Source organism: Centroberyx affinis, unplaced genomic scaffold (assembly GCF_046629955.1).
Source record: "Centroberyx affinis isolate AG114_WGS23_722 - 3 ecotype Tasmania unplaced genomic scaffold, CSIRO-AGI_Caff_v1 ptg000270l_1, whole genome shotgun sequence".
NCBI classification, from domain to species: domain Eukaryota; kingdom Metazoa; phylum Chordata; class Actinopteri; order Beryciformes; family Berycidae; genus Centroberyx; species Centroberyx affinis.
Window position 1 is genome coordinate 572,525 of NW_027278950.1, and position 70,833 is coordinate 643,357.

At 43.1% G+C, this 70,833-nt stretch overlaps 5 protein-coding genes across 6 annotated transcripts in view; 3 read left to right on the top strand and 2 right to left on the bottom strand.

Annotated features, from left to right (window-relative positions):
• Positions 1-6,213, top strand: part of LOC139668068 (cyclic nucleotide-gated channel beta-3-like) — a 24,476-nt gene extending 18,263 nt beyond the window's left edge. Inside the window, exons 26-40 of the mRNA XM_071547547.1 lie at positions 212-285; positions 331-427; positions 1,252-1,460; positions 2,119-2,169; positions 2,308-2,394; positions 2,983-3,047; positions 3,243-3,365; positions 3,675-3,816; positions 4,376-4,535; positions 4,625-4,722; positions 4,816-4,899; positions 5,012-5,130; positions 5,223-5,369; positions 5,659-5,857; positions 5,986-6,213. Of these exons, the coding sequence (XP_071403648.1) occupies positions 212-285; positions 331-427; positions 1,252-1,460; positions 2,119-2,169; positions 2,308-2,394; positions 2,983-3,047; positions 3,243-3,365; positions 3,675-3,816; positions 4,376-4,535; positions 4,625-4,722; positions 4,816-4,899; positions 5,012-5,130; positions 5,223-5,369; positions 5,659-5,857; positions 5,986-6,213 (1,883 nt within the window). The remainder of the gene's footprint in view (positions 1-211; positions 286-330; positions 428-1,251; positions 1,461-2,118; positions 2,170-2,307; positions 2,395-2,982; positions 3,048-3,242; positions 3,366-3,674; positions 3,817-4,375; positions 4,536-4,624; positions 4,723-4,815; positions 4,900-5,011; positions 5,131-5,222; positions 5,370-5,658; positions 5,858-5,985) is intronic.
• Positions 6,214-8,346: 2,133 nt separating this feature from the next.
• Positions 8,347-16,148, top strand: fbxl9 (F-box and leucine rich repeat protein). The gene is made up of 11 exons (XM_071547356.1): positions 8,347-8,606; positions 9,574-9,675; positions 9,936-10,070; positions 11,076-11,255; positions 11,992-12,297; positions 12,465-12,681; positions 12,844-13,001; positions 13,415-13,633; positions 13,778-13,990; positions 14,246-14,463; positions 14,687-16,148. The coding sequence occupies exons 1-11, from the start codon at positions 8,550-8,552 to the stop codon at positions 14,853-14,855; spliced, it is 1,974 nt and encodes a 657-aa protein (XP_071403457.1). The 5' UTR covers positions 8,347-8,549; the 3' UTR covers positions 14,856-16,148.
• A 103-nt stretch (positions 16,149-16,251) lies between these two features.
• On the bottom strand, positions 16,252-40,227 carry elmo3 (engulfment and cell motility 3). 2 transcript variants are annotated; one of them, XM_071547283.1, is made up of 21 exons: positions 40,052-40,227; positions 35,498-35,598; positions 32,002-32,042; positions 31,736-31,808; positions 30,249-30,299; positions 29,529-29,698; positions 28,546-28,645; positions 28,228-28,379; positions 27,397-27,475; positions 26,653-26,703; positions 26,019-26,141; positions 25,366-25,488; positions 25,114-25,218; positions 24,384-24,492; positions 24,141-24,277; positions 19,745-19,908; positions 18,783-18,895; positions 18,550-18,654; positions 18,373-18,452; positions 18,203-18,283; positions 16,252-18,108 (listed from the first exon to the last, which is right to left on the bottom strand). In XM_071547283.1, exons 2-21 carry the CDS (start codon positions 35,573-35,575, stop codon positions 17,896-17,898), a joined length of 2,148 nt encoding a protein of 715 aa, XP_071403384.1. In that variant the 5' UTR covers positions 35,576-35,598; positions 40,052-40,227; the 3' UTR covers positions 16,252-17,895. The 2 variants fall into 2 exon arrangements, with proteins under 2 accessions (XP_071403384.1, XP_071403385.1); XM_071547284.1 differs by lacking the exons at positions 24,141-24,277; positions 24,384-24,492; positions 25,114-25,218; ... (10 more) ...; positions 35,498-35,598; positions 40,052-40,227 and adding an exon at positions 21,829-21,952.
• Positions 40,228-42,174: 1,947 nt separating this feature from the next.
• On the bottom strand, positions 42,175-52,104 carry e2f4 (E2F transcription factor 4). Its single transcript, XM_071547301.1, has 11 exons — positions 51,732-52,104; positions 49,584-49,693; positions 47,304-47,465; positions 46,762-46,805; positions 46,572-46,636; positions 46,273-46,461; positions 45,574-45,655; positions 45,175-45,330; positions 44,971-45,018; positions 44,797-44,841; positions 42,175-44,610 (listed from the first exon to the last, which is right to left on the bottom strand). Exons 1-11 carry the CDS (start codon positions 51,888-51,890, stop codon positions 44,495-44,497), a joined length of 1,176 nt encoding a protein of 391 aa, XP_071403402.1. The 5' UTR covers positions 51,891-52,104; the 3' UTR covers positions 42,175-44,494.
• Positions 52,105-68,982: 16,878 nt separating this feature from the next.
• ferry3 (FERRY endosomal RAB5 effector complex subunit 3) overlaps positions 68,983-70,833 on the top strand; it is a 17,644-nt gene continuing 15,793 nt past the window's right edge. The window contains exons 1-3 of the mRNA XM_071547498.1: positions 68,983-69,032; positions 69,760-69,948; positions 70,434-70,579. Of these exons, the coding sequence (XP_071403599.1) occupies positions 69,768-69,948; positions 70,434-70,579 (327 nt within the window). The 5' untranslated portion in view covers positions 68,983-69,032; positions 69,760-69,767. The remainder of the gene's footprint in view (positions 69,033-69,759; positions 69,949-70,433; positions 70,580-70,833) is intronic.

Below are 70,833 nucleotides of genomic sequence, written 5' to 3' on the forward strand. Positions count from 1 at the left end.
TGTCAGGTGCAAAGAGGCTTTAATCTTTTTTTGACCAGTGCTATTAGGCAGCTTTCCATTCTTTGTGCATGGTTAGTGAGCGGTATGACATTCAGATTTGGTCATTTTAGAGATCTAGCGTGCAAACCTTTAGTGAATCTGGACCTGTGTGTTTATGATCTCTCTCTCACCTGTTCTGACCTTTAACCCCTGCCCTCTCACCTCTCCCCAGCTCCTCCTCAGGCCTCAGCCCCGCCTCCTGCTCCTGCAACCCCGCAGGCGAAGGAGGGTGAGCGGGAGGAGCAAGCCGGCCCGTCAGGAGGAGCAGCAGGAGGGGAGAGGGAGGCGGAGGAGGAGCAGCCGAGCCGCTGCTGCAAGGTGAAAACCCCTCGGTGGATACGAGCCTGTATGCACTACCGCTTCCCCGCCAGCATCGACCCTTTCACCAGTGAGAACCCAGCCCGCCTACTCCACCTCCACTGCTGCCTGTCATACTGCACAGTAGAACCTTGTTTATCCAAACCGCCCAGAAATGGATGCCATTTCAGAAAGTATAGAGAAAAAAAAAGGAATTTCAGGTAAAGGCCTGTTTGAAATAATATATGGCCTACAGTCTCTTCTGGCAGTTCCCAATTGTTTTTTATAGTTTTCAGCCAGTCCCAACCCAATTTATGAAATAACACAATATTTCCCTAACTATTGTGGTTTGCCTGGGATGGGACTCAATTTTGGGTTGAGAAACTTGAGAAGCTTTTCAATAAGGAAATTAAACACTAAGACCACACACAATCAACTGCATTTATGCCCATTCAATAGATTGATGGATTAGGGATGTGAGGTTTGGATAAAGGAGAACCTACTGCACTATCCTTTTTCTCTGCTTCCCTTACTGTGATATTCATGCTATCCCCATGCTTTCTGCCTTTGCACCCAACCAAATTCCACCTGTTGAGAATTTTGCATCAGCCCAGACTAAACATTGTTAGCCATAGGCTTGAGGACTGGAATAAATTACATCCCCAACTCTGCTGATTTATTTTTTCCCTTCTTCCTGCCACTCTCTATTCAACCTTACATTCGCTTTCCATCTTATTCCTTCTTTCCTCTTTTGATGTCATGTTCACCAGAATGGGTTGAACTCTCTGCAATGTGTGGCTGATTCTGATCCTGAATCCTGCAGTTTTAGTAGTTACCGTCTCTGTCTCTCCTTCCCTCCACACCTCTGGTAACATCTCTCCTTTCCCTTCCATCCATCTCTCCCTCCCTCCCCAGACCTAATGTACGTGCTGTGGATGTTTTTTGTCACTCTGGCGTGGAACTGGAATGTGTGGTTCATCCCGGTGCGCTGGGCCTTCCCCTACCAGACGCCAGACAATATTTACTACTGGCTGCTCACTGACTACCTGTGTGACCTCATCTACATCCTGGACATCACCATCTTCCAGCCGCGCCTGCAGTTCGTTCGCGGCGGGGACATAGTGGTGAGTGGGACGATGGCAGCCGTTAACTGAGCGCCATCGCATGGTGGGAATCATCCCGTTTTCAGGTGCTGGGTCCAAAAAAGTGAACAATGAAGAGAAAATTTGAGGCGAGAAAATGTAGGACAACACTATGCTCCACTGCACCTTTATTCAAAAATATATACAATAGACAAGGTTTCAGCCCAAAGGTGCAGTGGAGCATAGTGTTGTGCATCCTAGGTTTTCTAAAGAGTAAAAGCGGACATGTTTATTCACTACCAATACACTGAAGTCAATTTTATCCCTACACCAATTTTTTTAGTAATTTCTCTTGGGGGTGAAGCAACAGTGCAGAGCATGTAAAAAGTGTTCCTCTATACAGTGGCTACATACTGTATATAGGATAATATAGCATTAGAAAAACAGAGGGGGACTGTGGTCTCATGGATGATCTGGTATCACAGACAATTTTATAACACATTGAAAAGAAGAAATAATCGCTTTATTTATCAATGAATAGTTGTGGTGACATTATACTGTATAAGTATGCTGTATATCAATGTTACAGTAAGATTTATGAACATTTAAAATGAGTTTTCCCTTTCTGAAAATGTAAACTTGATGAGACAAACTACCTGGCTCATTGTTAATGTCTACAGTTCTTTTGTTTTCATTACAGTTTGACAAAAAAGAGATGAGAAAAAATTACATGAAGACCAGACGCTTCAAGGTAAGAGTGTAGTTTTAAAGCTGCAACTAGTGACCAGAAAAATCTATTTTTGAGTGTGTTCTGCTTGTCTGTGTGTCACATATCCATCAATCAATCAATCAAGTAATTGATCAGAGTTTGCACTTTTCTATGTTTCAGTTTGATGTAGCCAGTCTTGTTCCCCTGGAGCTGTTCTACTTTAAAACTGGCATCAACCCTCTCCTCCGCTTCCCCAGACTGCTAAAGGTGAGGCTGCGTATTTGTAAATGATAACTACCCGCCTAATATTTTAAATAGCTGAGATATTGATAGTTTGTATTAAACCATTGTCTAATATTCAACCAGGTTCTTGATTTAGCCAACAGTGCTCTGTAACCACTAAGCAGGTGCATGTACAGTATATTCTGTAAATTAAAATTTTACCTTTATTTATCCAGAATAGGTTAACTGAGCATACTTGCTGTTTTTCAGCAATAATATGGATCAGATTTATTGAGTTGCACACAACCAGATAACATTCACAATATCAAATACCATATCAGTAAGTATGGCACCATAACAAATGAAGCGTTCATTTCCAAAGCTTTATATACCCATCTTGGAAAAAAAATGCTTACCTAAGCTTCATCATTCAATATTTCTAAAGACTAGAGATTCCAGTCTGTATAGTAAGTAAGTCCTGTCTAGGACCTGAGTTAACTGATATCCTTTAAACATTTGTTTTTGTGCTGTCAATCATTTTGTAGTAGGTGTCACTTTTTCAAATGCTGGATAGCTCATTTTGGAACAAACCCTTTTAAATGTTTCTCTGTGTTCCCATCAATGTCTCTCCAGATCAATTCCTTCTTTGAGTTCAACGAGCGTCTAGAAGCCATCCTGACCAAAGCCTACGTCTACAGGTGAGATGGCGCCTGATGGTGTCTCACTGTATGTTGACTACTGTCCCATTCTGTGCTCCCTTTTCATTGCATACAATACAGGGATGAACCTCAAAGACTGAAAATAATTCCATCCTCCTGATCTCTGTCTTTTCCTCTCTCTCTCTCTCTCTCTCTCTCTCTCTCCCTCTCTCTCTCTGTCCCTCTCTCTCTCAGGGTGATCCGCACCACCACCTATCTTCTTTACTGTCTCCACTGTAACGCCTGTCTCTTCTACTGGGGCTCAGCCTACGAAGGACTGGGATCCACCAAGTGGGTCTACGATGGCAAGGGCAACAGGTTGGTAGGACACACACATACACACACACACACATATACACATACACACACACACTTCTTTTCTTCTCTTCCTCTGCTCTTTCAAACCTGATGTTCTCGTCTTCAGTTACAGAGCATTCATGTCACAGATCTGTTTCTCATTTGTTCTTTAGTTATGTCTTTTGACACTCTATTTAACATCCTATTTCCATATCCTATTCCAGTATAACACTCCTGCCTATCTTGTTTATGAGCCACTGTCTCTTTCCCTGTACTACCTATCGATGTTTCACCTCCTGTGCATCCTGTCCCTCTCTCTGCTCTGTCCAGCTACATTCGCTGTTACTACTTTGCGGTGAAGACCCTGATCACCATTGGGGGTCTGCCGGACCCCACCACCCTGTTCGAGATTGTCTTCCAACTCATCAACTACTTCGTCGGAGTCTTTGCCTTCTCCATCATGATTGGGCAGGTGGGTTAGCATGTGGTGGACACTTTTGGCCAAAGATTTAGATACCAGATTCACATTGAAAAGGGATAGTTATTAATTGGAAGCGATGCAATAATTTCCTTCACCACCTCTCAAATATCCCTTTTCAATGTGAATCTGGTAGGAAAGGTAGGTAAGGGGATTTGCTCTCAGACCATCCCCCTTCTTGAATGTGAACAAAAAGCCTTGTATGTCCAAAAAAACCCAAAAAACAAAATCCACTGGACTTAAAATTCAAGATGAGTAGTGGGGTTGGATGAGTAGCAAAACTTATTCAACTCTTCAATTTTAAGTCCAGTGGATTTTGTTTTTGACTGTTGATGACTGAAATAAATCTACACAGACAATAACCCTCTAGTTTTTAAGTGCCGGATCAAAATAAGAATCACTTCTCCAAGAACACTGATACCACATAGACACATCTCTTTGTGTGGATCAGACATGAATGATGCTTTTGTCACATATGTAACAGTGTTAAGTTATCATTTGCCAATTTGTATGCTGTCTCTTGATTGGCTAATTTTGCCCGTTTATGACTCAGATGCGTGACGTGGTCGGTGCGGCCACAGCAGGCCAGACCTACTACCGCGCCTGTATGGACAACACTATTAAATACATGGCCTCCTACCGCATCCCCAAAGACGTCCAGAACCGTGTCAAAACCTGGTACAACTACACCTGGCAGTCACAAGGCATGCTGGGTAAGGAGAACCTAATGTGTGCATGTGTTTTTTTTATGTATATCTGACTTCCTCCATCATACTGTACCTCATACTGTATCTGTATCCAGATGAACAGGAGCTGCTCACTCAGTTGCCAGATAAAATGCGTCTGGACATTGCCGTAGACGTCAACTACTCCATCGTGAGCAAAGTCCCTCTTTTTCAGGTAGGCATCATTAAAAACAGAAAAATAGTAGAATGTAGGAGTAGAATCAATAGACCAGGCAATTTCTTATTTGTCTATCTTCCCTCTTGCCAGGGTTGTGACAGACAGATGATCTTTGACATGCTGAAAAGCCTTCGCTCTGTCGTCTACCTGCCAGGGGATTATGTCTGCAAAAAGGTACATATGCATTTCTGTGTGTGTGTTTTGTTTATGTGTATTGCAAAGCTTGTTTCTTTCTGTCCCTTGTTGTTTCTCTCTCTCTCTCATCCTCTGTTTTCCTCTCGTTTAGGGAGAGGTGGGTCGGGAGATGTACATCATCAAGGCAGGCGAGGTGCAGGTGGTTGGAGGACCGGACGGGAAGACCGTGTTCGTCACGCTCAGAGCAGGATCGGTGTTTGGAGAGATCAGGTGAGCAGGTTTTTACAGGTGGCGTTAGGTGACCGATGATGATGAAAGTGTTTTGTCGATCACGTTGTCAATCTCCGCTCTCTGCTCGGCAGTCTGCTCGCAATAGGCGGGGGGAACAGGCGTACGGCCAATGTGATTGCTCATGGTTTTGCCAATCTCTTCATCCTGGACAAGAAAGACCTGAATGAGATCCTGGTCCACTACCCTGAGTCCCAGAAGCTGCTCCGCAAGAAGGCCAGGTGAGAGAGAGAGAGAGAGAGATACTCATTCCATTACAACTGCTGAGCATTCAAATTCTTTGTGCACTTTTTTTCCAGTATACTGGAAATAATTTGTACCTATTTTACACTGGAATGACTTTCCACATAATCAAAATGAATGCCTGCATCTGTATGATTTCCTAAACAATCTTCATTATGTTGGAGCAACAGTCCAAAAATGGGACTTAGACAACAGCTTCTTCTGTACGTAACTATTACAGTTTCATGTGTTTCCATGTCTGATAGTACTGATTGTATCCAACCATAGGAAGATGCTGACGAAGGGCAAGAAACCTGAGCCCAAAGAAGAGGCCAAGGACCCCCCGCAGGCCCAGGCGGCCCCCGCCAGGGCTGAGACCCCCAGACTGCTGAGAGCGGCCCTGGAGATGACAGAGAAATCCTCTGGACTTAAAGGAGCTTTGGCTAAAGTGAAAGAAAAGACCAACAAGTCCAGTATCTCGTTACAGGTAAACACACAGATACTGAGCAGTCCAATGAATGATGAGCATGCACAAAAATTATACACACACAAAACACACACGTAACGTAAATCTTCTCTCCTCTCCTCTCCTCTCCTCTCCTCTCCTCTCCTCAGCCCTCCATCTCCTCTTCCCTCCCTCCTCCGTCTCCCGCCTTCAGCTCCGGACCGGACGGAGAGACGGCAACACCGTCACCCGTCTCGGCCAGCTCCGCCACGCTTCGCTCTGCGTCACGTTGCCGTGGCGACAGAGAGGAACCGCCTGCTGTCGACCAAGGGAAGGAAGGGGGCAAGGAGGAGGAGGAGAAAGAGGGAGGGAAGAGGAAAGAAAAGAAGAAGTTGTGATGATTCTGTAGGAGACGAGGGAGGAAGAGAGGACGGAAGAAGGATGGAGCCAAGGAGGGAAGGGAGTATGGAGGGAATGAAGGAAGCAAGAGGGGTACAGATGGCAGGGAGGGGAAAAAATAAGGCTTGGTGACTTGCTTTTCTGGACCTGGACTTCAAGGAAAAGAGGGAGAAACAAAAAGGAGGAAGAAATGAAGAGGAGGTAGAAAGAAGAGGAAGAGGAGGAACTCAACAACTCCAGATTCTCTGTTCAGTTTTTTATCCCATTGCCTTGTGTTCTCCAGTTAACCCCAAGTCATTGTTGATCATCTCATTATTTGTTAATCTGCTGTAGGAACAAGCCATTCTTTGCCTGGTTACCTGTTCAGAATTCAAACTCACTTTACTTTAGCTGCATTGAATTTACAAATTGGCCAAAGTTTGAATTCAGTGCAGCTGCAGTGAAACGGGCGAGTGTGAATTCTGCGTGGGTCGGCATAGCTAAGCCATATTAGTAACCGATCTAAATGTTGGAGTTCTACAAAAATGAGAGGATGTTTTTGCTGTTGTTGTATACTAAATGTTTACAGATTGTTTTTGTAAACTTGAAGGTATAATTTGCCTTATATTTTTGTCATTCACCTTTGTGTTGTGTCGGTGTATGTAGCTTGAGCTGATTATGTTTCCTTTGAAAATCAGTGCAGTAATACTGTAGTTGAGGTTATGATGTATATGAACATTAAAAAAACGTGTTCAGTGATGATTCATACTTACAGACTGATAGGCTGACAGTTCAATGTTAGGTCATCCCAGATTATCTGATATAGGTTTTCAGTCTAGCTTCAATTTGTGATCATATATTTACATATAAATAAAGCAATTCCAGTATCATCTAGTTTCTTCTTACCTCAATACTGGACCTCACATTCTAATACAGATATGATTTCTCAATGTAATCAATATATCAGTAATCACTAAGTTAAAAAAATGTAGCTGTCAATACATTTCGTACCTTTGATTTACACATTTGACATGTACAGCGAGTGTTTTTATGTTCATATAAGTTTTGTTATATGTTTGATATGATTTGTACAGTAATGTAAATATATTTGTTTTTTGATGTTTAGATGAAAGGCATTCTCATTTTCCTGTGTAATCTAAAATGATTGTGCTGCTTCGCAACGTCACAACATACATGCATTCTAAAAATGCAGAATGTTTTTTGTGTGTTTTAAATGAGTATATAATACAATAATAATATATGAAAATGATAATTTCTGTATAGATGCTTTGCTTATTGATACAGCCTCAGAAAATGGGCTGCTTCAACCAGCTACCCATACTGCCAGACAATCTGTAGATAGGAATATGAATGTTGTTTTGCCCTTATGGTTGTGTGTGTGTGTGTGTGTGTGTGTGTGTGTGTGTATGTGTGTGCGTGTGTGTGTTTGGGTGTGTGGAGAAAGAGGGCAGGGTGATAGAGCATTAGAGATTCTCTAAAAATAGTGTGTACAATGATGCCCTTAAGCTTGCTTTTTATTGTCACTGCTGTCTCTGTAGCCCTGTCTTTTGTGGATTTTATTCAAATAAACGACTGTTTTCAACATATTTCAGTTCGAATTTTACATCTGACCAACTATGATGGCTTCTCCTTTTCCTGAAGGTAAAACAAGTTTTTGCTCAACAACCACAGCAGTTGCAGTCACTTTCCGTTGAGTCAGATTGAAAAAGCAATCATTGGAATAAAATCATGAAGAACAGTTGTCACAGAATTGGGGTCAACTGTAAAGAAAATGTCCTAGATTCACTTCAAGTGATATCACCACAGCACCATGGAAACACCAATCATTGCTATACCTGCTGTATCCATATCTATTGATGTGGGCCGTGGCAGAGATGGAAACTACCTACAAATGCTGGTGAAGGTAGGCTGTGGTTGTTCCTCCTCCTTCATCAGCATGGCCCCAAGGAAGAGACCTTCATTTCCCACAAATCTCCGCCCCTCCCCCGTGACGTCGGAGTGTGTGTTTTGGTTTTTGCGGTCAGCTGATCTAGATAGGCTAGGTGTGAGCGCAGCCAGTCCTACAAGATCGCTACGTATCGTCGGTTCTCGCGAATCCGAAGTGGTTAATTTCATTGAATGGCATAGGTGGGGTACCAGCGTGCACGGACAGTCGCTTTACGGGTGAGAATGAAACGATTCAACAGCTTCTCATCAGTGACCAGCCGTTAGCTATACCGCTAACATTAGCTCAGCCGACAGCTTTAAACTTCTCCTGCTGCTAGCTAGTTAATTGGTCAACTGGTGATGCCTGTGGAAGGTTGGACTCCCTTTTTGTAACCGAGAAGAAGCTGCAATGGGTGACAGCAATGGGGAGGATACTGCCATGGAAACGCCCGAGCTGCCAATTGAAGTGAGTAATGGGTATGGTTATGGTTGTGGTTATTAGTTTGTCTGCTAGCTTAGTTGGGGTTAGCTGGTGGGTTACAATGCTTATTTATTTGACTGAGCATGCATGCTCTTTTCCAGCAACAGCCTGCTTCGTATTCATACAGTTACACTCATATTCACACATATATTCACACACCTGGGAGCTGCCCAGTACAACCTCGGTGGAAATTGCCGTGGGAGAGGAGTTGGTCAACTAAATTTCCCCACCCACATGTTCTCAGCTGGTGCGTTGGGAGTCTGAGCTGGTTTGTGTTTCCATTCACAAACCAGCTTCTCTAACCTCGAGGCAACCAACGGTCTGACTGTAACCTATTTCTCATCACTCCCAGTGAGAGTTCGTTTTTGCTATGAGCTTGATATGAAGAGCAAATGCTCACCACCTGCCAGATGCTGGTGAATTAGGGCTGAGGCTGGTAAGTGTGTTGACTCAGCCAGCGATCAATGGAGCAGTCGTTGGAACTCAGAAATACACACCCACCCATGGATAAAAAAAGATGATTATCTGCCCTGTGCTTGTATAACTTGACTACAACTCTCCAAGCTGACAGCGACTGCTTAATTTACTGTCCCGATGTGGCTTTTTACTTGTCCTGCCCACCACTTACTGTGCATTTCATCAGCCAAGTGTTAGCCTTCTTTCAAATTGTTCCTAACATCCATGTTCAGTGTTTGATTACATTTCTGTGTAAAGTGCACTTTAAATGAATTTTAATCGATTTGACCTGTCACAGAACAATATGTCATTCATTCATTTATTCATTATGCTATTGAGTAATGCAACAAGATGGCAATAACCATGCATCACTATGCAGTGTGATTAGTTTCTATATAGCCTTGGGTGGATTTTTCTCTTCTTCTGGGAGCAATAAACATCATCTAATTTAAGCTTATCTGATGTAATCCAACACTGTTTCTACCCCTTGCTGCAGATCATCATTTACATCCTGAGCTTTCTCCACGCTTCAGACAGGAAGGAAGCGTCGCTCGTTTGCCACAGTTGGTACATCGCCAGCCAGGACCTGTGCTTCCAGGTAGTCTGCACCAGACCAAAAATGTACATTTGTGTAATAAAGGCTTCATTTCTGTGTAAATTATCAATTATTACTAAATGAAAAGTGTAAGGTAAGAGTGTTGGGGTTAAGCTGTTGAATGGTTTAAAGATGAAAGTTTAAGTGGAGAGGGCTGTATGTGTGTATTTTTCTTGGGGTTATGCAAAATAGATTTTTTAATAGAAAGGATAGAATTGAAGTGGAAGTTACCTTACTCTCTTTGTCTCTCTCTCTCTGTATAGAAGAACGTCACATTCCGCTTCCCGGCGTCATCCTCATCCCTGGAGCTGATCAGGGGTCTGGGTGGAAGGTCACGTTGCAATCTGATCATCAGCCAGCTCGATGGGTTCAGTATGTCCCGAGCCCTGCTACTGGAGGTGCGTTATGCTGTTATGGTCATACCTGTCCAGTCAGGTTAGGGACAGGGTCAATACTAAACACAGCACGTCATAGTTATGGGTTAGTGTGTTTGCGGATAGTTACAGTCAGTTGCTGTTGTCGTGTGAAAACCATCTAACCCCAATTTTGGTGGTTTTAATGTTTTCACTTCAATTGAAGGATTACATGCTCCTCTGTGGGTTGAGAAAATTCCCCCACCTCTTGGGCTTATGAAATTTTTTCAAAACCCATTGAATAAACTCAAAAATACATTGTCATCAAGCAAGAAACAAGTTTTTATTAGTCCCTGAAAAGGGTAGGGTTAGGATTAGAGTTCAGACATTTCAGAGATGCAAGGTTTACAATATAAGATAAAGTTTTGGATCATACACACATTATCCTGTGGTTTAAGTTTGTAATATTTGTACGGTGTGACTATGTTCACTAATGGTCACACTGACACATTTTGTAGAGCAGTCATTAGACACATCATGGTCCAAGGTTCACAGCAGCTAGTTATTATGTTAGAATTCACCTCATTGAGCGTGATGACATTAAGTTGTGTAACACAGCACACATGAGGCAACTATAGTGTATATGGATTAGTGATGTGAGATTTCTTTATTCAGTTTCTTTGTGAACACGCAAATGCAACAAGCCATTTGTTCCCCAATGAATGGCTTGGCAGTACACAAGATGTGTGTATTACCAAGGTGTTTGTAAAACATTAACTGTTGCCCAGGGAGATGAGGTCAAAGTCTAATCTATCAATGTTTACATTAGATTAAATATGCTGTCACACACACCTTATCATAGCATGAAATGAATGGTACAACATCGCCCCATTCTCCCTCTTGCCTCCCTGTTGCTTCCATATTTGCTTTACTCCTACCCGTTTCTTCTTCCTCTATTTCTCTTCTCCTCCTCCTGTCTCTCTTCTCTTTCTCTGTAATTTTCTCTGCTGTCTCTCCCCCCCCCCCTCCCCCCTCTGTCTCTCTCTTCAGGTGGGTGTGTGTCTGGGCCCCAAGCTGGAGAGCTTGGCCCTGCCTGGCAGCAGTATAACAGAGGCCTCTCTGCTGGGGCTCCTCCCCCGCCTCACCTCCCTCCGCAGGCTGGACCTGAGGGGCCTGGACAGCCTCTTCATGTCCGGAGCCTTCCTCTCCAGGGAGGAGCACAGGCAGCAGGTGTGTCTGCACACTGTCATTGGGACAGTGAGCTGAAGGCGGTCTCATTTGCTGTTGTCATTGTTTGATCAAGACTTGAGTTGGCTGTTCTGACAACATGGCTTGATCATCCTCAAAGTCTGTTCCTCTTTAGCTTCATAGTCATCTTTTAATGTTAAATCTATATTACATTGTAGATGAATTAAGTGAACTAAGACTGTAATGGTGATATGTACACTGTCCGAACACATTAGACTCTGTGTCTAATAATTAACTTTTAGCTCACCTGCCAAGGGCTGATAAATTACCTACCAGTTACCTGCCAAGAATAATTTTTACTGACCAAATTATTTAATATACATTTGTCATGGGAATATGCCACCCCACCTGTTTTCAGTGCTATTGTTTGCACAAAATCAGATAGACTGCCAGAGGAGACTTAGAGTTTAGCCTAATTTAAAACTTGCTCACTCCCTCTTACAATGGATGTTCATTCTTTTCATCACTTTTTTTAGTGACAGTAGTCTAGTTAAGTGGAGAAACAGGAGAACATTTCCTTTCTACCTATGTCCAAACAATAGCTCTATCTCCTCCTACTCAGAACTGTTAAGTGTCTCTTCATGTCTGCAGCCCTCTGGTGAGAGAAGGATGTTTATGATAGTTTATTTGATATACATGTACAAATATTGCAGATAAAAGTAAAACCTCAACCTCTCCCAGCCGCTCTCCGTCCTAACAAAGCGTTTTCTCATCCCAGGTCAGGTCAGCTCTGTCTGGTCTGGAGGAGCTGGACCTGTCGGACCTGCGCTACCTCTCTGACCTCACCTTCAACCGGCTGACTGGCTGCACCCCACGCCTCCGCCGCCTCTCTCTGGCCGGCTGCCATATCGCTTTCGAGTTCGACCCGTACCTAGGGTGCCCGGTGGGGGCCGTTCAGGACTCATCGGCGTTACTGTCCCTGAGGAACCTGCGGAGGTTGTTGACGGAGCAGAAGTCCACCCTCGTGGCTCTGGACCTCAGCAGAACCTCCATCACCCCCGAGTCGCTGCGCACCGTTGCACAGGTGGGGGAGCACCGACCAAGCCCAGGTTTTGAGCATTTGCTTTAACCTGCCTGAAGATGATCGGAGTTTGCACTTTAGGAACTATTCCATTGGTTCGACTCAGAGAAGATGCATAGACTGTGGATGTTTTTCACTCACATGTGCTTTTTTCTCTGTCCCTGTCCCAGGTTCAGGGTTTGTCCCTAGAGGAACTGCGTCTGCAAGGCTGTAAGGAGCTGACTGACTACTCAGTGGAGATGCTGGTGAAGCATCAGCCGGGCCTCCAGAGTCTGGACATCAGTGCCTGTACGGAGCTGACCAGCAGGGCTGTGGTGGCCATCGGACTGGGCCTGAAGGGACTGAGACAGCTCTCCTTGTCCCGTGACTGGAGGGTCACCGAAAAAGGTGCTCAGAGTATATTTTTGTATTTGCTTGTTCCATAGAAGTGGGTACATCTAACCTGCTAAGGTCTGAGGCAGGATAAGGTTGATGATGAAGTATAAATGGAAAGCAAGTTCAGTAAAAATGCATTATGTTCCAACGTTAACGGTTTCGTGTCCCGCACAGGCCTTGCTGACCTGCTGTCTGTGTCGTCCCTGAAGAGTCTGGACCTGTCCGAGTGTCTGCATGTCAGCGGGGGGGAGATGGTGAAGGGCCTGACGGGACCGGACACCACCAAAGCACGGCTGGAGACGCTCAGCTTCAAGAGCTGCACCTATATAAGGGTCAGTCGTGTGTGTGTGTGTGTGTGTGTGTCATTGAGAAAGAGAAAGAGAGAAATCTAGCTTAGGTGCAACAGTAGAGAATATACTGTAGCTGTGATGCTGCAGTTTCTATCATGGCATCAGGCTGCCACGATCTCTCTCTCTCTCTCTCTCTCTCTCTCTCTCTCTCTCTCTCTCTCTCTCTCTCTGTCTCTCTCTCTCTCTCTCATATTTACAGTCAGCTACTATTCTTGAATGTCTTGAATGATGTAAAAGTGATATATATTTTCCTGCTATAAACACGGTATCATCTTCCAAGTATCACAGCTACTAGCTTATGAGAATCAGACAGTAAAGAAAAACTCTTCTTTATGTTTTCAAATTTTTCTGATGGTTTCATATCTCTCTCTCTCTCGCGCTCTCTATCTATGTAGGACCTAGCCGTATTCTCCCTCGCCCAGCTCCTCGGTTCTACACTCCGTGAGCTGGACCTGACCTCGTGCGTCTACCTGACCGACCTGTCCGTGCGCGCTATCGCCACCTACCTGCAGGGGCTGGTCGTCCTGCGGCTCGGCTGGTGCAAAGAGATCACAGACTGGGGCTTATTGGGGATGGTGGAGCCGACCAAAGAGTGCGAACCCGCCCAGCAGATGGTGAGAATCACAGCGGGACGGGGAGAGGGAGGCGGACGGAGTGAGGAAAAATAAAGAAAAGGAAAAGAAAAGCCGATGTCAACTCAGTATGTCGTTTCATAGCTGTTATCATCATCTGGTATTTCCCGCTCATCCCATCTGCAGGAAGACAAGGGTCCCAGGTTCACCCGGACCTTCGGCAACATGGGCTTCTTCCGGCCTCCCAGCATGCCTTTCCAGGAGCGACCCAAGCTGGTGACGGAGGAGGACCTGGGCCTGTTTCGACAGCAGGAGGGGGCTTCGCTGCTCGCGCTCAACAGGCTGCAGGAGCTGGACCTGTCCGCCTGCTCCAAACTCACCGACAGCAGCATCACACAGGTGGGGTGGAGGGGAGAGTGTGTGTGTGTGTGTGTGTGTGTGTGTGAATATGTGTGTGTCACTCAGTACGCTGCCAGAACTGCATCTCTCAGTAGGTTACTTGACAATTAGAGTCAATCCTGGTCCTAAGAGCGTTCTCTCTGACCAGTAGGCCACCCTGCCTTCCTAATTGGGCATTGGGCCCTTATAGTGTGAACATAGCATGCATGAAATGATTCCATAGCTTCAATCTGTTTTCCCTCTCTCGCTCCCCAGGTGCTGCGTTACCCAGACCTCCACCGCCTCTCTCTCTCCATGCTGCCGGAGATCAGCGACGCCAGCCTGGCTTCGGTGGCCTGGCACTGCCGCAGCCTCACCAGCCTGGCACTCAGCCACTGCCCCCGGATCAGCGACCGCGGAGTGGCGCAGGCCGCGCCGTACCTCCACAGACTGCAGCATCTCTACCTCTCCTGCTGCGACAACATTACTGACAGGTGAGCCTCACATGTCACACGTTACACTTGTCATTTCAGTGCTTTTATCATCCGATCACACCGAGATGCATCAAGCGTCAGATCTGGATGCGCGAAAATCTGTGATCTCATAAAATCTGATGTTTAGGATCAGATATCGAAAAATCACATTGAACTACCAAATGTAACTGTAGCCCTAGATAAAGGAAGATACATTTTTAACTCTTGACCTCTGAACCCCCAGATCTCTGTCCCTCCTGATGCGGCACTGTAAGAGGCTGAGAACACTCGATGTCTCCATGTGCAAAGACATCTCCATAACAACCGTTGACCTCCTCCAATCACAGCTGCCCTTCCTGGAAAACGTCCACTGCCGATTTGTAGGTGGGGCTGACCTTACCCTTACGCTCTGATTGGCTGAAAGTCCTGAATGTTGTTGGACCTTGTTTTTTTTTTTTCTTTTTCTTTTTTAACAGTTGACCAAAACCTGCTACTTGAGATTTTGCACATTTCAGCAATTTGCACTGAAGAACTGAAGGCAATGTTGTTGAAAGGTTTCAGTTTACAGTGGTAGCCACTGTACAAGACCACCAACCTGCATGTATACATCATCAGTACTGAGTTTCTAATTAGTTTCTCTTCTGTGTGGAAGAGTGGTAAGAGTTTGGATGGGATGTTTTTTAGGTCCGGTACATGTGGTGCATCACCACTGAGGGCACTGATTTTATCTATTGAGAAGATGTCTAGTGTTTGTCAATATACTGTTTGACCATGTCAAAGTACTGTGTCTAGATACAATTAGCTGCCAAAATCAAGATAGCACCTGTGTAAAAGTGGGATATCAAGTAAGATGACAGCAGGTGCTCTGATATAGGGGTGGTGTCCTCAAACTTACCCCTTTGTGAGCAAGGTAAAGGCCAGTGAATGATCATCTTCATTGCGTGGTGAAGAATTTCTACTGTGAAAGGCCATGAAAACAGAAAATGAGAATGAAAACTGTCTGTACAGGCTGTCTCAGTTGAACATATAGTACATGGGAGATTCTGCAGCATTGCCTGAGACTGTTTTCATCATCAAAACACCAAAAGGTTTTCATCCTGGAAGAATCGGTACAACTTCAGACTTTCGCAGATGCTTTGACAAGATGCACTGAAGCTGGTCTTGTGATGGGCGACCACCCTATCTAAACACTTTCCATTTTTTTTTGGCAGTAGAGTACGACTGACTTTTTACATTGGAACATGTCAGTAGGGTGCCTGCACTTATACTGCACTGACTCTGTTCTACCGTTTTATTTTTTTAGAGGTTGGTTAAAGATAGCCAGCATTATCAGGGATGTAAGTAGCATTAAAAGGCTTAAAATGGTATCTAATATTAATGAATGGGAGTAATGTCCCAAAAATACCAGAAAATTCACGTCACATTTCTTTTCAACATAAATCTTGGGATGTTTGCTATTACCACTGGCTAGTACAAGACTACTATAGCAAAATATAAAAATCAAGCATTTTATTGTCTTTTAGGAGACATGGCCAAGTACTGAAGTACTGAATAATATCTCTTGCTGTGTACAATAAATTGGTGTTTGATCATTTTTTACCACTGTAAAATTGTATGATACACTGTGACAGAGGTGAAATTATAGAATGTAAAGAGACTGTTAAATGAATATAATATAAAATTATTGTATCATGAAAGTACCAAATAATAATAAATGGTGTTAATTTTATCAATAAACCAAAGTTTGGCTTCTTATCCTTCTGCTTTGGATTGTCTGTGAAAAAAACACACAAATGCATTGCTTCAGTATAAATCAAACTGTCTTTATTTATGTCAATTCACCCATCTTGGTTGCGAAGCACATGATTCAAAGGGAATATTAACAGAGCGGTGTGTGTTAAGTCAGGAATGCACTGTAGTGGACAGTCATGACTGCGATATGTATTGAAATCACCCAAATCATATGAAGATGGTGCCCAATAAATACTCACACACTCTCTGATATAGACCTAGGCCAATTCTTGATTAAAATCCTTTCAATTAGAGTATTTGCATCAGCACTGAATGCCAGATGGGTGGGAGTGTGTATACGCTCCATCTCACCATGCAAGAGTAATTCATATTTCCAGAATAAAATTCATCCACTTCAGAATTAATTCAGGATTTGATCCAAGTCTGCTCAGAGAAATCTAAAGGTCACTGATTGCCTACAAGACAGATTTACAGGGATGATTGTTGGTATAATACAAAACTTGTTACAAGTTTTCAAAAACTAGTTTAGACTTTACTGTGCCTACTGTGGCACAGTTGATATTGCCTATTACTGGTCCTACTGTTTTACAGTAAAAAACAAAACAAAATGCCAGGTTGGTTCATAACGCAGGTCTGCATCATTCACACTGTCAGAAGGCTAAATACCCAGGTACCGCAAAAACAACAACATTATAACATTTCCTAACAGACTGAAATTCATATGGACCTTTGGGAGCATATATGCTCCAGAGCAATCAATCATTCTTGAGCAACAGGGGATCCATACCACGGACACAACATAAAAATATATTTCTCCTTAATATGTTGATAATGAGGACTAACGCGTACCATATCGTACCTCAAAGATGATTATTTAAAGCTACCTCTTGTCAAGCCAAATCGGGAACCCAGTGTGGTCCAGTTAATGGCTGGAAACACACTCAAACCTGTGATCGATAAAAATGGAGCGACTAAAAATAGAGCAGAATTTGACAAAACTGAATGGAAAGAACCAAACAAAAGCTGAACGCTTTAAGATCAGTTATTGATATTAACACCAGAAGCAGCTGACCTTTCTTGTGCGACAGATCATCTCAGCTTGAGAGCCTCAACCAGCAATAACCAGCTACACTAATTAACATGCACACAGGAATATTCCATATATTGTATATAATTTCATATATATTTAGAAATATCAAAATGATTACAAAACGGTCTCAAAGTACCATTACTGGAGTAGATCTGCTGTGTTGTATGGGATCAAGTATTGCAGTTTTCCAAGTTTCCAGAGAGCTAAAGACTTGTGGAATGAGGAGGAACGATGAGTGGAAAGGAGGGAAGAGGAACGACAGATACTGAACTGAAACATTTCTGCAAGGCCTTTGCTTCTGATCACAGAGGAGGAGTGATACTCTGCAGCATCAGTACAGTCAATTATCTTTTTGGTAGCAACTCAGACCTTGAATGATTGTTGTTCAATAGAGAGAAACCATTTCCAAGAGTTTCATCACTTCCTCGTTTCACTTGGATGTCGGACTTATAAAAACAGGCCACATAAATCCATTACCATGGTTATAAATCTGTTATAGGAATAAGTGCATGGATGCACAGGTCAGATCTCACCACACACACACACACCTCTCTTAATGCGAACATGTACACACACACACACTTATATATACACACACACACACACACACACTACTGCTCGGCCTGGCTGAAGTCGTAGCAGAAGTTGTAGTTGCTGGGCGGCTTGGGGACGGGCGGCGCGTTGTCCGGGATGGGAACGTTCTCCAGGTCCAGGAGGCGGAGCTTAATCTCCATGGAGAGGAGGATCTCCAGCTCGCTGCGCATCGATTCGCTGCTCATGTCCCGCCCCAGGAGCACGCTCAGTCCGTCTGTCCACAGGCAGAACTGGGAGACGGAGGGACGAGGGAGAGGGAGGTGTAAGTATGTTGGATATACTCAAACATTTACATCAGATTCTCACATCTCGCATCTGACTCACATCAGTTCTGGAGGAGGCGATGAAATTCAGACTGTACTCTTCTACATCATACGTGATGCTGAATGCCAGGTCCAACACTTCCTACAGACACATTTAGACTGTTAAGACATGTAATTTCTAGCAGTGGAGGGTGAAGATAACCATGACTTTAGTAGATAATAAGCGCTGACCTTGGTCTGTTTGCCTTTGTTCTCCTTCATGTGAGGACAGTCTTTCCCTGTCAGCAAGGCTTTGATATCTGCTACTGGAACTGAAGAAGAGGACGAGAGAGGAGAATAAGAGTACTGAACAGAGAAGATAAAAATGTTAAGTTTAATTCTTTACTATCCATATACTATAATACTCACTCTTCTCTTGCAGCGTTTCTATTGGTGGATTGTCCATGTCTTCCTCCACATCGCCGTAGTGAAGCACTTTGTGATTGGGCGACAACCGACAGTACCACAGTTTATCTGGCAACAACAAACCAATCACAGACCAAGGTTAGTGAGACAAGGCACAGTGTACAGTCCTTTTCCTGTGTGTGTGTGTGTGTGTGTGTGTGTGTGTGTGTGTGTGTGTGTGTGCGCGTGCGTCTCACCCTGTCTGCGTCGACTGCTGATCTTTCTGAACAGAGTGCCTTGACACAGCCTGTTGAGTCTCTGCTGGCGGATCAGCTCAAGCAGCTCCGGCTTCAGACGCTCTTTGAGTTCACTGGAGGGAAACACACACACACACACACACACACAGAGTTATTCAGCGAAACGTATGTGTGTTGTAGCCTAGAAGACATTCATCCCTGTTCAAAGAATATCTAACAGCACGCTTTGTCACACATGTTTTTCATCCTCTTTGTCATTCAAACTCTTAAACTTTATTGTCCTGAAAAGCGAACTTTGGTTTGCAGAAAGGGTTTACAAACCAACAATAAAACCATAATAAAAACACAACACAAATCACATGACATAAAAGCACAGTAAAACACATCACAAATCACCACATAAACCAATAAAGGCCAACATCAGCTGACAGGACCACAGTTTTTCAATCCTGTCTTCATCATTTTTTGATGGGAAATCGAATAGGGATCAGTACAGTACAGTACAGACAAGAATAAACCCCACATGGCTGGTTGGCCCCTAATGTGGCAGCAGCACACGGTCACACTTGTTGTTTGGTAACAAATAGAGCCACAGTAGAGGACAGTGGCTACTGGCTTGTCAGCTGGTTCCATAGGGGTGGAAACTACCTGGACCAGAGTCGTCGATAGAACAGTTTGATCAGGTTGTGCTGCAGATGCCATGTTGTTCCACTGTTTTAAATGATGATAATTCCAATTGTTTCCAAAGCAAATTAGCTTTTTTCAAGAAGTTTCTTGACTCAAGCATCATTTTCTTGATTAGCCTTACTCTTACACTTGAAACTGCACTGAAAACCACTGGAATTACCTCACCTGCATTGGCAGAATCTATCTCTTCTTTTAAGAAAAGGAAGATTTTTAAGACTTGATATGAGACTAAATGACTTGTACAGAGAGGTGGATGTGTGAATCCTGCTACTCACAGTACGGGCGGAGCGAGAGTCTCTTCCTGGTGCAGCCGCTCTGTCTGTCGCAGCTTGAGGATCTCGCTGTAGTTGAGAGCGTTGACCTTGTTCTTGAAGAGCTCCAGGGAGGTCGGCTTACTGGACAACGTCCTGGTGATCTGCTCCCTCACCACCTGCATCACCTGGGGAAGGACGGACGGAGACAGAGAGACAAAGACAAGAGTTATACCTAGCTCCAGATGGACAACATTTTGGTCATCTGTACTTATGTCACATTTTCCCAGGGAGTTAGGGATTTTGTTTTTAAAGAGCTCCAGAGAGTCCTAGTTATCTGCTCCCATGGGGGATGTGGAGCAGCAGGCTAGCAGGATGGACTGAATGAATGAATTGGAAATGACAGTGAGAGAACTATGAGTTTTGTTGTACCTATTCTCTTACAATTACTCTGGAGAATAGTAGTGCTACTAGTAGCAGTACTTAATGGATCCCACGGTGGGAGATTCTTTCATCAGTGAAAGGTTGTATCACTACAAGTGCAGAAATCAGGACACGGCTCACGTAGAAAGTCTCATCACACTGGGAACAATTGACTGCTTTAACCTCTGAAATGTCCAAAATAAATGTTTTGGCTCACCCACCAAGGGCTGGTAAACTAAGAAAAAGGTACCTGCCAAGAATCATTTTTACCGACCAAAATGATTAATATACATTTTTCATAGAAATATGTCACTCTACCCGTTTTCAAAGCTATGTCATACATTGAATCAGGTACTGTGTGAAACATCCAGTAAAGAGACTAGAGCAGTCTTGGTCTTCATTTTTTTTCTTTTTGGTGACCTCAAAGTTGCTGTATCTCACACATTAAATTTCAACTAACTTAAACTAGTCAATTATTCAGGCAGCAGAGAGACAGCAGGAAAGGTTTACAGAAGCTTAGATGTTACCACTTTGTGTAGAGCAGCGTTACAGGCAGCCAATCAGCAGCCAGTTTGTTTTAATTTGCTCACAGTCAGTACAAGTGCATTTTATATTGTTTACTAGTGTATATGAGTAACATTTTTGTTGATATGAATCTAACCCCTAATCATGACCTTTGACCCTATTGTCCAGGCTGTTTACATGTAGAGAATATTAGCATATCTGTTGTGCCACTGTGTGTGTCTGCGTGTGTGTGTGTGTGTTCTGCATGACTTGTTAGAGTGAAGCTTACACAGAGAGACAGAGGGTGACCCTGGTCACCCCAAACCAAGAGCTCAGGGCATTTGGTCAAGCTGTGTGCCTGCGTGTGTGTAAAATCTATAGCTCCCTTTAGTATCAGGGCCACGGTTGTAAATTGTGGAAAATCTATATAAAAATCTATAGCGCTTCCACCAAGCCAATGCCAGCTAATTGTCTTACTCTCTCACACACAAATGGCACTGCTGACCTAGATCATTCCTGTTCACACACAGTTTGAGCAACTAATTAGTAACTAACATGTAACTAGACCAATTCAGTACAGATCTGTTCAGTTAGAAGAGATGTGTCCACACAACTACATAGGCCTACTATAATACAAGTTATCTAGAATTCAGACAGTTTCCTAGCTAGATTTGAATGTGGGGTGGGGGTTGGGGGGGGTGGGTACAGCACCCCCTTGGCTGACACAAACACCTCCCCACCATCCAACAATGGCTTTAATGTGACCAAACTGACCGCAGCTTACGACCACAGAGAACAAGTGTAGCCCAATCCATCTGACAGCAGTGAAATCCAGACTGTCACTCTATATTGTGTGAAAATGCAGCGACACAAAACGGGCAACTCGAGTTTCACATTGTGACACCCTGCTCAAGCCCCCTGAGCCAAAATAACCTCACTGTCCAGCAACTTTCACATGATACCAGCCTCAGTCACTTCACACCCATCAACCATGTGTTATGTCACGTTAAGTCTCGTGTTTGTAATATTTTTTATTGTAAGTGGTCACATTTTTAACAACTTGGCCTGGAACTATGGATGTAAAAAGGACTGATTGACATGGGCTGTCCAAGCTCAATTCACTAAGCAATTACAAATTAAAAAAGAACACATTCCAAGCAAGTAAGAAAAAAAAATCTCACCTCCATCTTTCGTCCGTCAAGCACAACTCTATTTCCACAAATATTTCAATCCAAATCTGAATTCCACCCGTTGTCAAGAAACACAAATGAAGCGAGAGAGGGATGAGGAGGAGTGAAAGTGAGGGAGAGAGGAGAAGAGTGACAGAGAGAGAGAGGGAGAGAGATCACCTATATGACAGGAGAGGTGCAGTCCTGTGGGTGTTTTGTAAACAGACACCCTGATAGTCTCTCACACACACACACACCCCTGTCCAGCCCCTCTGTCATTTAGCTGAACTAGCCAATAGGAATGGTGACTGGCAGCTGTCCCTGTTCCCTAAAAACCCTGCATCGTGTGTGTGTGTGTGTGTGTGTGTGTGTGTGTGTGTGTGTGCGTGGATGACGGTTATCACAGGGGGTGTAAGGACCCACGCAAACACACACGTGCGTGGACAAACATAGACCAGCTGCCAGCAGCAGGCAGCGAAGGAATAATTAGCGCCAAAAATTGACATGACAGTCAGGGGGCGATTTGATGGAGGGAGGGATGGAGGGAGGGATGGAGGGAGGGAGGGAGATTAGAGCAGAGAGAGATGGGTAGAGAGAGAGAGAGAGAGAGAGAGTGAGAGATATGCACATGAGTGACGGCTAAACATAGCCTCTTAACAGACCGCCTAACTGAAGTCTAAAACATTTTGAATTCCTGCAGTGAGTACTCTTCCCAAACCTAAGTTTGCGATATCAAATATTCCATAATTTCATGTAACCACCGAACTAACCAATCAACAAAACTGATCTCTCTCTCCCTCCTCATTACTCTCTTCCCTCTCTTTGGTTTCTCTTGCCCCCATTCCCTTCATCCATCCAACTCTCTCTCTCTCTCTCTCTCATATTGTTTCCAGAGGTTTTCTCTGTTGTTGTCCAATTATTGCTGATGCTCCAGGCGCATTGTTTTCCTTGTTTCCTTCTCCCTCTGTTTCTGCCGCCCACCACGCTTCTCTTTGTCCACCTAATGCCCCTTTGTCCTTGCCCCAAAGCACCCTGGGTAGGGGGCCGCGGGCGAAAACAAAGGCCGGTCTGCTGGCCCGGCGCTCAGGACACTGGCCCGCTCCCGAAAGGTCGAAAGGTCGCCGAGTTTTATGACCGCCGGGAGGGCACTTTGTTGATGACGGCTGAAATGCTGCTCGAGACAAAAGCTCCGCCGCTCTCCCTTTCAGGAAGACAGGCTTTTCAATATTTTTCCCAGACCTGACCCCATTGCTGAAGTCTTGACTCACACTAGTTCCATGGTGCCAGTACAACTGACTAACATTGTGGTTGTAAGGTCACTCTGTGTTCCTGAGTGCTAAATTCTGTCTGTGGGGGAGGCAGAGAGTGGTTAGCATAAGAAAGCACCCATAGAAAGTCACCATGGTATTGTTGCTACTGTGTTTCCGCACACTAAAAACTAACACAAATCTACTTTAAAAGCCTGTTTAAAAGGCTGCCACTTGACCAGTTCCATCTGTGTCCGAACAGGGGCCTATGTGGCTTTTATGGTCGCAGGCCCAGATGGGCAAGCGGCATGGAGGAAAGATGTGAAAAAGTGTGCATGCAAGGGATGACCACTTTTAACATTATTTTATCAGTTTGGGGAATCATATTTGTGGTCTGGCCTGTCTGAAATTACAGTGGGCTACCACAAATAGGTCTATGTACTGAGCAGCACCGCATTGCTCCACCACAGGGTTTGTTTTGACCTTGTTTAGTAGCTGGCAAGAGGCAGACCTGTTCTGGCCAGGGGAGGCTTAGATCTGAAATACCCATGTCATCCATTTACACACACAACGTGACAGTTGACATGCCACTGTGACATTCTGGACCAATGACTGAGCAGTTATTTGCCATTGTAGCAGAGTCGGCACGCCTGAGACCGTGTAAGCCTAAATATCTCCCTTAGCAAGGGGGAAATGTCTCCCAAGTCTCTCTGGTTTCCTACATGGAATACCTGGTTCAAATCTCATCTATCACTCCTTAGTCAGAATCAGATTTGGTTTATTGCCCATGTAAGTTTGCACATACAAGGAATTCAACTTGGTCCTCCTGCCCCAGACATGGGTTTCCCAACAGCATCTTTGTGTAAAGATGATTTTGTTGAATTGTACACCAATGGACTAAGATGAACTAAGACATCTTTAGGAAACACAGTCTGTGTTAGAGAGCGATTAGGAGGTGAGTGTAAGTTTCTCCTAGTCTGCCAAAATCCTCTTGCATGGGGCCTTCAAGGTCTGTGGTGTCCTGTACTGAGCAGTAAGACACGCTATGCTATGCTATGCTATGCGAGGCTATGGTACCTTGTCAAAGTCCTCCTGTGTGGCTCTCATCTCCTTCCACGTCTTGTTGAGCAGCTGGATACAGACACAGAAAAGCTCCTCCATCAGCCGGTCCTGGCTGAAGAAGATGGGGTGGTAGTCTGACCCGGTCTCTGAGGCTGCCGCAGAGGAAGGGATGGAGGAAACATAATATCCTCAGTTATAGGAGGGGTTTCTCCAGGAGTTGTGGTAAAGGCTGTACTAGCAGGTTGGAGGGGGACTTACGGGGCTCTCCGATGCGAAGGATTTCACACAGGATGAGCGTGAGCTGGATGCTGCTCCTGGCAAACGGACACTCGTGTTTATCCTCCCTACTGCTGTTCTCCAACACAAACTGATGGAGGGAGAGAAATTCCAAATGAAAACTCTCAACAGTCCATAATTTGTCCTCTATAAGTCAAGGCTCTGTCATGATGCAGTGTTTTATCAGACTGATAAAAACACTGCATCATGATATGAAATTGCATGACACAGAGACGTGAGTCTAACCATGACACTTAAGTCACAAAAACAGCTAAGTTAAAGCAGATTTTAACTTAACATTTCTAGCTTTTAAACATGTTAGCCTCATATGTGTGCTCATTCAGTATTTACTGTCCCAGTGGTCATGCAATTGCTGTGGACTGTAAATTCTATCAATACAAGAATAACATAAGAACGACAATGAACTGCTTTGATCGAGTGCTCTATGCTTTTTTTTTTATTTACAGTCACATTTTTCATGTAGTGATTTTGCCTGTTTTTGATTATAGATAAAGACAGTCAGAAAAAAGTGGTAAATATACACATCCAGAACAACTGCCGACGGTTTACTGCCCAAAAAGTCTTACAAAGCTATGGTTAGTTATAGTTAAGTTATATAAGTTATATTGTGTCATGGAAATATCACTTTAAACTTAACTAACACTTTAAACTCTTCAAATTATTGAATAAACAACATATAAAAAGTGCTCACCCTACTGTAGGCGTCAGGATAGCGTGAGGCAAAATAAAACATGGTGTCCAGTGCTAAAAGACCAGGAGGGGTTCGCACCAAGTCCTGACCAGGGTTACTATTGTTCTGTAAGGAAATTAACAAAGATAACACTAATCACACTGATACAAATAGAAATATGAATCCTGTTATTATCCTCATATTAATACTATTACTGACAACAATAATGACAATAAATGGATAGATAGAAACTACTAAAGAGTAGAGGCTTACGGAGAAGCCCAACTTCTTGAACTCCTTGGCACAGAGCGAGCGTCGTCTCTCGTGGCTCAGGCTGTTCTCGCTCTCCGTCTCAAACGCCGCCTGCCGCAAACCATGAAGGATGTCCCGCTGGTCCTGGAGGGAGAGGGGGGAAATTGACAAAGAATAAGGTAAAAGATGGACATTTACTGGATGTTGTGTGCATGTTGAGTGGACTTAAACGATTAAGTAGGTTATAAGAGAAACAGCTTTATTTTCTATCTTAGTCACCGTCACACACATTCTTCGTCTGCTGATTTTAATGGTTCATTTGACCTAGTCTATATTAATATAATGAAACCTGATTTTACATATCTACTTCATGTAAAATCCAGCGCTAGAGAAATGAGTGAAGCCTGGCTATGCTGACAGCGCTACCTGCCTGAACCTGAACAGGGAGAGACAGTTGAGTAAATTCAAGTTAATTGAGAAAAGGATGGTATTAAAAAACTGTTTTGTGTTCAAAACGTAGGCCAATAGTTTGTCACGTAGAATTTTTTGGTTAAAGTGATTTAGTCTTTTACTGTATTCTGGAAAGCTGTATTCGGGGGGCGGGGGGGGATTGTTTTCGACACAATTACACCACTGGTCTAATTTGACTTAGCAGTTGCAGCGTCATGGCCCACCTGGCTGTAACAGTCGAGAGGCGTCCTCATGCGAGGCTCCAGGTGATTCAAGGTGACCGACTGCAGCACATAGAGGTAGTGGGCCATCTCATCCCCGACCGAACCAGAGCTATGGATGATATTCTGTAGAAGTGAAACGGCACATGGTTACATTAGCTATCTCTTGAGTAATGATTGAACGTATAGAACTGCAGCAGGCAAAGTCTTCTTTCATGAAATATTAGTGATGATTAGAGATACTGGAAGCTGTGTGTTTTGGAACAACAGACCGACATCTTCAACTGAATCAGAGCTATGGATAATCTTGAATCTGGGGTTCGATTAGGTGCTTAGTTTACATACATTAGTGCTGTGTGAACCACTACAACAGGTAGCAGCAGTAGTGAGCCTTATCATTCAGTAATGAACCAAATGTATCAATAATGTCCTGAAGAAAGAGAACCACAATATGACAGATAGTTTATACCACTTAATACTTTGGTACAGTGTAAGGAATGACGTTAGGGGCACTAAAATATCCTAACAATATAACTGGAATTTATGAATGACATATCTTTCTTTCACCCTCCTCTGCCCTCCTAGAAAGATAATCACCAGTTACTCAAATTAAACTTAAAATAAGTAGATGATTTACTTTATAAATGTACTGCCGGAGATTCTTCTTGGTCAAGAATGCAAACAGCTCCTGGAAAAGACAAACAGAGAACTTTTGTCACATTGTAAAAGACAGTTGGTTCTCAGTGATTTATTGGCAGAATGTGGTGCAATGACACAGTTCTAACATGGGGTGGCGATGTACGGTCAGTAACGGGTTAGTGGGTGGGATGAGGGTTATTCTGTGTGGGACCTCTGTGACGAAACCAGCACTCACTGGCACACACATCTCCAACCAAACCTCCTTTTGTTGGGGACTGATTTGCTCTTGGATTGGTCTGACTGATAAGAGGCGTGGATTTGTTGACCTAAAAGTGAGGAAGTGTGTCTATGTGTGTGTGGGAGAGAAAGGGATAGAGAGAGAAAGAAAGAGATAAAGAAAGAGTGTGTGTGTGTGGGACAAAGAGAGACAGCTGAGACAGAGAGAGTGTGTGAGAGAAAAGAGATGGGGGGGCTGAAAGAAGGAACTGTTTCCGTACAATGAGAGAGAGGCAGGAACAGAGCAGAGCGAGAGAAAGACCTATCTGTCTGTCTGTGTCTCAAGCTTGTCTGCAGCAAAGCCAAGAGGAGCAGACAGAGTGAGACGGACAGACAGATAGACAGAAAGACAGTGAAACAGACAGACACCTATTTGTCTTTTGCATCCTTGACTGTCTTTAGTGAGGCCTTGAGGACAGGAAGACAGGGAGAATGTTCGAAAGACAGAAACAGATTGAAGCTGTACCTGTCTGTCTGCATCTCCAGCTGTCTGTAGTAAGGCCATGAGAAGGGCCATGGCTTTTGTCTGTATCTGCTGGTTTGTCCTGAAAGGGAGAACAGAGACAGGGGTGTGTGAGACAAAGTGACTGCATAATGTTCCACAGCTGTATATAAAAAGCAGCGCTAAAGCAGTGCTTTGGGTAAAAAAGGAAGTGAAAATCAATATAACATTGTGGAAATCATTGTGATACCTGGGTATAATAACCATAAAACAAATGAGACCATGGTGGACGATTGGCAGCCTCTATCTCACGCCAGCGGTATTTTTAGTGCTACTGTTTCTCAAAATGAAGACCACATATCCCATAAACACCGATGTTTCCTGTCGCAAAGAGGATGTTGGTACTTGTCCCCCATCCTCCTCCCTGGTGTCACTCTGCATGTGTTTGTTTTCTCTTTCACTTTATTGAAAAGGATAAACGTCTTCGAAGTGATTTTTCCATCGCCCTTTTACTCGTTCCACCATCTGCCATTGTGAGAAACTCTGAAAGCTTTAGCTCATTTTGTGCTGGAAGAACAGTAGCCTCTTCCTGTTTTGCACTGTAAAGTTAACTAACCTTGGTGCCATAAAGCAATACAGTAGATTTCCCAATAAATCTGACCTGGGCAAACACAGAAGCCGATAGAAGCTGCCAATCTTCTCTTCCTTGTTTGCTTATCTTCTTTAAATGATACACCTAATGCTTTTAAAGAAAACAATATTCCTATATCTAATGAGTGTGGCTAAACACATCCTATGTGTTAAATCAACCACTGACTGGTTGCTATGACCCAGTCCATATCTTTGTTTACTTACACCTGTAGGTGAGCGATGAGCCTCTCCAGAGTGACTTCCTGTTTGACCTGTAGGAAGAGGCTGTGGCTGCTCAGCACCATGCTCTCCAGGATGTCCAGGGACACCTGCTGGATCGATGCATCTGCCACCTTAGCATTGACAAAACTGGCAATCTGAGAGGAGAGGAGGGAAGGAAGGAAGGGAGAGAAGGAAAGAAGGATGGAAGGAGAGAGAGAGAGAGAGATAAACGATAGAGACAAGGGGGGCAAAGTCAGTGAAAAAAAGCAGTGTTGATGAATATGACAGAGGACACACAGAGGGACAGACAGGCACAGATACCTTCTTGATGAATACACAAGAGAGGTTCTCCCAAGAAACTATCCCATGATCCATCAGTTCCATGAAGCCCGTCAAAGTGTGGGTCATGATCACAGGAGCCCTGACCGAGACAGACACACACACACAAAGATATATTATGAACACACAGACACACACAAATACTATGCAGACAAGCACATGTACTAATACCCAGTTATGCATGCAAACACACACACAGAGAAACCAGAGCACAGATTTAGTGTAATTCTCAACTACTGACTCGACTACTGATAACTTGAGGTGTAAATATTACTTATATTAAACCTGTTCCTCAACTGAGTTTTACAACGTGTCATTTCCTTGACACTCCCATGATTCAGCCAGCTGTGCTGCTCCTGCATGCTGCAGCATGAGTCTGTCAATGTTACTTATGACCAAGACGGACAATGTGGGTGTGAAGGACTAAACTAAAATGAATTGAGAGGCTCTGACCCACTGCCTTGCCAACAAGTGGGAGGAAACCATCTCCTTCTACAGAATCTGACTGTCTTCTAGTGTCTGCCTTAATTATTTAGCAGGCACAATCCTTGTTTCTCCATACAGACTTAGTTTAGCAGGATATGTTGCTACATGTGCAGCAGCCACTTCACCTCTCAGTACCAGCCGTATCTATCTGAGCAACAGCATTCCACTGCAACCGAGGAAAATATGCACTGCTCTGCTGCACCCCCCACTCCTTCCCACACACACACACATTCCAGCACACACTCTCCTTCCTTCCTTATTCTGCCTCATTTTAAATATGGATTCATATATTCACATGTGCACATATTCACCCATAGTTAGTCTCTCTCCCTCTCTGTCCATACAGAAATCCTCAGGTATGAATACACTGAGAGGGACTGCTTAGGGGCTGAGTATGAACAAGCCTAAACACACACACTCTCCCTCTGCACACACACACACTCACACAAACACACAGACAGACAAGTAGGAGCACTGACTCGTTAGCGTCCTCTACTATCTTGACCAGTAGGGCGTGTCCATCTCGGCTGATGAACTCCTGAGCGAAGGTCACGTCCGTGGAAACACTGGCCAGTTGCTTCAGCGAATCACAGCGCACGCCGGAGTCCGAGCTCTGGATGCCCTTGTACAAGTCCTCCGCACAGCGGCCCTACATTCACCAGCATTAACAAAATACACAAGGAGAAACATACCCACGCCCACATGTAAACATGGACTGAGACAGAGATGCATGCATAATCACACACACCGTACTCAATATCCAAGTGGAAAAGCAACAGATATTAGCAGTAAACTTGTCTAGCATCTTCTGAAAATTTATGACATAATTTATGACTGCCTGGGAGCTGAATTACAACAATAAGCAATAGAGAGACAGAATTAGAGACACTAGAGATACATAGACAGTTGAAAAGTGACAGCTTTATCCTTTTCTAGTTATTCACATTGTATTGTTTCACTTCTTTGCAACTCAGCTACTTGCAATAGTGGTGATACATCAATGCTGACTTATTCTAACGTTTCTGCATATTGTAACTCACTCTGAAGTATATAAGCCTCATGCCAAATGTAAAGGAGTGAGAGAGTGAGATAGACAATGAGAGTGAAAGAGGGAAAGAGAGAGACTGGGATGGAGGAATGTGAGAAGAGGGAGGTGAAAGAAGAGAGCATGGCTGAGAGCCTAGCAGATGCAGACTCACCGGTGCCTTGGTCAGACGCAGAATGCAGCCGTTCTTAATGTCCAGGCGATTCTATAACACACAAACAAACACATATGTGTGCACAAACACGCGCACACAGAGAAAAAACGATTTAAAAACAGTAACAGAACCAAAACACATAGACACACACGATCACAGACAGACCACAGGGTAGACAATGAAACACACAGATAGAAATAATACACACACACACAAACACACACACACAAAGACCACAGAGAAGAGAAACACGTGGGCCACAAGTAGACAGTTGACTCCTGTGCACACACATAAACAGCACAATAACACAAACACAAAACCACACTGGGACAAATATAGGCACCTACAAACTCTAGAAAAACACTAAGACTGATTACTACTCACACATAGTGCTTAGACAGTATATAATCATTATATAGGTGCGACATAGGAAAGTGAGTGCCAGAGAGAGAGAGAAAAAAGAGAAAAACAGAGTGAGGTTGGATGAGGCTCAAGACTGAAAGAAAATATCACTGCAGCCAAGCAGAACTGGGGGTCCAATACAAACTCAATGGAAGAGACTCCTTCACTGTGAATGGATAGAATAACAAAATATTTGGCTGGTATACCTTTGATGACTTTCACTAAATTATAATATGATAGAAATTACTTAATTTAACTATTGGTTAAATGGTTTTATCTGCATCATTTTGCTAAGCATTTAAGATAAAGATGGGTTGGAAATTCTAAGTTAAATGCTACCAATAGTCAATTCCATGTCACCGTTGCCGTGACACACCAGGAAGCCTTCTGACTATCCTTTCTGATTCCTCCAGTGTCTCTGTGAGAGATCATCACACACACGTCACACACATCAAGAAGCTGCTCTTGAACTGAAACATCGGCGTTTAACAACAACTTCACCAACTTCAAAGTCAGCAGCTCAGCACCTCTGCACCCACTGCGCGAGCGCTTAATACCTGCTGTGTGTCTCACCGGTCTGATGGCGGTCCATTTTTGTGCTGTTTATTTGAAATTCCCTCTGGGATGAAGTAGCTTTCTATCAATCTATCTGATGGCATCACAGTGACTCTACAGCCCCAGCCTAACCTCTAGATAAGAGAGGGGGGGGGGGCTTCCAGTAGGACCTTTGCAAAGGGTCACCTGACACCAGGCAGCTGAGTGCATTTCCAGCTGCTTTTCTTTCTTCCTTTCTTTCTTTCACACACTTCTATTGCATGAATCACATGTTATGACCTGGGCCTTTAGGCAGTGTTAGCGTACAGTTTTAATTGAGTTTCAAGTACTTTCAAGTTCTTTGACTTTACAAGGTAGAAAACACAAAAAACACTAAAAACTCCTGGCTTTGAACCGTTAAAGAGAGATTTACATGGAAACATTTAGAAAGAACTGACTCAGATCTGCAGATAAATGTCTTTAAGATGTGCTAAAACATTTACCGGACTGATTCACTGATCTAAGGCGATTTGTACATGGATGTGACTCACCGATTCAGTGATGTATGTCTGCACTCCATCAGCATATTGCAAGGCATAGTTATCAGGACCTGGGAGATTCCAGCTACACACACACACACACACACACACACACACACACACACACACAAATATCAACTGACTAATACAGAGGATTACATACGATGTAATGAATAAACCATGCCAAACATTACCATACAGAGAAGCAGAGAGGCAGCAAGACAGACAACCTGTCTTACACACACACACGCACACACACACACACTTCATCTACTTACCCATCACAGACCTCCTTTATAACAGCAGAGAGTGGCTTTTTCTGCACAGAGACACAACAAAATAGGATGCAGTTAGACACGCATGTGGACACAAACACACACACACACACATTGCATGAAAAACCCACACCTGCTGCATGCATGCACGTCATAACAACAGGAATTAGCACACTCTACTATCAAAGTATTTTCTCTTACAGGACTGTATACATACTTGTGTAATGATATGCTGTTATGGGATCAGAGCACCACAGCTATTCTCCTTGGCTGCAAATACAGTTTGCTGAGAAAAGGAAATCCTAGAGCTCCCCCACGCTTTCTGTTGCTGCTGAACAATGTTCCCTCGCTACTCACATCCCTCTTAGTACGTAAATAAAAGCCAGACTACTTCCATGTCTGAGTCTCAGCTATCCTGCCATTAGTGGTCAGCCCAGCGGTCAACCAATCAAATGTCTTCGGGTTCTGTGGTAGACCCAATGGCTGCCCTGTTATTAGTGGTGGCTCAGGAGGTCAACCAATCACAAGTTTACGGTGAATACAGCCGGGCCAATGAGGAGGTTTTGATGGATTCTGCTGGGCCAACGGGAATTGTTATAATGTACCGGTATGCTTACCTCCACTTCACTACTAAAGGATTAAAAAACAAGAACTTTTAAAAGGAGAGAATGAGCATTTCTATTCAAAACAACAATCTTTAACGCTCATTTGTAGCGGTGTGCTTAAGATCATTGCAATACAATCTTGACACCATGAAAATATTAGTTGAAGCACATGGACTCATTGAAAACCAAAAGCACCATGTCAAGTGGCTCTTCCAGTTCCAGTTGTGTTGCTTATTCCAACTGTTCAAGTCTGTGTAATGTCCACACATGAAACAACTACCAAGACAATCAGGAAGTACCTGTTAAAGCCATTCTCTAGGATCAAACCTTCCCAAGTGATGTGAGTGATGTGAAGAGAGTGAGTGATATCAACAATATCAACAAACAGACCAGCAATTACTTGATTCAAAATGTGGGTCTCAATAAGAAAAAAAATACCTTCACAACCTTCACATTATTGACATCACATTGTTGGCTGCAATACCTTTTTTGTCTTGAAAGAGTCTTCCTAATACCAGTGTGAGCAACAACTACAACAACAAAATAAACACACCCTTTCTCTTCTACCAACTATGTAAAGCTATTGACATCATGCACACTTATCATATTCACACTTGGCAGATACGCTGTTAGGCTAATTTAAATCTCTCCCGCTGCAGCAGCTGTATCAAACCACACTGGTAAAGAGGTGAGGTGATAACCGCCCTTCTTTAGCACACTCACCACCCAGTTTCCCAAAAACATCACAGCACTAATATTCTGTGTAACAAAACTTCAACAGCTACAGGCCGGTGGCACTGACATCGCACCTGATGAAGACCTTGGAGAGGCTCGTCCTTGTCCATCTCCGCCCCCTGGTGAGTCCATCAATGGACCCGCTACAGTTCACCTATCAACCTGGCATTGGGGTGGATGACGCTGTCATCTACCTCCTACATAGATCACTCTCTCACCTGGAAAAGGCTGGGAGCACTGTGAGAATCATGTTTTTTGATTCTTCCAGTGCCTTCAATACCATACAGCCAACGCTTCTGAGGGACAAGTTGGAGCGCACAGGGGTGGACCACCACCTCACAACATGGATACTGGACTACCTCACCAACCGACCACAGTATGTGAGGATACGGGACTGTGAGTCCGACATGGTTGTCTGCAGCACGGGGGCCCAGAGCACAGTCCTGGCTCCCTTCCTCTTCACCCTCTACACTGCAGACTTCACACACAACTCAGCCAACTTCCACCTGCAAAAGTTCTCTGACGACTCCGCAATTGTCGGCCTCATCACAGATGGAGACGACAGGGAGTACAGAGAACTGACCCAGTGCTTTGTGGAGTGGTGCCTGCGAAACCGCCTCCAGATCAATGCAGGGAAAACCAAAGAGCTGGTGGTGGACTTCCGCAGAAGCAAACACTCTCCTCCTGTACCAGTGAACATCCAGGGAATGGACATTGAGATGGTGAGGTCTTACAAGTACCTGGGTGTTCACCTGAATAATAAACTGGACTGGACAATACACATGCACTTTACAAGAAGGGCCAGAGCAGACTCTATCTGCTGAGGAGGCTTAGGTCCTTTGGAGTGCAGGGGGCACTCCTAAGGACCTTCTTTGACTCTGTGGTGGCATCAGCCATCTTTTATGGAGTGGTCTGCTGGGGCAGCAGCATCTCGACTGCCGACAGGAAGAAACTTAACAAACTGGTTAAGAAGGCCAGCTTTGTCCTGGGATGCCCCCTTGACCCAGTGGAGGTGGTGGGAGACAGGAGAATGATGACTAAGCTGTCATCCCTGATGGAGAACATGTCCCACCCCATGCAGGACACTCTGACAGCACTGGGCAGCTCCTTCAGTGACAGGCTGCTTCACCTGCGGTGCGTGAAAGAGAGGTACCGCAGGTCCTTCCTTCCTGCTGCTCAGACTTTACAACCAACACTGCTCCCAGTAGACCACACACACACCAAGACTGACAATTTCACTCATGTGCAATATTGAATGTATACCAACTGTGCAATATCAGTGTTTCCTTATGTGCAATATTGTGATAATAACTGTTTACTTATTTATTTATTTATTATATGTTGCTTTTACTGATGCCTTTTTTTTTACTTGCTTTTGCACTATCCCCTTTGCTGCTGTGACACCATAAATTTCCCCGTTGTGGGATTAATAAAGGATTATCTTATCTTATCTTAAAAATGATGTCAGCATTTCAGCATTGACCTTAGCATTGATCTTCTTTAGCGTACCACACTCATGTTGTCTCTGTTATTGTTCGAGACACAGAAACAGCTCAGAGTGAAACAAAGAGTCAGTCAGATTATTGGCCCCCAAAACCAAAGCCACAAATGACCTGCTTAATTATACTGCTTCCTCAATCTTGCTTTCCAATATAATACCTGAAATGCTTAAAGTCCATGTGAGCATGTGAGTATGTCTATGTCTGTGTAGGTTTTTCACCTTGGAACACACATAAGTATGGACATCAGTGTATATGCTATAAATACATGAGCAGTGTCCTATAGTAACTTTTTGGCTCACCTACCAAAACAATTAATATATTTCCAAAGAAATAGGTCTTCAAGGTTTTCAATGCTATTTTGTGTACAGAACCAGGTACTGTGTGAAACATTTCATAAAGCTTTATGTAGAGCCAGAGCCACTGTGCTGCTTTGATTTGACTGGCTTACAGTCAGACAGAGGCACGGTGGCCAGCAGGGACAAAGTTTGAGAAGATGCACCAACAAAGACCAAGATGTTATCGTCTCAAAAGTTACCAGCAATTGTGGTGGGTGAACCTTACCACTTCATCCACCAAAGTCAAATCTTTCTGGCAAATTTTACCTGTGTGTGTGTGTATGTGTGTGTGTGTGTGCGCGCGTGTGTGTGCGTGTGTTACCTGGTCCAGTTGAATGAGCTGGGGGTACGCCCCAGGCATCTGGATGGCTATCTTCACTATGTCCTTCTGCTGAGGCATTTTGGCAGCTCTTGACACTCTCACTGTAAAGATGCAGGAGATGGAAGAGTGAACAGAAAGTGCCTCATCAGTGCTGGGCTCTCTTTCCAAAGAGAGGACACAAAGATAACCGAGTTAACTTTTTCTGGTTAGTGAAAACTATGGGTAAATTAGAACCAAAAATGGGATGAAGTTTGTTTCTGGGGTGACGACAAATCCCAAGAGTCGTTTTATGAAGACAGGGTGACATTAAATTTCTCTTATTTCTCTCTTTCTTTCTTTATTCTTTAGTGATTTTAAATATAGTGAACTACCCACCCAGCTGTCTAGTGAAGGACTCACTATCACTATCATTTTCAAAATGAAGTTGTGGGACATGTTCCTCTTTCGCAGTGTATTTACAGTGCAATGAGTAAAGCTGAGACGGCCGAAACAGTTTCTGTGTAGCGCAGATCAGGATACTGAACTGGCACTATGATTCTTTCACTCTCTCTTCTGCTCAACTACCCCCTTTCCTACTGTGTAACGCTTGCTCATACACACAAGCGCGCGCACCCACACACACACACACTTCCTCCTCAGCCTTCAGATAGTGTTCCCAGAGGACACAGAAGAAGCTCTTGTTGTGCTCCCCTCCCCTCCCCCTTCCTTGTCCGTCTCCTTCACTCTCTCAGCACATGGAAACAATACAGTTGGATCTAAACTCTTCTGCATATGCCTGAGTTGCTGATGATGAAACAACAAAACAAAAAGAAAAGAGGCTGAGCTCATGTCTGCTTGTGCACAGTGCGATTAATAAAACCCCCCCTGTATAGCCTCTCGGATACTTTGTATAATCACTCTGCTCTCAAAAGAAAGCTCTCGCACTTTATTGCAGGTTTCAAAGTGATACTCCTGTCAAAACAACCCCACACCATTACTGTCTTCTCACCTCCCTCCCCCTGAGGCAGCACCTTTCCTGATAAAGACCGCCATCAAAGCCAGAAGGAAAAACTGGGACGGCTACCTTTCCACAGCACGATTGATTGAGACTTGTCAGGGCCAAGGCAAGCGCACAAGTATTTATCATACAAGCTCAAAGGGATTATTTGTGGATGGGAAGCTGAAACCGCGAGGTCTCAGTTGACATGAAGATGCAAAAACAATCACATGAAGTTTGTTTCTGGATCATTTCGGCGGCCTAGATGGCCTAGAGAGGAAGCCGTGTTTGGCCCTGAGGTGCTGACACGGTGCTGATTTCAAAGGTCAACTTCACTACTTAGCCAACAAATAACAACACAATTCCTCACTCTGTGTTGCAGTCTTAATCTTGAGGAGATTTGGGGAATGTAGATTTGTTCTAGGGCAGCTTATGAGTCAGCGAATTCAAGGAAAAGCTCCTGGTAATGGCAGGTAATATCTCTGCAAGAACAAAGACTGCCTGGGGGGTTTAAGCTGCGTGTCTGTCTGTGGGCTGTACGATGGTTTTGATTTCTTAGAATAAAAAAAAGCTTGCCATGCCTGAGAACATGCAAATCAATCTATCTCCCTTGGTGGGTTGATACTGTGCTAAACATTGAAGAAGACCTATCCTTGCAAAATGAAACTGAATCGATTTATTTATTTGGACCCTCTGATGAGAGAAAGCAGAACTAACTTTGAATTCTCAAAACAGCCACTCTCAGGTATGGAACAGTGATGCATTCAAGAAGTGGGACTTGATGGGTACGAGTGAAGATATCCGACTTCCCCAGTACCAGGATAGCATTTATTATAAGTCACTCACTGGATTACAAGCATCAGCTAAACGCCAAAAAAATGTAAAACGGTAGAATTTAAATGTATTTGGGTTTCCTGAGACGAAGACTTCGCAGCTCCTGTAGTCGAGTCTATCCACAGGAGACACACATCAGGCTTTCAACTGTGCTCACACCCAGCCAGGCATGAGCTCATTCAGCAGAAAGAGAGGGAAAAAAAGGACTGATAGACAAATGTAGAGCACACCAGTTCTGCTCGGTGAAAACAACACTAGACTTTACTCTCAGATCAGTCAGATTTGAGAGCTAAAACAGTCAGAAGAGTCCAGAAGACTTCCAGGAGACTGTGTTTCCCCGGGCTGGTGACAAAGCACCGCTCTTCCTCCGTGTTCACGACCTGTCCCTACATGCCGCAGGACTCACGCAAGACTGGGTAGCGCTCCGCCTGCCCCGACATTCTCGCTCCGTTACGACAAGACGAGGGATAAACTTAATCTAGTCCCTCGAGCCTCAGTGCGTTCCCTCAATGCAAAAGCATAACAAGCTCAGCGAGGGCTGTAACTTTTATTCAGACTTGTCAAACTTATTTCACGGCGTTCGACGTCAAATCATCTCACTGCATTGGCTGGTGATATGACCTGTTGCAAGAAATAACTATGAGAAATAAGGGGAATAAGATGTTGAATCAATAAAAACCTTGCTCTAAGGCATTTTCACTTGTTTGCTGAAGCAAGGTGGATTATTATTAAAGTTGTGGCATTTCTTGAGTCAGACTATTCTCAACCCACCACAGACTTTGTTGTACCCTTCAAACTTGTGAGTCTCAGGAGAAAAAGATGCTGATGAATAGGAACGTTAAAGATGTGATGTTTCCTTTTCTTATCTCAGCAGAAGGTAGAAGGGAGCGGTTCACCTCTCACCACTAAAGTGGGTGTCAGAGTGTGTCCGTACCTGTCTGCATCTGTTTGTGATCTCTCTGAAATAAGTGGAATAGGGCTGCAACTAATGATTATTTTCATTGTTGATTAGTTTCTCGATTAATCGATTAGTTGTTTGGCCTATAAAATGTCAGAAAATGGTGAAAAATATCGATCAGTGTTTCCCAAAGCCCAAGATGACGTCCTCAAATGTCTTGTTTTGCCCACAACCAAAAGATATTCAGTTTACTGTCAAAGGGGAGTAAAGAAACCAGAAAATATTCACATTTAAGAAGCTGGAATCAGAGAATTTTGACTTATTTTTCTTAAAAAACTACTCAAACCGATTAATCGATTATCAAAATAGTTGCCGATTAATTTAATAGTTGACAACTAATCGATTAATCGTTGCAGCTCTAAGTGGAAAGTGAAACTACACCGTCTGTGTCTGTCTGCATTTAACCAGAAGTGCAGTCAGAGCGTTACAGCTGTTAATGTGGTAATGCCCATTAACACGGTTAACTATTATTAACATAACCTTTTGGAGCTGATGGCGTGCTAATCCTGTTCACATAATACATTTCCCATTAATGTAATAAAGTTTACCTACCATTAATGTAATAACATTTTTCTCATTAACTAATAGGAAATTATTACATTAACAGCTGCAACACAGGCAAACTCATGTTAGAGTCAGTTCACCTCTGTCATATACTGTACACAGCTGGTTTGGTCCCTCATCTTCTCAGATACAACAGCAACACTGCAAACTACACTCTAGACAGGGAGGGGGGTCATAATTTTAAAAACTTACACTTTAAAAGATGGAGAGAATCAAATGTCCAGCATGTTGAGCAGCTGTCTGTGCCTGCTCTTCTGTGAGCTGTTAGCTTCATTAAGCCTCTGTGGTCTAACCCAACACACCGAGCAGCCCAGACCTTTTGTTACACAGCAGACTCAGAAGTGTGTCACAGTCACAGACCCCCCCCCCCCTCTCTCCCTCTCTCTCTCTCTCTATTTGTCTTTCTCTCTCTCTCTCTCTCCTTCCCCCTTTCTCTCTCTCTCTCTCTCTCTGGGGGACGTGTGAAGGGGGAAGCTTTCAGCTGCCTGAAATTCCTAACCTGACAGGGCACCGCGCGCGCACACACACACACACTCACACTCACACACACTGAAGTCTGTTGTCATTGGTACCAGCAGGGACCATAGGCCTCACATTCTGCTGCTGGGTGCCCGGGAAGCAAACTGTCCATTGCAGTTGTCCTCACACACACACACGCGCGCGCGCACATACACACACGCACGCACACACAAATAACAGCCATAATGAAAAATAACATATTTCAAACACTCCTACAGCATTATTATAGGAATATTGTAGTGATACCGTAGGAGATAAAAAAAAAAAAGAAGAAATACCATAAAGTCACAATAAAATCACCGTACTGAGTAGCACAGACTCACTATAAGTGTCTATAGGAATGTTACAAGATTTTAGTGTTTTTTTATTGAGGGAAACTTCTAGAGAGAAAATGAAAGCGTCAAACTGAAATGTAGCTTAAAAACACCAGTTTGTTACAATACTTTGATGCTGTTTTACACATATAAGCTAGCCAAAGAGGCAACAGTAACAGTACAGTAACTACAGTAGTATTCTGCTGCACGACCCCCAGTCTCAGTTTTAGATATAATAAGCAAATGCATGCAGACAAAGGTCACAGAACTGTTAGTATTTATTTAAAAGAGGCTGACTACTGTCACAACCTAGTAAATACGAGTCGACATAAGTTTCCACAAGCAATGTGAGAGTCAGCTGCAGTGCTTTTTCTTCGGCTGCGTCCTACCTGGTTTGAAAAGACAAGTCGAGGGCTACTGTCCTGCAGAAACCGCCGCAGTCGGGCCGAGAAACATTTGCTACAGTCTGTTTCCCCCCAGAAAATAACTAAATCATTCCTGGGAGAGATTTGATCTTGGAGAAACTCTGGAGCTGTTCGACAACCGGAGAAAGCTTCTTGCAAAAAGTTTCCAGAAGTGATTGGTCGACTCAAAAGTTCCGGGTTGGCTGGAGTCGCTCAGGGCGCTAGTGTCAAGTCAGACAGAATAACAGGAAACCTTCCGGTCAGAACTTTCAAAATAAAGCCCTTATTGACGAACGCGTAGAGCCAGAGGGAAAATAAAGAATACTTTAGGGACGCATCTGTTGTAAATGCAAGTTTTGTTTTTTCATTGCATACATTTCTATCCATATGGGCTTATGTAAGATGATATCAGCTATAGCCCTGTAGCTGATGGTAGGCCTACAGCTAGTGTTTCATGCAATATGCCATATATACTGGGCTGCCAAAAACATACAAACAATGACATAATCAAGTCAAGACGGCCAGAATACGCCACCACTGAAATGCCTTGTACTTGCAAACACTGAACATAGACTACTCGGAAGGGCTTTTTCACGTGATAAATAGAAAGCTTTTATTATGAAGGCACAGTCGCATAATTTCCGGTGTTATTCTAGCTAATTATCTCTAGCCTGACGAAGCTGCTTCTCCCAAAGTTCCAAGAAGTGTAATTGATTAACTCGGAGTTCCGGGTTGGGCAGAGCCGGTCACAGCCGCCCCCTGCCGTCCCTTCTTTCTCCAAGATTTCCATTATATATCCAGTAACCACGACCTCATATTCCAACTACTGATACTACTAAAACTATTCCGACCCACATTAGGCCTGCTGTAGCCAGCTGGGGCAGCAGGGTGGCCCAGTGGTGAAGGTACCCGGGCTGGAGCCCCAGTCTGTGTCAGCAAGCATCTGCCCTGCTGAAGTGCTCTTGAGCAAGACACCGAATGGCTACCAGGGGCGCAGTGGTTCCCAAAGTGGGGTCTGGGGATCACAGGGTCCCCCCAACTATTATTTAACTTCTTATAATTCTTATAATTTCACATCTCCATAATTCTGTAGCAAGTCATCTAAAAACAAAACGTTATCACATGGGGTTGGGACAAAATCTGAATGCATATCTTATTGCGGGGCCTTGATATTAAAAAAAAAATGTTTGGGAACCCCTGTTGTAGCTGACCATGCACTCTAACCTTCTGATGGAGGGGGGCAAATGAAAGGAAAATTTCCATTCAGGGATCAATAAAGTACTCTTCATAAAGGTAATACTGCACTAAAAACTCTTGTCCCACTTCTGTCCTCCACTTTTATTTGACATCTTGACACAATACAGAACCAAATGCCTCTTGTGAAACAATTTGTTACACTTGTGTCTCTTCATAGATATAAGCCATTTCTCTTGTTATATTGGCAGATGAGGCTTCAAAGACTTTAAAAAAAAAAAGCCTACGCAGCTTTTGAGAGACAGTTAAGTTTATGTGAGAGCCTTGTAAATGCTGCAATGCTGCTCTCTTCTACCGTAGTGATTCCCAACCTTCAGACTCATTCAGACAAGTTTGAAGGGGAAATTCCCGCTGAAACAGAACAGAATTTCAGTATGTTATCACCTTCATCTTCAACAGCACATTTTACATTTGTGGACATTACCAAGTCTCTCCCAAAGCTGGGGATTTTCCTCAGGATATGCACATATTCTCTAATTCAGTAGCTGCCTGACTGCAATAGCAACATTATACACATCCATAAATTCAGTCTCTAATTCACTGTCAGCAGAGCAACTCAAGTTTTTGTCTCTTAATAACATTACAGACTACTCTTGGTTGTGTGGTTTCTGGTTTTGGGAGAGCGTTGTCGATGTTCACAAAACAATGATTGAACTGGCTTATATGACAGGAACATAATTTGAACTCCACTTAAGCTTCTGCAAAATAGAACATATCTAATAACATATTATGAATGCAATATACCACAGGAAAACACCACTATACTACACTAATAATGTGACACAGCTTTACTAACATATGCATGTAGGAAATTGAGAAAACCAGACAATAAACAAAGAATACAAAAGTGTTTATTTTGTTTCAGATGATGCAACTACAGCTTAGCAATAGTGAGCCTGTTAAAACCAGTCTGTGGGTTTGATCTGAGCCTCATACACAAACACGCACACCCCATGTACACAGATAGGATGCATTCGACCCAGCAATGTTGAATTCCCTGGCTGCTGTATTGAAGGATTAAGCCAACTGACATCACCATCCAGACACCATGAATTGCTACCAATCAGAGAGTTGATGAGCACCAACCAATCGGTCCGGAGTGATGTAAAGTGCAATGATGAGAGAGAATGCTTTGATAAAGCAGAAGGATTTATGAATAAATTCCTCATACTTTGAAGTATAGCCCCAAATTAGTAGTAGCAATAATAATATATCTAGCAGGTATAAAAAATAGATGCTATTCTATACAAGCAATGGAGTGGGATATACACAGTACATACATACACCGCATCATCCAGGGGAAGACTGGGGAAACAGGACATTAGAACACAAAAGGTGATTTTTTTTTTCCAGAACAAAGCAAAAATTCACAATAGGAAGATGAACAATGTCAACATAGGTACTTTGACAGTCTGACTAGTAGCAACCCATCCTGAGTTGCTACTCATCTGTCCCCTGCAGAGAGAGAATGATAAAGAGTAGGGAAATTAAATTTATGATGAGTAGGTAGGCAGTGTTTCATATACCATAAAAGGAAAGGAAACTGGGAATAGTAGTAACTATTGAATAGGGATCAATGCCAAATATACAAAGGCGAGCAGCGTTACAAATTGCTAGCATACTTCATGACATGGCGACTATATTCACTGCATCAATAAAAATACATGAGAAATAGATACACTTCCTTTTACATACGCGCATACAAATTCATTGAATAAAACGCTATTCATATACATACATTATAGCTGAAAGATGAATCGCATGAGTGCCACAGAATTTGTTTTGAAGTGAGGAGAGAAAAAAATAGGCAGGAAGAAAAAAAAAATCATAATATACCTTTGAAGTCAAGTCAGAACAATGGACTTATGATAAACAAATGGTAAGTTAGATGCAAAATGGTTGCGGCAATAAAAATGTACAGGGCAAAAGTCCAGAGGGCAAACTGAAAGTGAAAGCAGGGCCATCTTTCTATCAAGCCTCTCAGAGCAGAAGTGCTTATCGAGTACCAGTTCAGGCTCTCACATCATTTATAAACACCCCAAAGTGGGCCTGAAGGGGGAACTTTGGCCCTTTGCATTTTCTTTTAGTTTGATTTTTAGAACGTTCATTACAACACATATTAACAAGCACGATGTTGACAACCCTAAAAAGTCTATTGTTAACTCTTACAAATCTAAAAATCCCCGCCCCCGTTACTTTTTGGTCCTTGGCTCTTCACGTCAAAGTTTGTTAACCCTTTTGTTAACTTTAAATGTGCTGGTCAAGGGAATCAAGACTGGGTTTCCCAAGACCCTCTGTGTCCTACTGACATACGACAGCACTCCCAACACTGAGAGATTTGATGGACACAGATTCCCAGGTGGTTATAAAACAAGCACTTCATACATACAGTATGATTGAAAAACACTTCCATCCTTTGCTCTGAGTCTGGTACCTTTGTTTATTTTCTAACTATTGCTCCGGCTGTAGTACAAGTGTAGTTCATTATTACACAATTGTCTTGTATGCTGGTAATACAAAATATATACTCTCTATGTACATGAGGACAGTGCATATTTAACCAGCTGTGTTTGGACACGCTTAAGCCGACAACGGACAACAAATGTCCCAATGCGTCAGCAACTGCCGTGATAAAGGCAGTGCTCCGTTAGTCTGCTGTGGATCTTGACCTGATATGAAAAGGGTTTATTTTTCCTGGAGACTTTTGATTTAACTCAGTGATATAGCAGAGGGAGATAGAGAGGGTTCAAAACCAATACAAAACACAACACACAGACACACACAGTATGCCTACACACGCTCACTCACAAGCACACAGGGAAGCAGACACACAGACAAACATAGCTCTTTATCATACAGAAGAATCCAAAAATAGAATTACTCGTTCATTTGTTTTCGTCTTAATTTTGTTTCCTTGGAAAAGCAGTAGGTAAAATGGGTTTGTTCTCGCTTGTGTTTCTTCACGAGGCTGTACAACACGCGACCGGCTGACGGAGCTTAAGCTGAGCTTGCGGTGCCAGGGCGGAGGTGTCCTTGAACGCTGATCAGGTATCAGTCTCCCCGCTCCCCTTCTCACCTCCATCCCCGGTGTGGGAAACTTGCAAAACTGACTGTGGGTGAGCATATTCGCGCGACTGTCTCCCCCGCTCCCCACTCTGAGGTCAGTCTGAGGGGTCAGAGGTTGAGAATTGGGACGTCAAAGAGGTCACACAGGCCTTCCGTCTCATCCAGGTTGTATATGTAGTCGTGGTCTCCAGGCGGAGGGGAGAGGCGGAGGAGAGGCGAGAACACTGGAGGAGGAAGAGAGGCCGAGAAACAGATGGGAAACAAAGAGGGGGGAGCAAAAGCATGAGTACAAGTGCATGCTGTCGCTAAAACGCACATTCAAGAGCCTCTTTTTGTTTCACACACAATGAATTTTGATTTTTTTTAATCCTGATCTGCTTCTCCATTATTGTGTCTGTAAACAAACTCACCTTCTGATGACATCAAGTCCTCCAACAGGTCTCCACTCATGATCTCTGCCAGAGAGAGAGAGAGAAAAGAGAGGAATGAAGCCTTGAAAACCTTCAGTCTGCAAGACATTGAAGACAATGTGAAGGTGGTAGAAATATCACATTTGATTTGTGAAATATTTTAGGACCATTTACCTTTTGTTGGGTCAAACATTTCAGAGAGCTCTTTGGGAAAGTCCAGCACTAGAGGAAAACCATAGCAAACATTTCAGCTGTACAGTCACAACTTATACATGCGGGTTCACATAATAATTTTCTTTCAAGTATTTCCACAAGCTGTATTTCACAGTAAAAAGGGATCAAAAGAGCTCAGCACTACACACATAGTACAACACTCACATTCAGAGGGATCCGACTTAATTGGTTCAAATACTGCAGAGACAGAAGAGGAGGCGGATCCATCCAACGAGGCAGACGACTGGAGTTGCTGAGTAACCAATGGCGTTGTAGCAGGTGTATCTGTTGTTGGGCTGAGTGAGGTGTTGCTCGTCACTTCTGGAATAAAAGAAGTATGGATCAACATGAAATACTCTATAGGATAATGCTAGCATCATATTATTGGGTGAGGGGGGGTCATGACATTTTTCAATGTATTACAAATTGTTTAGTGTAAGAAGCAACAACAATAGAAAGGGAAATATGGGGGTTGTGCAGGATAGAGGAAAATGTTCATGGACTGGAAGGTGTGTATTTTATTTTTACAAAAAGACAACATTTCAGCTCATCGGGCCTCCCTACCTGTCGTTGAGGCTGTCTGGTTGCCTGCTGCTATTGTGGCAGGACCAGGTTTTATGGAAGCGACTGGAGCTGCTCTGGGGGCCTGAGGGGTGGAAAGGGGAAGGAAAGGAAAAGGGAGAATGTTTTGTTAGAAATTACATTGCGTGACAAGGAAAATTGTATTTGTACTGAGGCTAACAAAATACAAAAATCTGACGATGTTTTAAATATTTACGCCATTTTTCTATGGCGGTTTGGCATACTTTGTCAAAACTATTTCAAACACAACTGTCTTGCAAATTGAAAAAATGGAATTGAAGTGCTTATAGTTAAGACCCCAGCCTCTGGATCCACTCCAGTACTCCTGCCGAACTGGGATCAATGTCCACCAGAACCCTCTATCCTTCTCAGTGTTCTGTTTTTTAAGATTTATTTTTGGCATTTTCATGCTTTTTTGACAGGGAGATAGTTAGAGAGAGACAGGAAGGTATGGGAGAGAGGGGAGGACATGCAGCAAATGACCGTGGGCTGGATTCAAACCCGGGTCACTTCAGGAAGAACTGAGCCTTATGGTACGCACTCTACTCGGTGAGCCACCGGGGCGCCCCTGCTTCTCAGCGTTCTTACTTGGGAGTGGACCACCCAGTCTCTTAAAATTAACCAATAGATAAATACATCAATAGTACTAATTGCATAGAGAAAGCTTGTATCTCTGGGGACCTGGGAGGCAGCGGTGGGTGGCTGGGAGGTAGGTGTTGGTGCTGGGAGGTTCTGGAGGATGTCTTCCGGAGGAGGGACCGGCAGAACAACAGGAGACTGACTAGACGGGTCCTTATTGACCAGCAGAACCTCAATGGGACCAGAAGAACTCTTCAGACGGATCTGGTATTTCCTCTGTCCGTTGAGGACCTGGACACAGACGTGTACATGGACACACACAAACACCCAGACATGAGACATAGTTACAGGAGCTGGACCAAAGGCACATACTATATGCACAAACTCCACACACAACTTACAGATTCTGGTATGGGCACCTCTAGTTGTGTGCCAGTGGGAGCACGGATTGCTAGCAGAGTGTCACCTGAGGAAGTGGGAGAGAGGGGGGACGAGTGAGTGATGGAGACTGTGTATTTGTGTGTGAGAAAGACATGACAGAAAAAGGAAAAGAAAAAATGGAGAGAACTAAGGACTATATGAAAAGCTTACCTTTGAAAGCTCCACAGAGGTCTTCATGTTTTACATATGCCATAGTATTACTGTGTTAAGTGCCAATATGCAATAACCAGCATGATTCCCAGTGAAAATAAGAAACATCAGAGCACCTTTACACAATGGCATTCCTCGCAACTGGAAGGCTACGGAGCTATAAAGGGAAAGCCGTTTAATCTGTGGGTTGGTTGGGCAACTAAAGCCATGGTGTTTCATTGAATGCCAACTAATATGCTAATTAGGAAGACAACAAGAGCTGGGCTCTGTGTGTTTGTGCTGATCGAGTGAGTGGGTGCATCAGTGTGTCTGTGAGGATGCATGTACAAGATTAGCCCCAATGAGATGCTAGATGGCACTCAGATTGGATGTGAGAGCATTTGTGTATTTACTGTTGCTTTATGGTACTCCACTAGTGCATACCCTCCCTGAGCACCTAAAAAGCGCTAGCGCACCTGTTTTGTGAGGGGAGGGTCCAAGACACAAGGGAGAATATCTGGCAATGGTGTATATACACACACACAGAGTGCAGTGAAGGATATGGGCTGTTGTTGGAGTCGTCTGTGACGTTCTTGATGCTCTGTTGGACCCAGACTCTCTGCTGGTCCAGCTCCTTCTCCCTGACAGTCAAGTCATCCAGCTCAGCCTTCAGATCAATCAGTTTATCAGCGATTTCCCTGGTGTTACAGCCTGGACCTACACCCCTGAGATACAAAGACAAACACACGGTCATATACAGACAGAGGCACACAGTTTCACACAGACACCCACACACAGTTAGGAAACTTGAATGTAACGTCCTGCTTGACATTGATACAGTTACACTGCTTCTCTCACTGCTTGGCTACTGACGTTTCGGTCTATCCATCTGTCTATTGGAGCTTGGACCGAACAGATTTATCAGGACACCGACAATGTCAGCCGCAATTTTCCAAAAACATTTATTTCAGCTTATTATTGCCATCAACACTTATCCACATATTATCATTATTCATGCAATCAGTGCTTTTGACTATGACAAATGCAAATGAGGTAGCACAACAGCTGATCATTATCTGCCTTCCAATCTAACCCACCTGCTGCAGATAGGCTGTTTTCTATAGTTCGGCCCATTGTGCTTTAATCTAGTAATGAAATGATTATACTTACAACTACTTGCTGACTGTCAAATATGTACAGGGAAATGAGGAATACAGCACAAACGATCTGAAACCAGTTCTAAAATTCAGATGAGTGTGTGTCATGCAAAGCAAGATTCTGAGTTTACTTCATATGCCTTCAACGTTGGCCTGCTCATCAGCCATTTCTCTAATGTTACAACTCAGATATACACCCATGGAAACAGGTGCGTGTACGTCGCACATGTTGACACACAAACAAACAAGCATGCATGAAGATAACATGTCACATTAACAAGTAGGAGCACTGTCATCAAGTGAATAAGCTTGTCAGCCATTTCTCCTGTGGGCATAGTTATACTATGGACATACAACATGGCAAAGTGGACAGAAAATTGATGTATGGTGATGTATGTGGGTGTGGACTGTGGAGTGATGGAGCAAGTGCTTGGTGGGCACATTTGGTAAGGTTTTAGTAAGTATAGCCTACTCATTATCTGCCTACACTCGCTTTTCCACCGCATGGTACCGGCTCAACTCGACTCGCCTCGCCTTTTTTGGTTTTCCATTGGGCAAGTACCAGGTACCAGGTACCATATTACCTGGTACCTGGTACTTTTTTTGGTAGCACCTCTGTCGAGGTTCCAAGCGAGCTGAGGCGATACAAAAAGGTGACGTGAAAACACTGCAGACTACTGATTGGTCAGAGAGAAGTAAACTTCTCTCTGACCATTAGTAACAAAGTTTACTTTTAGTTTACTGTCATGAAGCCAATGTCAAGGCAAGACAAAATCCAAGTTTAACTGCAAGTAGACCATCCTGCACAAACTGAGAAATACACTCACCGAGCACTTTATTAGGAACACCTGTACACCTGCTTATTCATGCAATTATCCATTCAGACAATCATGTGGCAGCAGTGCAATGCGTAAGATCATGCAGATGCAGGTCAGCAGCTTTAGTTAATGTTCACATCAAGCATCAGAATGGGGAAAAAATGTGATCTCAGTGACTTTGACCGTGGCATGGCTGTTGGTGCCAGACGGGCTGCTTTGAGTATTTCTGAAACTGCTGATCTCCTGGGATTTCACGCACAACAGTCTCTAGGGGTTACACTGAATGGTGCGAAAAACAAAAAACATCCAGTGAGCGGTAGTTCTGCGGACGGAAACACCTTGTTGATGAGAGAGGTCAGAGGAGAATGGCCAGACTGGTTGGAGCTGACAGAAAGGCTACAGTAACTCAGATAACCTCTTTACAACTGTGGTGAGCAGAAAAGCATCTCATAGTCGAACCTTGAGGCGGATGTCACTTTGGTAGCTGATTGACACTGAGCTGAAAGCTGATACCTACCCAGTATTAGTAAAGTGTTCCTAATAAAGTGCTCGGTGAGTGTAAATTACCAGTAAAATTAATAGTTGCTCGGGCATCGTGGTGGCTCAGTGGTTTAAGGCGCGTACCATCTAAACACAACGTCCTGGGTTCGAATCCGGCCCGGGATCTTTGAAACATGTCATTCTACTCTCCCTCCCAATATTTCCTGTCTTTTCTATTTTAAAAATTAACAGTTGCTATATTCACAGAGGCACACTGGGGAAGACCTCAATCTATATAATTAGTCTCCGATAGAAAATTTGGTGCCTTTACACTGTGGGCTATTGTCACCATTGGGGAATACAAAAACAGCACGTTATGTGAACTCACTTCCATTGGATACTGTTCTTGGACTTCTTCTCAATCAGTCCGATTCCCTCCAGCACATTAGTGATGTCGTAGATACGCCGCTTCTGTCGCACTGCCAGGGTATCTGCCGCCTGAATGACAGGACAAAAAGAAAGAAAAATTAAATAAACAAGAGATTTTAGCGGTCCATCCATAAGCATAATGAAAGGACACAGAGAGACTGCAACCAAAAGCCTGCAAGTTTCACCACCCAACGAAATTGTATCACTCAGACCAGCTCAGAGTGCTCTTCCTTCCTAGAGTAACATCCCAGTGTTGAATAAACTAATGATAACCATGTGGCTGGTGCTGATAAGTGCAGGCTTTGTCACCAGGCCCTGTGGGTGCACTGTACCCTGAAGCAAGGTCCTGCTGAAGGAGGGTTGGTAGACTCTGTGAGATTTTTTTTAAATGCTTCTGTTATGACAGCGTACATGCCACAATTTCATTATTCACTCATTCAACCCAAGATGTAAAGGTTATACTTTCAGTCTTTTGGTGTGAGCTACAGGTGGCAGAGGCCAGGGTATCTGAAATCACTAGAAACTTCAATGCTCGTTCCCAATTCTTCATGATACAGCGCTCAGTATCACAAGTTATGTTACCTCATCCGGCAGAGTCAACATCTAGCTAGATCAACAATTCCAGCCAGTGATCCAGTGACGTTTTTATTACAGTTTGTTGTATTACAAAACAAATTCAGTTTCAGGATGTTTAAAGTTCCGGTAAGGGTCTGGTAGATGAGTGACTAGTCACACCCAGAGCAGGCCAGACCAAAAACTTAAACTAGCCTAACTCCTGATAAAGACGACTAACACTGCCAGACATCACCCCAATCCTTGGAACGAGGAGAACAGGACACAATGTGTATCTTCTGCTGTCTGTTGCATTATGTTTGATTGACTAAGGACAGAGTGATTCATGCGATACTCATAATAATTAAGTGTTATTACAAAAAAAAAATGCAGCGTGTATTCGTGTAACGAGTAAACACGAGAGTGAAAGAGAAAGAAAAAAATGAGCATATGAGAGTCTGACATTTTACTGCCCGTCTAGAACAAAGCACAATGCCATTACTAGCAGTAGCAAGTGTGTCAACAGCCAAGAAGCCAATCTGTCAGTCAAGTCACTGAGGTCACGATGAAACACAAACTGCGCAGCTCAGTTGAACACAGTGTTCTGCTGCTCAAGCTGTCATCTGGTTGGCTGGTCAATTCAATTTCACTGTTTTGGTGAAGTGTATGTTTCAGAAACCAAAATGGGTGCCCATGTTTCTGAAAATGTTTCTTTGTAGGTTCCCATAAGACAAGAGTAACAGCATGTTTAAACAAGCCTGGGTCCCAGGTTAACACCAATAGCTTCAGTGGTATGGGTGTTATGATAGGAAGAATAAATACTGCAGAACTGACAAACATTGATAGCACTGGCTGAAAAGTGTTCAAGATCAATGAGTTACTGCAAAAAGAGCATAGATCCGTGCTGAGCTTACTATAAGTAAACACTGATTTGAGTTCTTCAGGTAACTTTTTGGGCACTCACTCATAGCCTTGCTGGAGTGTGAACGTTTAACTGTACACAGATTAGCTCATCAAGGAGAAGACAGCCTGTTTTGGTTTGGACACGCCTTATGTTAAATGCACTTACAATTGAAAAACGATCATCGTTAGATTACGCCTTTTCAGTTAAACTTTGGAAAGAGTTGTTGGGTGGATGCACGTCGCGAAGTGACAAGGGCATTATCAGCCAGCAGAGAAACTTGTTCATGTGTGAAGACGCAGTAGCGTTAGCCCAGAAGAGGACGACAAAAGCTGACCCACTTTTTAACTTTGAATCTGCAGGGGGCAGAGTCTGAAAAAACTTTCTCAAAGTTCAGGGTGTGCTTTGCTTGTCTTGGGTAAACCTTCCTAGTTATGACACAGCATTCAAGTGAAGGTTTTAAAGTCTATATATTTCACTTGCAATGACTAAGAAACTGCTAAACCGTAAGAAAGGGGTATTACCCATTCAAATTAGCCTGACACATAGCTAGGCTAGGCTAACAAGCTGGCTAGCTAAATTGCATTCAACGCCAACGGGCAAGCTCAAACTGACATGTGCTAGCTAACAACAAAGACTGGCTTGCATGCTTACAGCTTTGAGATCCAACACCCCGTCCTTCGCCTCCTGTAGTAAAGTGACGAATTTGGTTGTGAGCAATCCCAGACTCTTCTCGTGTCTGCTCGGGGTCTGTGGTTGTAGCGCGTCCCCCATGGCTCCCAGTTCGCTTCTACTGGCCGACTCAAGCTCCATCACTTGGGACCAGCTCCGTACTTCCCTGCCTCCCCAACCAGCCACTCAGTTCCGACCCCGCCAGCAAGCCGCAGAAAGCACACCCGACCGCCGCAGTCTGAGAAAGAGAAGACCGGGGAAGTGTGCAACAGATAATTCGTGTTCAGTGTGCGAGTCCGGCTCGGGTTTCTCCAAAATATGTCACCAAATCGACCCAAACAGGCCCAGTAGAGTATTTCAATGAACGAGCATACGGTGAAGAGCCGTTGAACACGCGAGGTATGATGGGACGGTTCGTTTGGCTGAGGGAGCGTCTGTAATGAGTCGGGTCATTTCAAAAGCGTAAAACACAAGACCAGCGTAGTTTTTAAAAAGTAACGAAGCTGTTAAATATTTTCTAATCGACAAATCGATTTTATGGGAATAATGATCCATATAGTGCATGTATGAAGCGTCATTTTATAGTTAGTGTGGTAAAGATTTAAAGTGTTCGTTATTCGGACTGGTGAAACACCTCTACTTTTACATGTGCCCTTATAGACTCAAACTTGAAGAAAACACACGCACGCATATGCGCGCGCGCTCATATGCACACAGCCTCTTAACTTACCTTTATCATTAGTTTGAAGTGTTTATGGGGACCATGGTTTACAACTGACAAAATCCTCAAACAGTATCCTTGCAGAAGAGCCCAACTTAGCCCTAGCTATAAAGCAATATATTTGAGATGAATGAGATGTGTGCGTGTGTGTGTGTCATCATAGGACAATTGCTGGCCTAGTAACTGAGCCAGCCTTTTCTACAACAATCATTGCACTATCTGACCAGTAGATGGTAGGCTATACATAAGCTATATGTGTAGCATAGTAATTTGATGCATACTACATTATTCAGTTGTCATTACTATAGTATAGCAAATGGGTAGTGTAGTAAGGTGAAGTAAACTATAGTTTACTACATCGCATTATAGTAATTACTGTAGTATAGTAGATAATTTGTAGTGTATGTTGAAAATTTGCTCACATGTAATGAACATCTTTACAGACTAAGACTTTGCATCAACTTTATGCTTTTCATCCAAGATGGAATTTAGGCCCAAATTGTACAAATTGTGGAAAATTGTCCCCCTGATTGATTGTGATGGATGATAACTCCTTTCATTATATGAGATGTTTTAAGCCTCATGTGCTGCGATGTACTTTAGGTGGGTGATGGGTGTTTACACATAACAGGCATAAAAAGGCAGACATTAATCAGCTTCCCTACCGCACCTACCAGTCTGCTCCAGAAAATAACTTTAACTCTAACTGTTAAGGGTTCCATATTTCCCATGCCTATCCTATTAATCAGACAGGAGGCCGCTCCTCCCAGCCCCTGCCAGGTCCTGCCATGTAGGAGGACAAAACTGAAAAGGAGCAGTATTCATTCATATATCTACATAACCAACACCTACATACAAAACATGCATGAGCATTGGGTGATGGCTGACAGAGAAACTGCATCCTCTTTGTTTTGTTAGAAGATGGGCATGCACCACTTGAGTGAACAGGTGAGATTGATTTTTCTCTATTTTTAGTGTGAATTTTATGTATACATTGAGCTCATTATATGTAACCAATGTCTGCTTGTGTTGGGTGACAGGTTCCCATCCCAAGTCTAATCAATCCACTTTTTACAATACAATACAACTTTATTAATCTCAAAGTTGTATTTCTCCAACCATCTCAGGCTGTGGAAACATAAAGACAGACACTGTTGCCATAGCCAAAATCAAGCCATACTGCATTCCTTTTAGTGACATATTCCTTTACAGCCAGTAATATCCAAGCTTAACCCAACTTTAATAAATTGTTTCAGTTCCCCCTCTTGTTCACGTGATCCCTGGACTGTATTTCCGTGCTTTCATTTTTGCCATCCTTCCCTTTAGGCGCAGGACACACGCTGAGGGGCTTCCCTCACTTCCCTCGCTTCCCTGCATCAGCATTTTCAAAAATCTGTCAGAGCTTCCCCAGCTCAGATCTGCCTCTCATTGTCCAGAGGCTTTGAATTTGCATACTCAGCTCAAATGACGCAAGTCTGAAGGAGACTTTATGAAAGGAATATCACAGACTGTAGCCTATTACATGATCATCACAAAACCACCTGTTTCCTGTTGTTAAACAATTGGACAAGAATGGTTGCTTAATCCTGAACTGTTTGTACTCACTAACGAATTGACACCAGAATGTTTATCTTCCCTATCTCTCTCTCTCTTTTCTTTTTTCTTTCTCTCATTTTCTCTATTACAAACAAAATAGTCTTATAGTTTATCTGTAGCTAAATGTGCTGCTGCATTCTGGGACAGGTTTCCCTTGTAAAAAGAGATCCATAATTTCAGCAGAATTACACTGAATAAAGAAAAAATAATAACAGAAAAATGCTGGCAAACGTTATGTATGGCGAACAGACTATGCATATTTGGTAAACACTGACTTAGTGAACTGAGAGGCCAGCTGATCAGGAGGCATCTCTCTGGTCTGACCTGTAGCGCCCTCAGTCTGCCACAGAGCATCACTGCATGAGGACTGCAGGTCGTCCCCAACCTCCACTACAGATCATGGACTGATGCTGTGTGGAACATCAGCAACAGGTGGACACAAAGTGGTGAATTAAACTGACCGGCTTACAAGGAGGTACACAAAATGTCCAATGTTAAAACCATAGCGCATCACGCATGGGGAAGCTAAAACTCCCAGGATTTTCATAGGACAAAATTAGGCAAACCACTAAACAGCTCGACTTGCACTCTGGAACAAGAAAGGCCACATGTTGCCATGAAATATAAAATTAGAATCAATGCTCAAAATCAAATCGAAAGTTTGTGTTAGGAGCGTGCGCCCAAGTTGCGGCTGTTGAGGCCCATTCACACATAGAGCGACAACTATAAAGATAACTATAAAATATAACTATAACTGTGCTCCATCAATCCATGTCATCCACCGATGGATATGTCTCACTGATGGATGAAGGTAAAAGGTAATTGTGGTCTGTACTGGGCTAGATTAGGGGGTTATTCTTACCAATATCTGTCATCCAACAGCTTCTAGGATATATTTCAGTCGATGAAATCGCTATATCCATCCAAAGGCGGCTTAAGTTATGTGTTCCACCTGCAGCCTGGTGCGCATTTTCAAAGCGCTGCGCAATTACGCACACCTCAACCAGTGTACCTTGATATTGCACAACCAGCATCAGGCTCTTGCCAAATAGGTGCCGAATAGCCTACCATTGACAAATGGTAGGCTATTCCGCAGCTTCCATGTTTCTACAGTGCAAATCATCAGGAATACAGGAGACAGACGGTGACACTCTGGAGACGCGCTGGACACAGCAGTTCACAGCTCCATCCAAACAGACCGCAACAACTGCATGCGTCGTCTCCTTCCTTCCAGTAGGTTTCCCAATAGTAGAGCCTGGAGCATGCCATTTTGTAATTGTAATAGAGATATGCATATGGCTGCGACGAACAACATTATGTGGCACAACATGACTGTAGTTTTGATTACGTTTAAAGTGACGGGACAGGAAACCAGTTATTTTTATCAAAACATAGGCTATATGATAGCTGTGCCTGGCGGCGCGACGGGACTCCGGAGCTCTGCTCTTGACTGATGTCTCACCTCCATAACGGGGGAAACCCTATGTAGTGTTATAAAAAGAGGGCGACACCTACATGGCATTAGAGGAAGATGAGACTGCTGCGACTGGCCCAGCTTTCCTAAATGTGCCTTTTGTTTTTGGAAAGAGGGAACCAACCACGCATTCAACATTTCACATGCATTTGATTTGAATGAAAAAAGCATAACAGACTAGACAAGTTCTTTATTCTCATTTTCTGACTCGGGGTATCAGACAGTGGGTGCGGCTGTAGAGGGTGGCTGTGCGCCGGCACCGGCGTCTCCATTGCGCTCCGTGCGCCACGAAGCCTTAACGCATCATTATTTTAAAACCAAAACCCTGTGACACCCAGTCTAATGGCTCAGCACCTTGAATTTGTCGCAATTATTCGGCACAAATTGGGGCTCTGCTAAAAGAATGTAATGCATTTAATTGAGACTGATTTACACCATATCAACCTATAGGGCTAATGAAATGTAGATGCTTTTTGGACAAGCAATAGGCAACAAAGGACATTCAGTGTACCTGACCTGTCATAATGGACAGTCTAAAAGGTTCCGTATCCAGGGCGATGGGACGTGTATAAAAGCAGACCCGAAAACTCCAAATTATCATTCTGCACTTCAGCTTTGGTCGGAGACTTTCGAAATTATGGCTAGTGCAATGCATCGTGAGAACTACCAGTTCCTTTCAAGTTTCATCCCCCCCTCAGAGCAGGACCATGCAGGTACTTAAACTGCTCAGTAATTTATCGCCCGGAGCAACCTAGCCGGGAACAGGCCGGCCGTAATAAACCGTAACAGCTGCGGGTCGCGGCAGCAAGCTAGCTTAATGCTAAGTTTGTACAACATGGAAAACATATTGTTTGACCGCAAAAATGACACACAATTAAACGTGAGACACTCGCTGAGAAATGCGTACTGATTCAACAACATGACCAAATTTTAAAAAATGTGGGTTTGGTCAAAAAAAATAAAAATAAAAACATGACAAAACATGGTAGGCATGGTAAGACGAGTCAAAGTTAGCCAAGCTAACCTAACGTTAGCTAGCTTACATAACTTGGATGAAAACAGAGGATTACTTAAAGTATGGGCCTTAGAAAAACAATTACGTTTTTTTTTTTTATTTTACCGTTGTGACCCTCGATATTTTACCAGCCAAACGGTTGATACATTTTTTTAATTCAATTACCACTGCAAGCTAACGTTAGCTTAGGTTTGATGTTAGCTAGCTACTTGCTACTATTTAGCTAGCGCAATGTTAGCTAAAATCGATTTCTTAAAATAGTGCAACTTTCAATTAGAGTTGGTTGTGAATTGGATGCTGGCTAGCTAGCGTTATGTGTTGCCAGTTTAGGTTAATCAAGTTTGTTTATTTATACAGCCCTTTATTACAAGCATGTCTCAAAGGACAGTAAGTAAATTGATATGTAAAAACACGCAGTTCCCGCTGGGAGTCATTTAATTTATTGTTATGAACATCAGCAAATGGGTGGATTTTGGTGTTAGATTATGTAATTGTGCCTCTTTACAATTCAGGTAGAGGCTTGATCTTAGTTCAAGTGTTTTACATATGGAAATTTGGAGTGCAGTTTATTAGTAAAGTCCAGGCAAATCCCAGGAAAAAATCATCTTAACTGTGGGCATGTTAAAAAACCCCATAAAAAAACATTTTATTTGTATAGCGCACCTCAATGGGTATATCATCAGTGCACCCATCATTAGACCCAAAGAATTCTCTTAGTCTTAGTCTACAAAAATATTTCAAAGTCAATATATGTTTCAAAAGCATTATAATGTGTGGCTGAAATAAAATTAAGACCTTTAGATAATCACAAAGAGTGATCTGGATTTAGGTGCATGTAGATTTATACAAGTCTCTCAACTTGTTTAAGCTTTCTCTGGAAGCCTTTGCCGATTCAGTCCCACTGTCAAACTATTACTACTAATGTTTCTGAAATAGCCCAGCATCTTCAATGTACATATACTTATTCATGTTTGACAATGGTCCAATGATTTTTTCTACAAGAGAGTGTTACGCCTTTCTCTCTCAGCATGCTATTTTGGATGTAAGGTTGCATCACTCCTTTTTGTTGCTTGAGCATGGATTTCTTTTTCAACAGTGCTGAATATTTGAGCTAAGATATGATATTTTCACATCTTTAATTTTTCCTGAATCACTAATGAAATTTCCTATTTTTACTTTTCATTTCATGTTTTTAAGAAAGACATGTAGTCAGTTAAATAAAAGTAATTCATGACTCATTGTGTTTTCCATTTAGATGGGCTGCTAACAGTCATCGGGGTAGTGATGCATGTGACCAACCTGAGGAACCGTCCTCTGACGAGGGACAACATCTTTGCCATCGGTCAGGTGGTCCCCACCCTCTTCCGCCACCTCACCGGACATTCCAGTGACTATTCTTGGATTTACCATGAGGGGGCCTTCGAAGCAGACCTGCTGACTACCCCCTTCCTCTATCCATCCCAGGACCACATGGAGAACACACCGCTAGGTAGGGATGGGACGATATGCTTATTACATGATACAAGTCGACACTCTCCATATTGTTGCCATTCCCAAATAGGAGCTTCACAAAACAGTAGACTTCATTCTGTCTATAAAATCATTCTAAAATGCTGGTGCATTCAGAAGTTATGAGACTGATGGCTGTATATACTACGAGACTTTTTAAATGACTATATTCGGATTAACACCATATTCACCACCATATTCTGATACACCACTGCCACCTATTTAGCTAACGTTACAGTCAATCAAACAACAGATAGCTACATATTCCTTCACTCTCCTTGCCATGCTAGGTAGCAAACTTTACACTATAGTAATTTGACTTTCAAAGGTGGATAATGAGAAAATGACAATGATATTTCTGTCTGTTTACAAGTTAAATTCACTTGAACACATTAGTTCTTCTTTCCCCAACATCCCTGTCAGCTCCACGGCTCAGATTGTGCTTGTCATTTGATTGTGCGTTTGTTTAAAGTAGCCTGGCTTCCTGGTTGGGTGGACTTTTCTGTTTTTCAAGAGTAACTAAACCCCAAACCCAAATCTGTGGTGTAGCCTGACATCTAATGGTGAAAAGTAGGGTAGATGGAGGGGTACGGGGCTTTCACATCAGAAGCGACAATGCATATATTTTGCGCAAGGTAGAGCGCAAGCTGGAATCACGGTAGGCTACAGAAACATACTTTCGCCTTTCCAGATGCGCTAGCGGAGTCACCAGCAGTTTATTTAACAATTCCAACAGCCAATGGGTTTGTTTTCGGTAAATAGTCCGTTTTAAATGGTGTAGATAGATTTATTAATGACATGAATAATGTACTAAGTTAATGCTTTCAGGTCTTAACATCATTCAAAGCAGCTGAAATAATTCAGCAATGATGCTACCTAGGCTTCTTTTGAATATGTAAATAATGCAATATAATTTTTCTGGTATCCCCATCCTTTTGGATATTATCTGCCATACCTGTGACTTTTTGGCCAGGTTCCGATATGTTTTTAATGTGGAATTATACTCCTTGGTGCTCCGGCACCTACAAAACTTCCGCCTCCTGTAAATGTTGGAATGCCATTGGACGTGCCTCGTAGAGGTCAGCGTATTTGGAGGTTAAAATTCAATATGTTGAACTTTGGGCGCAAAACCTGACGAAAAATCATGGTGGTGCGCGCCGCGTCCTTCACTGAAAACAATGGCCTTGCTCTGCGCAATGCCGCCATTGCGCATTTGGTGTGAAAGCCCGGGTAGAGTAGTAGATGTCAGGCTTCACCACAAATTTGGGTTTGGGGCTTAGTTACTCTGTGATTTGCCTGAAGGGCCAAACACTGCAGAGCCGGTGTTATGCCAAATTCTGCATCCCCACCGAGAATTGCATCCCCACCTGATTTCTACGGCAACATACTGTTTAAAAACGAGATTTGAAGTGTTCTTACTGAGTGTTAAGGGCTGAATGCATTAGAACTGATTGTGGCTGCCAAGTAATGCATCCCCTGTTATTTCAGCTTGGATCATTATTGACCTGATATTCACACTGTTGAGCCAAAATGGCACAAAAATATATATATATATAATAAAATATATATGATAAAATTTGGTTCATAGAGAAATAAAGTTGCGAGGTGGGGATGCAATTCTCGGTGGGGATGCAGAATTTGGCATAGAGAAATGAAGTTGCGAGGTAGGGATGCAATTTTCGGCGGGATGCAGAATTCGGCATAACACCGGCAAACTTTGGTATAATTGTTGACAGGGATTGGTGGGCGGGTGATTGACATTACTGGGCCCGACATTAGTGGGCCCACCCACTAATTTCTATGGTAGGGGAAACACTGCAACTATGAAACGATGTTTATTTCTGAACCACAAATCTTTCCAGCAATGGCATTGGCTTGCTAGAACCTAAACAACAATTTAAAAATGTCATTACAAAGTGCAAATAATAATAAATAGCCTAATAATTTTGATAGAGAGCTTGTGAAATTGTGATGGGCAAGCTGTCTCATTTGTGATTACTACAGCAGAGTAAGATATAGCTGATATTGTGATACATTTTTCTGCCCCACGATACGTATTGTCACATTTTTGTCACACATATTGCGATATATTGAATTTCAATATACTGTTCCATCCCTAGGTCCTGTGATGGAAGCACCGGCAGCTGTGATCATGTCCACAGCAGCCTCCAGATCTTCAGCTCGCTCCCTTGTGACTCCAAGCCACCCTGACAAGATCGAGCCAGCAGCCTTGAAGGCAGACCCCAGGAACCACATCTGCCCTATGGAGGTGATTGATTGAATTTATTATGGGCAAAGAAAATAATCAAACATGTTAAAAGACTTACATTGAACCCAGAGGATGGCACATTAAAGTGTTACACAAAACTCTTATTTCCAATGTGGTCTTATTTCCAAGGTGGTGGACAGCCGTTTCATCAGGGTCATCTCCCCAGTCTGCTGCCCTGTGAGAGGGGAGCTGAAGGGTCGGTGGAGGCTGACTGACTACAGTCCAGAGGGCCACATGCTGCTGTCCGTCTTCTGTACCTTCCCCAGGTTCGATTGTTTGTTGATACAATTTGGTTTCTGATCTGCTGAGTGGGCTGTCTCAAGCCAGCAGAGTCAGCCGTCCCTTTAGCTGTCCCTTCTGTACCTTCCCCAGGCCCAGAGACGTGCCGATGTGTCAGAGTCAGAGGAAGAGGAAGGCTAGCAGCGATGACAGCAGCAGCAGCCCCCCTCCTCCCAAGAGACACCTGAGACTCTGATTGCAGGTACTGTAAATAGTGTAGTTTTAGACATAAATAGATTTTTAGATATTTGGTAGCCGGAGTGATACACTATCCTCAGATCTCGGTACAATTGTTTGTTGATACAATTCGGTAGTGTCAAGCCAGCAGAGTCAGCCGTCCCTTTAGCCTATATTTGTTGATACAATTCGGTTTCTGATATGTTGAGCCAGCTGTTCCAAGTCAGCAGAGTCAGCCGTCCCTTTAGCCTATAATTGTTGATACAATTTGGTTTCTGATCTACTGAGTGTGCTGTTCCATGCGAGCACTATCAGCCGTCCTATTAACTCAGAGTAGCAGCTGCAGCCTCCTACAATTTTAGACGTAAATAGGTTTTTAGAATTATGTGATAGCTGGAGTGAGTTGTGATACAGTGTTCTCAGGTCTTGCTGTAATTGTTTATTGATACAATTCGGTTTCTGATCTGCTAAGCAAGCTATCTGAAGGTAGCAGAATTAGGCGTTCTTGTAGTCTATAAGTATTGAGTAGGTAAGTCAGTAAGTAAGTTTAACTTCATAGCACTTTTGAAAACAAGAAGTTACTAAGTCCTTAATGGAGAAAAGCAGCCAATACCTCCAGGCTTCACTCTCCTCTCCATCAGCCGATACCTCCAGGCTTCACTCTCCTCTCCATCAGCCAATACCACCAGGCTTCACTCTCCTCTCTATCAGCCAATACCACCAGGCTTCACTCTCCTCTCCATCAGCCAGTAACACCAGGCTTCACTCTCCTCTCTATCAGCCAATACCACCAGGCTTCACTCTCCTCCCCATCAGCCAGTAACACCAGGCTTCACTCTAATCTCCATCAGCCAATACCACCAGGCTTCTCTCTCCTCTCCACCAGCCAATACCACCAGGCTTCTCTCTCCTCTCCACCAGCCAGTAACACCAGGCTTCACTCTCCTCTCCATCAGCCAATACCACCAGGCTTCTCTCTCCTCTCCATCAGCCAATACCACCAGGCTTCTCGCTCCTCTCCACCAGCCAGTAACACCAGGCTTCACTCTCCTCTCCATCAGCCAATACCACCAGGCTTCACTCTCCTCTCCATCAGCCAGTAACACCAGGCTTCACTCTCATCTCCCTCAGCCAATACCACCAGGCTTCTCTCTCCTCTCCACCAGCCAATACCACCAGGCTTCTCTCTCCTCTCCACCAGCCAGTAACACCAGGCTTCACTCTCCTCTCCATCAGCCAATACCACCAGGCTTCTCTCTCCTCTCCACCAGCCAATACCACCAGGCTTCTCTCTCCTCTCCACCAGCCAGTAACACCAGGCTTCACTCTCCTCTCTATCAGCCAATACCACCAGGCTCCACTCTCCTCTCCTCTCCATCAGCCAGTACCACCAGGCTTCACTCTCTTGTAGTGGTTCACTGTTATTGTATTTCATTTTGCCATTTTTGTTTTAGTGTTTCTATATTTTTATGAAAGGATGGTTGTATATTAGTTGTTATTGGTAAGTGCATTCCTGATCGGCTGTCTCTCTGTTCCCTCCTATGTTTTCCGGTGAGTCCCGTGACCCAGCGGACCCGAGCATCTGTGGCTGCTCAGCAATCAAGGGAAGTCCAGTCGGCGTCTTTTTAAAAGGGGGGTTCCGGACTTGAAGAGGGAAGCTTGGCTACTTATGTGCGGTATCGTATGCTAGTGGGGAAAGTCAAATTGGTGGCACTGGTCTCGTATTTTGGTGGTATTGTAGACCTATTGATCGCCTGGTGTGTAAACTGAAACAAAATTGACTGTTCTTCCTTATATGAAGCCTCCTGGCTCACTCTGTAGTAGACTTATCTTTTGCGTGCACGCAATGTTCCCTTGTATTGGGGCTCCTGGTTTTTATGTGCTTGTATGCTTTTAGTGCAGATTTTATGTACGGAGTAGCCTATGTATTTTAAATTTAAATAAAATTATATTTTACCTTATCCACTTAGTGTCTGTGTGAGGGACCAAGCAAGCAGACAAAGGGGTCGCAGGTGTAATTATCAAAAATAAGGGCTTTTATTAGCCAAAAACTCAAAGTACATAACATAAATGCAAAAGCAAAGTCAATAATAAACAATAATTCTGGGCCCATAAAAGAGGTCAACTGAACAGAATCGAACTCAAACAAGTCCAAATTAAACACAGATGAACAGAACAACCTGACCTAACGAAATGACACACTGGGGGAACAGTGGCTGGTCAGACCAAATAAATACAGAAGGGGAATAGACATAGACTAAACAACTAATACACAACATGGCCATCTGTTCTTAACTAAGGTTAAACTAAACAATATTTAGACAAAATAATATGCAACCATAATAATATAAACCATCAACATAAATGGTGAGAACTAAACAAAATCTTCAATAAAATAGTTTCCCCCATGACGTGGCCTGGCTAGCTGCAGTCAACGCATCTTTTGCTCAGCCACGGACTAGACACCACTCCAACAGCACCGGTAACTCAAAGAAATTCTAATTAGAACAATGAAACAAACTGAAACAGACAATCATACAATGTTAACTAAAATGTGCGCGCTACAAATCAGAAAACATGTACTGTGTATTTGCTAATAAAGTTGTGAGTATGCTATATGAAACAAAAGCCATGTGTCGAGTAATTTATTTGTTTGCTTGTATGTGTATGTGCATTATGACTGTAAAAAGTGCAAAATGTAATAAATAAATGAAACAAAAGTAAATTAACCAAAAGGTGAGTGGAGTGTAGGAGTGTTCACCGACATTCAATGTGTGGCTGTAGATGCGGCCATCACAGTCTGCCATCTATGTGTCCTTAATCACTGAGGTGCTCTACCCAAGCCTTATTAGATATCCACTTTGTTACACGCTACCCTAATCTTAATGACATTTATAGAGAACAGTAGCCTGATAGATTTTCTTAAGAGACAGGATGGGCTACCCTAGTCTGTACCACATTTATACACTAAGTAGCCATTTCTGATACATTTTCCTACATGACAGGATGGGCTACCCACGTCTTTAACACATTTATACAGGTAGTAGCCTATTCTGATAAATGTTCCTACCCGACAAGATGGGCTACCCTAGCCTTTAGCACATTTATACAGGTAGTAGCCTACTGTGATACATTTTCTTAAGAGACAGGAAGGGTTACTCTAGTCTGTACCACATTTATACAGGTAGTAGCTTATTCTGACACATTTTCTTAAGCGACTGGATGGACTACCCAAGTCTTTACCATATTTGTACAGGTAGTAGCCTGTTCTGATACATTTTCCTCACCGAATGGATAGGCTACCCTTATCTTAATGAAATTTATACAGCTAGTAGCCTATTCTGATACATTTTCCTAAGAGACAAAATGGGCTACTCTAGTCTTTACCTAATTTATACAGGTAGTAGCCTATAGGCCTATCTCACATTTCCGGGTATACAAACCAGATGTAGGAGTAACCCTTTTCCGGTTATCTTAACAGTCATCAGTACAATGGTGGAGCAGCCAGTTTGTAGCGTCCCCCTTTGTACTAATTCAAAGAAGAAACAGCCATATTTGTCATTTCATAGCTTTCCTCCAGATTTATTCCAACAAAAGTGATGGATTCGAGCTATAAGGAGAGACAAGGGGGCAAATTTCACCGTTAGGAGAGGCGGTACGTATGTATGTTCATTGCACTTCAACGAGAGCGACGTACTTGTTCATGCTGAGTCTGGCTGCAAGTATCTTTGAGCGGAGTCAGTCCCTTCCAGATTTGTATGGAATAACTGGGGGAAGAGTGATCATTGACTGCACAGAGTTTAGATGTGAGAGCCCAGAGGCCATTACCCTGCTCACAGAAACATTCTCATCATACAGGAGCCATACCACCTTCAAAGCTCTTATCTGTGTTGCACCCTGTGGTGCAATCACTTCTGCCTCAAAGTTGTTCACTGGGACAATATCTGACCAGGAGTTGACAAGGGAGTCTGACATTTTGTGTTTATTGGAGCCAGGGGATGAAGTTACGGCAGACAAAGGCTTCATCATTGAAAAGTCCTCGCAGGAAGTTGGGAACTAATCATCCTGCCATTTAAACAGAAGAGCCAGGTCAGCAGAGAGGAAATGGAGCTGGCCCAGGCCATTGCCAGACTCCGTATTTTGGTTGAATGTGCGATTAGGAGGGTAAAAGAGTACCACATCTGGGAGTCACCAATTCCACTCACCCTGGCAGGCACTATAAATCAGATATGGTCCAACTGCTGTGTCATGGTCAATTACCAGGGTCCTCTCGACCTTGAGGTTGAAGTGCAAGTTTGGGCAGAGTGAGTGGAGTGTAACACCAGGCTCGCCTCTCCTCTTCTGCCTTAGTAGGTATCTGTGCCCAGGGGCCCTTTGTCTCATAACCCGCCTATGCATCAGCCAATTCCACCAGGCTCCACTCTCCTCTCTCTCAGCCAATACCACCAAGCTTCTCTCTCCTCTCCACCAGCCAGTAAGACCAGGGTGAAGCTATTTATTTCTTTACCAGTAGGTGACCCTGAACACGACATCTACTGTGGATCAAAGAGTCAAGTCTCCTGTAGCCCATGTTGAGAGAAATACCTGTAACTTCACCGTGGCTGAACGGTTTCAACAGGCTACTGGAGGGACACATGTTGTTACCTCCCGGTCATACTAAAAACATAGGATGATAGTGCATTTAAGTCAGGTTGGCCAAGACATTATGCTATTTTGTTAGTTAGCTAGCAAAAGTTAGCTTCCAGGTCAGTAAACATGCCAATCCCAAGAGCTCTTCTGACCCCGACCAGTTTGTCATGTTTCTTTTCAACATTTTTAGAGGTGATGGTCTTTGTCAAATAGCACTGGTGTGTTTTTATAGTTATAGTTGTAGTGTGAACACAGACATTCCATTTACTACTCATAACGATTGAAATCTTTTTATAGTTATAGTTATCTATATAGTTATTGTTCTAGATGTGAATGGGCCTTTACTGTGAGATAAAGCTTCTTAAACACAGACTTTTTTAATAGCCTTTTTTATTTTACCAACACATTAGGCTATAATAGTGAATGGAAAATAATCACAGAGTAATAAGTGCTTAAGATTGGCTACAGTTATCCATTGTTTATTTTCCAATTTCCAGTTTAACTGTTAATGCTGACCTGGTCATGCTGAGTGAAGGCATGGCTTTCTTTTTCCATAACCTTTTCCACTTCAACATACTGTATATGATGTGAGTATCTAGTAGGCTTAAAACAAAATGAATGAAATGAACGTTAAATGAACATGGCAAGCGAGTGTGACCGCATATAGTCTACATGCATGCCGCTATTAAAATACAACAATAAGCAAAATAAAATTAGCCACATTTCATTGTGTGCATAACTAGAACATTCAAGAACCCATGGGTGTATGCAATTGCGTGTGCTGCTTCAATACTCTCTCTCCCTCCCGCCGCCTCTCTGTCTCTCGCTTGCTCGCTCTCCCATTTTCTGCTACTGGACTGCCGTTTTTTTTCATGACTGTTTTGGGGAAGCTTAGCTTCCCCTAGCCTCTTAATAGGTTTTAACCTATGGTTAAAACCATTGATTTCTTTGGGATTTTTAATCAAGGTTGTGGAGACTAAGCATGCAAAGTTTACTTCCATTCCAATTTATGTCCTTTTCAATTAAAGTGAACAGAGATTTCATGAGAGTGAAAGGAAGGATGAATACTGGCAAATTCATGTAACCTTTTTGTTATATCCTGAAGAAACACTGAATCGCCTCTTTTAACTTTTTGGATTGTCTTGTGTATTTGGAAAACTATTGCATCTTCTGATCCTGGGACCCAACCATGGGAAATGCACTGCAAAATGTCAAAAATGCATTTTTGAATCTATTTCTGTAACCTGACTTTTATATACAGTTATATATTTATATACAGATACAGTTTTTTTCCCCTGGGCATATATAAAGTATATATAAAGTTTTTAAGTAAATGTTATTGTACAGCCTAATATGAATTCAGTATACTTTCTGCACTAACTGATTTAAATAGAACCATAACCTTGGAACAGTGAATCTGACATCAACAATCAGACATACACCACCTTGAGTAGTTTAATTTGAGGCTTTTTTTTTTTTACATGCGAGATACAAAGAATGGCAAAGCTGTCCACTAAGAAAAGTTACTTAGTATGAAAAGGTTACTTAATGTATGTGGCTCCAACAGGGATCCCCATGTACTTTAACACAAACTTTTAGTTTGTCACCATGGTGATCTACATGACATCAGCTCAGCATGCTGCAGTCAACACTGGGCGGGTGAGAAGGCGGAGAGGTGGTCAGATAAAACTCATGTCAAAAAACATGGGGTGTCCCATGTAGGCACATACCAGGTAAGTCTTGTACATCTTATATTGCACTGGTTTTGTGCTTGTTAAATCTTTTAATAATGATAGGCTGTAATCAGTCCATTTCTTCATGGCTTATCTTCAATGTTTGAGGTGAATATGAAGGCAATATACTGTATTCTATGCCCCCAAATGCTATTGAGACATCTGGTAGAGACGTTAGCTGAATCATATCTCAACATAAGTCTCTGTCTGAGTTTGACTACAACAGCTGGTTCCCCAGTAATCCCCTCATGCTGTGCAAAGCTGCTCCATTCACTAAGGAGCAGGCCAACATGGAGACCAGCCTGGAGACAATCGACCATACAGCAGCTGCATGAAATTTGCTGACTTTGCAAGTTTGGAAAATACAATGAATTTACAAAATATTAGGGACATCCTCCTGATATTGAGTTGCAGCCCCTTTTGCACAATCCACATCTCAGTTGTCTCAAAGCTTCAAACTCCTTGTCTGCTTCTCTTTAGCTCCATCTCCTGCTTTGTGATTGGTAGAGATTTAATAAAGGAAATCAATAAGAGATAATGACTTTTACCTGGATTCACCTCATCTGTGGACTTCATAAAAAGAGTAAGTTTCCCTAATATTTTGTCCATTCAGTGTATGTTTTCACACTTAGATGTAGTCAGACAAACACAACACAAGCTCAGAATCTAAATCAGGCTATTGTGAATGGGCAGACATCAGTTCTGTCTTGTGTTTTCAGCTTCTCTTGGTACACAGTCTGGAGAGTGCTTTGATGATCCCGGCTCCAAGCAGAGGATCAAGGAACTCCGAGCAGAGCTGTCCAGCCGCAGTGAGGATACTGCAAACAGAAACTAAGAGCTTCAACTACTGCCTGAACCCTGTTGATGCAGAGAACAGCGCATCCACATGAATAAGGTTGGGAGCACATTCTCTCTCTCTCTCTCTCCCTCCCTCTCTCTCTCTCTCACTCTCTCACTCACTCTCTCTCTCAAGGCAGGTTTTCCCAGGCCTGATCCTGCTGTGTCACAATATTGATTTATATTAATCATTTATTACCCATTATCGCAGTATATTTGCTGGACTAAAAATAGCAGGGAGACTGTTGTAGCAGTATCGATATTGATCTGATTAATTACTGGGGAATTCTCTAATCCAGGATTATTATGCTGTATTTCTGTTAGTTTTGGATGCAGGGATTTTAGTTTTGGTTAAATTGCAAGTCTAGTGTTTATTTTCCTTTCAGTTTATCTAAATGTTTTCCCATGCATGTCTTTAGTCTAAAATGTAGCTTTAGTTAACTTTTATAACCTTGTATCAAACAATCAGTGAATGACTCAAGTGTTTCATAACAAAAAATGATCTAACATGTTTGAAAAGTAATTAGGCCTTTGTTGCATGTGCCTGTTCAATAAACATAAAAACACTTTGATTTCTCTACAAAGTCAGCGAGACTTTGCCTGAAGTTTTTGTAGTTAGGTAGAAAATCTTTCAACAACGATTTCCTTTGACTTTCAGGCATAAATATAAATTGAATTGACCATGTTTGGCCAGCAGAGGGAGTTAGTGCAGTAGGAAAAATCCTCTTGTAAATTCATTTTAGGGTTCATTAGGCATGATTCGTGGCTTTGTAATGCTTCTGTTTTACACGCTGTGTAGAGAATAATCTTGATGGAAAAAAATGTAAGATTTATCAACTCATTGAGCTTCCAGACACCTAACATTTCTAATACAGTCGAAAACATATATAAACCACACAAACCACATACAGCTGAACCTCTATATGGCGAAAGTGTTTTTGATATGACAAGGCTATACTGCCAAAGCAGTCAGCTGACAGTACCAAAACAAGAGGACTGTCTTTAGCGACAGGAAAATATTCATTCATAAACTCCACCTTGCAGGTAAATCTGCCTCTGTTAAGAAGTAAATAATTTCTTTCTGTTTATCGCATAAAGTTACAGCTGTGGCCAAATGAATATCTTCACAATGTAGCGCTTGTCTTGTCGGCTGTCTTTTAGCTTGGTTTAACTAACGCTAGCTAACGTTAACGTAATTTTAGATGTACTCATAGCTAAGGTCAGCTGATACATGACAGTGGTTGTAGTTATACATTAGCTACAATGTTCTGATATATGCTATTGCTTTAATTATGTTGCTTTAATTGCATAGAGACATTATTGAAATAGGGGTGTCACTTTTTTTTGCCTGTTTCTGGGAGTGCTGCCCATCTACGTTGCCAAAATAATGCCTATCTTCTCCATATAACGTTAACCAGCAACACATTTGGTAATGTGGGCTACAGCAGAGGTTCCCAAAGTGGGGTTTGATGATAGGTTTCACTCTCTCCGCTGTTTTCTCTCCACTCCAGTAAACAGTTTTCTAGTAAAACCCAACAACAAAACTCTGCTCAGATTCTCAGACTTTATCAAATGGGTTTTTGTGGCTGAATGTGTATCTATTGTCAGGGTCTTGGCAAGACAATGTTTGGGAACAGCTGGCCCACAGCACAACACTAGTTCAGGGATAAATGTTAGTTTGTCTGTCTCATTTTATATCAGTATAATTTCTGTGCATACAGCATAGCCTTCTTCCTCTCTTTCGTGTCTAATTGTTACCTTCTTTTTTCAGCAGCGGTCATGAAGAAGAACAAAGGCAAAGTGAGCAGTACTGCTGAGAAGGAGTTTGTGTTTGAGTTCAGGGCCGGGAAACACAACTGTGTCCTCAAAGTGCCTCTGCAGTTCCCTGTCCAGGAGAACATCAGTGACCTTCATGGACGCCTCATGCTGCTACACAAAATACCCTGCTTCATAGAAAATGGTGAGGTTGTTACCCTTGGTAAAGGAAACATCCACTGCTCATTGCTGGAGATTCCTTGGTCCTTTTTCAGTAAAACAAATGTGATGGCAAATGCCCAGTTGAAAACCCAAATCACATACCTGCACTCCACCCTTTTCTTCACCATCAGATACGCACCTTGCTGTATCAAAGGCACATAGACACATTAGACTCTCTTGTTTAAAATTTAAAAATTTAGATGTGAGCAAGGCCTGGCTGTATGCAGAGTTAAGGGATTAAGGGATAGAATCAGATTCTGTTTATTAAAAGTTAATCAGGTTGAGTAACTTCTCATGACACCAAGGACTTCCTCCTGGAGAAGGGACAATATCACCAGCATGCTGTTTATAAACTCAGCCTGGCGTCATAACCCTTCCATTGTACAACACTGGATAAAATTAAAACAATTATTAAAATGCAACATTAACTGGTCTACTCTTTGGTGTGTGTGCATCTCTTCCCCATAGAGCTAAAGACCTCGCTCTCCAGCTTCGTCGAAACAGAGACCATCCAGGATTATGACAGGGAGGCAGAGCTGGCACTGCAGAGACTCACAACAGGAGATGTGGATGTAAACCAGCTCACAAACGCATGGGCCAAGTCCTATGCAGAGGTAATATAACACATTTCATTGTTTATGCATGGACTATTGAAACTGTTCCAATTTGCTGTTTACCCAGCTTGTGTGATACAACTTGCTGTGCCTATAACCTCAACCCAGATTTTTGAATAACCTAATTAGCATATAGGACACCCGCTCATCTATTATCACTTCATGGGAGACTTGTCAGTTTGTATGGTATTAATATGCCTTAAACTGTTACATTCTTCAGACAAATTTAATGTCATGATGCATTTTTGGATTCA

Excerpts from the sequence above, each read along its gene's own strand:
- elmo3 (XM_071547283.1), bottom strand. The coding sequence starts at position 35,575 with ATGCCTCAGCAGAAGGACATAGTGAAGATAGCCATCCAGATGCCTGGG. Across the intron at positions 31,809-32,001 it reads ATAAAGGAGGTCTGTGATGG|CTGGAATCTCCCAGGTCCTG; the intron begins GTAAGTAGATGA and ends GTGTGTGTGTAG. Across the intron at positions 26,142-26,652 it reads TCCGGCAGTACATTTATAAA|AATATCATCCATAGCTCTGG; the intron begins GTAAATCATCTA and ends TCACTTCTACAG.
- fbxl9 (XM_071547356.1), top strand. The coding sequence starts at position 8,550 with ATGGGTGACAGCAATGGGGAGGATACTGCCATGGAAACGCCCGAGCTG. Across the intron at positions 10,071-11,075 it reads CCCGAGCCCTGCTACTGGAG|GTGGGTGTGTGTCTGGGCCC; the intron begins GTGCGTTATGCT and ends CTCTCTCTTCAG. Across the intron at positions 11,256-11,991 it reads GGGAGGAGCACAGGCAGCAG|GTCAGGTCAGCTCTGTCTGG; the intron begins GTGTGTCTGCAC and ends TTCTCATCCCAG.
- e2f4 (XM_071547301.1), bottom strand. The coding sequence starts at position 51,890 with ATGGAGCTTGAGTCGGCCAGTAGAAGCGAACTGGGAGCCATGGGGGAC. Across the intron at positions 49,694-51,731 it reads GGGTGTTGGATCTCAAAGCT|GCGGCAGATACCCTGGCAGT; the intron begins GTAAGCATGCAA and ends CCTGTCATTCAG. Across the intron at positions 46,806-47,303 it reads GACGACTCCAACAACAGCCC|TATGGCATATGTAAAACATG; the intron begins ATATCCTTCACT and ends ACACAGTAATAC.